This window comes from Mustela putorius, unplaced genomic scaffold (genome assembly GCF_011764305.1).
Source record: "Mustela putorius furo isolate JIRA1106 unplaced genomic scaffold, ASM1176430v1.1 tig00003834_pilon_pilon_pilon, whole genome shotgun sequence".
Classification (NCBI taxonomy): Eukaryota; Metazoa; Chordata; class Mammalia; order Carnivora; family Mustelidae; genus Mustela; species Mustela putorius.
The window spans coordinates 3,324,188-3,396,276 of record NW_025421987.1 but is presented as its reverse complement, the minus strand read 5'-3'; positions in this window follow the sequence as shown (position 1 = coordinate 3,396,276).

Sequence of the window (72,089 nt, the reverse complement as noted above, 5' to 3'; positions counted from 1 at the left end):
TTTAATTTACTAATATTTATTAAATTATTCAAATAAATACGAATTTTCTTCTGCTTTCAATAAGGAAAAGTTGTGCACCATCCATATTAGACTAACTTTTTAAAAATGTTATTTTTGGCCCAGAAGAAAAAATCTTTCCAGTTTTCTCTTTGTTTTAACTATAAATTATTTTAAAGTGCTCAATTTCATAATTTTCTTCAAATTATATTTAATAACCTATTGCTCCTACTTTAAGACCAAACATATCATTTTTATTTTGTAGTATTTTTTTTTAAAGATTTTATTTACTTATTTGACAGACGGAAATCACAAGTAGGCAGAGAAGCAGGCAGAGAGAGAGAAGGGGAAACAGGCTCCTGCTGAGCAGAGAGCCCTATGCGGGGCTCGATCCCAGGATCCTGAGACCATGACCTGAGCCGAAGGCAGAGACTTAATCCACTGAGCCACCCAGGCGCCCCATTATTTTGTAGTATTTTTGAAAGAATTACTATGATACTCACTACATGTTACTATATAATGAGGTCATATATAAGAAAAGCTCAAAGATAGGAAACAGTATCCTAAAACTTGACTATTCAATAGACATGTATAAAATGAAGCATATTTTGACACGTTATGTTTCAATTATTTCCTGAAATTAATTAATCCTTCCCCTAGTAAAAACCAACAATAAAAAATGACACACAGACCAATGTGCTGTTGATAAGCAAAATAATTTAAGAGAATACATTTTCTATTTTGTCTACTTAGCATTGCTTTGAAAATTGCCAAATATTACAGAAACATGAGAAAGTTATTAAAAAATTAATTTCTTCTATTGACACAAAATTTATCATAATTAATTTTTATAAATATATAACTAGTATGATGTCTGCTTTTCATGCTTCTGCATTTAACTTTGAGAAATAGCATTATATTTTTAATATATACTGTGATTTCACTATAGGATATACTGCTTTTGAAAAAAATAAGATGCATAATTATCACTTATTAAAATATATAGTACTTAGTATATTAGTTGTCTTTTAGTTAAAATTGTTTACAGGGGCGTCTGGGTGACTCAGTGGTAAAAGCCTCTGCCTTCTGCTTGGGTCGTGATCCCAGGGTCCTGGAATCGAGCCCCACATTGGGCTTTCTGCTCAGCAAGGATCCTGCTTCCTCTTCTCTCTCTGCCTGCCTCTTTGCCTACTTGTGATCTCTGTCTGTCAAATAAATAAATAAATCTTAAAAAATAAAATAAAATAAAATTGTTTACAAATCCCTTTTTTAAAATTCAACTTTCTTTCCATTAGATACCTTCCCAAAAGTTATAGCTATTTTTCTGTGGACTTTCTTATCTCATCATTTATTATTTAATAAGTTCCTACTTTTATTTAGAATCTATTTATTACTTTATGATTCATATCAGTGAGGACAGAAATATTACTCTCCTTGCCTTTCGGCCTGGTTTATAACAATTAGAAAATTTCTTTCTTCAAAATTGTCAAAGCCTCATGTTAATTTAGTGGTAAATATCATTGTTTAAAATAAAAACATTTTTAACAATGCATGCCAGAAATATTTCCTTTGTTGTTGTTTTTTGTTTGTTTGTTTTATTTTGTTTTGTTTTTGTTTTTCCCAAGAAGCAGGTAATAGTTTGCAACTGTTTTGTCACAGATTGGGTATTTACTTAATTTCCATACACTCCTGCAGCTTTACATAAGATACATACTTTTTTTTTTCTTCTACAGAGAGATCACAGGCAGGCAGAGAGAAAGAGGTGGGGAAGCAGGGTCCCTACCTAGCAAAGCCTGATGTGGGGTTCCATCCCAGGACCCTGGGATCATGACCTGAGCCGAAGGCAGAGGCTCTAACCCACTGAGCCACCCAGGTGCCCCAGATACATACTTTTTTAAAAGATGTATTCATTTGTGAGAGAGAGAGAACACAACGGGTGCTTATACATGAGTACAAGTGGAGGAGGGGCAGAGGGAGAGAAGCTTCAAGCAAATTCCCTGCTGACTGAGGATCCCAATGTGGGGCTTAATCGCATGACCCATGAAATCATGACCTGAACTGAAAACCAAGAGTTTATAACGCTTAATGGACTGAACCACCCAGGCTCCAACATACATTTTTTTCCAAACATTGTAATAATACTATCCTACTCTGGCTCAGTTTGTTTCTCCTCCTTTTCTACCTTCTTCACCAGGACAATTCTAGCTTTCCTGTTCCCTGAGCTTGAAAAGAAAGATGAACTTTTAAAATTAAGAATTAGAGAAATTGAGGCACCTAGGTGTCTTTGGCAAGTAGCTCAATAGTTTGCAACTAAAAGAATCCACACAGCTATTTTTTTGTGTAAATTATGGTTTCACAGAGAGAATGTTAATAAACAACTAAGCTTTCCTTCACAGAGGGAATCAATTACATTCCATATATGTTAAAGAAATTGGTTATTATGTCAGAGAGTAAAAATATTAAAATCCACTTTAAGTAAATATTGAATGATTTTATATATAAAAAAACACTATTCTTTGAAGGAAATTAAAATGATTTTTAAAACATTTTCTTAACTTTTGAGTTACTTAAAAATTAGAACATGTTTATCCAAACCACAATTTAAATATAGTGTATAAAATAATTATGAACACAGTTGAAGGGATTGGGGAAGCTCATTAATGTACTCTTATTCTAACCAAAAATATGTTTTCACAATTTATGTTACCTATTCCCTCATTTAGTAAATGGACTTAAATATGTCAATAGAGGGAATTAAAGCTTATAGCACATTAATACCACTTTTGCAAAGTCTTTATAGAACAGGGTCAGAAGGGCACTTTGATAAGGAAAATGTAAAGGATTGAAAATCCTCTAAATAGGCTTGCTTAATAAAGAACAAACATTAAATAAACAAAAAGGAGACAATAGCTGTGAAGGACATAGATGGGACAATTTGATGTACATTCTTTGGGAGAAAAGAATGGTCTTTTGATTTTTTTTTTTAAATCTATGTTAAGAGACTTGGACAAGAAAACAAAAACAAAAAACAAAAAACAAACAAACAAAAACCAAACACACAAAAAAACCCTGAATACCTGAAAAATGGTTGAAAATTTCAGTAGTACTATTTTTGGCATTCCAAAAATTCTTCCTACTTTCTACTCTACAGTAATTTATTTCATTCTAATTAATCATTCCTAGTAGTATATGGCATGCTAATTATTTTCCATCTTAAAACAATTTTTTTTGACTCTGTGTTCCTCACTATATATCCTTTACTTGCTGTCCTTTGCAGCAAAACTTTTGTGGTCAATGCACATTTACTCCAGTTCTCTTTGAACCCATGCAACTTGGCTGTCCCCTGCACAAATCCATGGGAATCTCTTCACAATTGCTTTTTTGAGTTAAATCATTACTTGTGAGGTCTGCATGAACATACACTCAACAGCACTGACTGCATCTATCTTGAATGCATTTGCTCTACTTGGCCAGCAGGACTTCACACCCTTTGTCAGCTTTCCTGTTGCTTACTGGTACTCCTTCTAAGAGTTTCACTGGTTCCTTCTCTTCTTCTATTAAGATACGAAAATAGGTACTCAGGACACTTGTTAAGGATCATAAAGCAGACTTTATTCAGTGGAACCGTTACAATAGGCACAGACATCACTGCAGTGGGAAAGAGATTGCACTCAATTCCAAATACAACATGGATAAATGTCAACTTATAGCTCCAGAGCAGGACAGGGTCACTGAATGGAAAATTACTAAAAGGAATCATTAGCGTTAAGAGGGGATTCTGGCTAAACCAATCTAATGGGATTTTTGCTGAAGGCAGACCAGGGTGATCAAATATCACCCAGGGATTCTAGCTAAACTGATTTGGCAGGATTCTTGCTAAAGTTGGGCAATGTAGAAAGGAAATTAAAAGCTCAAAGGTCAGAGACTAGTGAAAAAGTTCAGGGGAGACTGAGTGGAGTTTTGTGAAAGAAATAATCTTTGTCATGTCTGACTTCTAAACATTGGAATAGTTGAGGTTAGGGCTAGAGTTAAGGGTGAGGCTAGGGATAGGACCCAGCCTTTGCTCTTTCTTTTCTTCTATGCAGCTCCTTGCACTTGATGCCCTGCCCATGTCACAGCTGTGCAAACAGTCTCTGCCAACAGGTCTCAAGTTTATATGCCCAGTCTCTTTTCTGAACTCCAGCCCTATATCTGCCACCTTACTGAAGTAAGAAAGATGTGTTTTGGGGGTCCAGAGCTGATGGCCAGGAAAGAATTCTTGAGACATCTTTGGTGCAGAAAGTTGATTTTATTAAAGTATGGAGACAAGACCTGATGAAGTTCTAGAACATAGGTGAGGTTCTCCAAGAAAGAGTTCTTGAGACATCTTTGGTGAAAAATGGTGGTTTATTAAAGCACGGGGACAGGACCCATGGGCAGGAAAAGCTGCTGCCTGGGGGATGTGAGGAGTGGTCTATTATATACTTATAAGTTGGGAGGGGGTTAGGGATGGCATAATGACTTAATAGAAACCTTGGAAGCAAGGTTTCTAGGACCTTGAGGGGCTATTGTCTGGGGAAAAGGTTATTCATTACCAGTAATAAAACCTTCTCATGAGACCCTTTAGATGTATATCAGTGGGCCATATGCTTGGGAATGAATTTTGACACTATCTTGGAAGTTTAGAGATAAAGTTTCCTAAAGGAATTGTTGAAGTAGATTTACAGGATCCTGGTTGAGGTTAAGGGGTTGGTCAGTCTAGGATTGTCCTCTGCCCTTAGCAAAGCCTTAAGGTGGAGGTCAGTTGAGTCCTTAGAGAAGAGCCACTCTGCCTGTTTCAAGGGCTTATCAGTAGATAAGGAAGTGCAATGATTTTCTTCTGCCTCACATCATTAGCATCATCCTACATTTTTTAAAAAAATTAGAAACATCATAGGATCTAGAACATCATTGAAAGCATGTATGAAGATAAAAAATTAAAATCAAGCTACCTTATTTCAAAAAGTTTATTATTATTATTTTAATTGATCACTGTAAAAATATTGACCTGATGGGGCTAAAGATATGTATTTGGGCAGTCAATCATTGGGTTTGAGGTTACATGGTATCTTGCCTTTCCTTGGCAAAATTACAGTCTATAAAACTAACAGTTCATCTCTCTGACCTACCCATGCAAAAAATAAATCAGTTATTATGCTAAATATCAGCACATAAACCTCAACAGATGATCTACATATTAATGCAACCTATCCTATTACAACAGGATTTTGTGCTAAAAATAACCCCAGATATAAAAGTGTATTTATATCTTTACTAGAGATGAAATTCTGATTTGACCTTAACAGTCAAAAATAGAAATAGATTAAAAAGGGAGATGACTTAGTGTTTTGTGGTCACATTGTTTCATTCTCTCAGTCACATATACATTGATGAGAAAGGTGGTGTGCTTTGGAGCAGGAGTGCCCCACAACTGTAGCCAGAAGACCTGGGACTGTGTGCCAGTTTTCTAGTTCTAGGAAGAAGAAAATAAGATAAATGTAACATCATTTTTCTCATCTGCACTTGGAAAACAACAACAAAAAATTGGTCTATATAACTAATAGGATTGTAAAGAAATAATTTAACATTTTGGGGGGTAAATTGCAATTATAATAGTTCAGTATGTAAGTGAATTTTGGGTCTTAGTTCTTCAACTGTATATATATATATATATCTATATATATATTTTATATATATAGATATATATATATATATATTTTACATTTACATGTATGATACATATATTCCAGTGTCTTTTTGAAAAAACAATCCATATGTCTAAAATGAAGTTTCCTTTGATTCTTTGGAATAAAAAAGAAAAGAAAAGAAGACAGAAAATGGGAGGAGAAAGAAGTACGTAAAAAATAAAATATTTCTAAGTGTTTCTTCATATACTTCATTACGTATTCCGTAATTTTGTCACAGAAAAAGAACATTAGAAAATTACTATGAAAAGCATAGTAAAATAATACTAATTGTCATTTCCAAACATCTTCTGTTTTCTTTTATTTCTGATGTACTGCATTTAAGTCTCCAATATATACATGGAAATAAAATTAGTCAAATAGACAAACTAATTTTAATAAGCACACATTGGCATGGTCAAATATAACATTTGGCCATCTTCCATTATAGTGAATATTCCAAAAGGAAACTTGAGACTTAAATGTTAAAATAGTCATGCAAGTTATTTTTAATTTTAATTTAATTTTATTTTCTTAAGGAGGCAGATTTCACAGGCTGGAAGATAACTATGCTCAACCTAGGGGACAACAGTATAGTCCCTCACAAAGAATTATGAAACTTAACATACAGATTACTTTTAGAAAATAAGAAAAAATATATAATTTACATGTAATAATTTTTAGCTTTTATCCTCATTTCAGATGTGGCACTAAATATTTAAAATTATGTAAACAGTTTCCAGCAAAGTTCTTATATGAGGAAAAAAATATACACAGGAAATAATTTAAAATGGTTGGGGGCATCTCGGTGGTTCAGTCCAGTTGAGCGTACAACTCTTGATTTTGGCTAAGGTCATGATCTCAGGGTCCTGGGATCGAGCCCCACATCAGACCCCATGCTTAGCAGGAGTTTGCTTAAGGATTCTCTCCCTTTCCCTTTGTCTCTCCCCCCAGCTTGTACTCTCTCTCTCACTCTAAAGTAAATAAAATAAATTCTTAAAGCTAAAAATGTTAAAACTGTTGGAATCTATAGAGAACTGTCCAAATGCAACACATTCATTTAATAATAATTATTTCCAAAAGGTAATTGCTTTTAAAATTCAGGGAAAGGATGCTAGAATGGTGTTATCTAGTATTATGCCCAAAAGATAGAATTAGCCATGAAGACAGTGTGATTAAGAGAACCAAAGCCATGGAAATGTTTATATGTCAGAAAGCTTAATGTACAATGAAGAGCCCAAATTTGCCTAATAGAATTGATATATGGCACTCCTAAGATATGGGGGTATAGCCAGGAGATAACTTGAAGAGGGCCTAAAACAAAAGTCTTTAAATCAGGAAAGAAAATAAAGTTATCAAGTTATTCTTGAAGAAAAAAAGATGTATTTTTCTAAGTCTGAACCTAAGGCTTTTACTTTCTTAAAAACCACCAAATTAAAACTGTGGTGCACTGAACAGACCCAGTCTTCCTGTTTACAATGAAAGTGAATGATATAACCTAATGGAACTTTGTCTGAAAATATCAAATTAATATATTACCTGTTCTGGGACTTTTAAGGACCAATTAAACTGTTTCTTTCCAGGATGCAACCAAGCTCTAAGCTAAAGACTAGCGTTTTCTCAGTAGGTCTAATGCAGAAGCTCCCAAATAGAAGTTCTTCCACAATCCCCACTGGCTTTTAATGCTGCAATTTGGTGGCAGATTATTTCCAGTAGCATAATTCCTTTAACTGTTGTCCCTCTCACTGACATCAAACCTCTTACTAAAAGTCTTGAAAATATAGGATTTTATTTAATTACTCATGCTTATTGAGTTCATATTGGTATAATTTGGAAACCATTACTCAAAGCCACAGTGTTGTCATAGGATATGCACATGTATTCTGGTTACCATAGTACAGGACAATTTAAAAAAATATTCAATTTTTATTAGTTTTTCAAGTTACCAATTTCTTTTTATAGTAATTTGGGGATGTTATTTATTTACTTATTTATTCATTTATTTTTAGGAATTTGACCATTTCATGTAGGATTTTATTTTTCATTCACATACATACATAATAAAATCCTTTTATTTTTATTTAAATTTTTGGTACATGGTTGCTTACCCTTTGTTACTCTTTTTTTTTTTTTAATTCCAGTGTAGTTAACATACAGTGTTATATTAGTTTCAATATCCTTTGATTCTTTATTTGTGGAGGTCAGAGGTCAGCCTACCTTTTTATTTTTCATTTTTTTTATTATTTTTTATTAACATATAATGTATTATTTGTTTTAGGGGTACAGGTTTGTGAATCATCAGTATTACACAGTTCACAGCATTTTTATACATGTTTTAAGAATCCATTGCTGCTTTATGGTCTAAATTTTCTAGTTATGCTTACTATGTAAATATTGGGCTTCATTGCTTTAAAATTGTGGTTTTCCAATGTTCGTGTATATCAGCATTATCTAGTGGACTTGTTAAATGCAGATAGCTGGGCCTCATCCACAGTTTTTGATTTAGTAGGTTTGGGGTAGAATCCAAAAATTTGCATTACTAGAAAGTTCTCAGGCAAAACTCATGCTGGTGGTTTGGAGAATACATTTGGAAAAACATCACTTTAAAATATTTTTATTTTATGTTAGTGGTATGATGTGAAGACAAACACTTGGTATCTCTGAGACTCAGTTCCCACTTCCTTGGGCAGTAAAAATATGATTATCTCAAGACAGTGTTGTGAGAATTCTGATACAATATGTAAATGATTCAGCAGAGATTCCAACACATAGCTGATAATTAGTAAACATTAACTGCCACTCTTCCCCTTTTTAAAATTCATCATTACATAATGGCCAGCTAAAATTTATAATAACAGAAAAAAATTAAAATCGTCCTTTAGATATTCTCTTTGGAGGAATGGGAAGAGAGAAATCTTGAGTCAGTATTGAGGCAGAGACTGACCTCTGCTGGAAGGGTTTATGCTTTGTTTGTTTGTTTGTTTGTTTGTTTTTCTCCAGCCCCAGATGCTGCCCATTTATGAGAGTCAGCTATATGCTTTTTCCATGAGCTGTGACTACATTAAGTTTCCAAGCAACCTGCTCATTTATTCATTCAATAATGTGTATGTATATGTGTCTCTGCGTGGGCTAGCATCAACTACGTAGAATATGTCCTGGGAAGTACAGTGATAAACAAGACTAGAGGCCATTTCTTTTTTTGTTAAGTACACAGTGAATGCAGGTGGAAAGCTCATAAGTAACTAAACAAAGTTAAGTGAAGTAACAGACTGTGGCTGCATAAAGGGACCTTTTAAAAAATAAAGTGGTCAAGAACAGTCCCTCTGGAAAAATGCTTGGAGTACAGAACTGAAATGAGAGAAAGAGCATTGTTGAAATCCAGAATAAGAACATTCTGAATAAAAATAGAGCATATTTAGGGGCTCTGAGTTTAAAACAAACTTGATGTGTTAGACAAAACTTAGGACATATATGACAAAGAGGCAAGTGTAGATCTCAGCAAGCAATATAGAAAATAGGGCTCTTTATGGATTGTTGTTTCAAATATCTCCATGGGAAGCTCTGTTCTCATATCATCTAGGAAAGCTCAGGATAGCAATAGCTAAAAACCAAACAAATCAAGGGCTCCTGGGTGTCTTACTTGGTTGAGCATCAAACTTTTGATTTCTTCTCAGGTCATGATCTCAGAGTCATGAGACTGAGCCCTGGATGGAGCTCCACTCTGAATGTGGAGACTACTAAGTATTCTCTTTCTCCTTACCCTCTCTGCCCCCACCTTCCCATGTTCCCATGCACACATGCACACACACTCTCTCTAGAAAAACAAATAAAACAAAACAGAACAAACAAAAACAGCTCAGTGTCTCTAACTGATACAGTTTATTTTTTGCTCACATTATATATCCATTGTAGGGTAACATGGGGGAACACTCATGGCTATCACTTTGGAACCCAGGCTGACAGAGTTTTATCTCAACAGTAGTTTCTACAATTGCAGAGGCTGGGAAGAAGGGAAATGAGAATCCATACATTAACTAATAAAACTTCTTTGGATCATTTGTGTCGACCAAGCATCATCTATGGTCTATGTAAAGACCAAGCCCTTCTGCCCACTGCAACCTGGTGTGAGTCTGAGGAAAATACAACATAGTCAAACACTGGTTGGAACAGTGATTTACCCACAGAGAGAAGAGAAAGATCAAGACCAACTTTAGTAGGGGATGTGGGACCCCTATGGTTATTGGGTCCCTCCTAGCAGTTGATGCAAGGCAATGGGTCTGCACACACTCTTTCATATTACAGCAAAAGGGCCCCATGCCTTCCTCACAGGGGAGGGGTACATTAGTGGGGCTGGCCAGGTACCATATGACACACACAGTTAGGTAGAACAATAGAGTATACGTTGTATCTGAAACTGGAAGTCAGAGTCCCAGATAAGACTGAAAGTTCCATAGGCTGTTCAGAGTCTTTATCTCTTAGTAGGGAATGTGTTCCAGGCCCAGAACCCATTTTAATATGATCAAGTGGGGGTCCAAAGATCGCATGCATAAAATTTACTTTCCCGACAATTCCAAATCACAATTCATTGCACGCCCCACAGAGAAGGTATGCCCAGTCCTGCTTCATGGGAGGGCACTGTAAGAACAGATGCAATGTAGATGATAGCAATAGACTTAAAGTTATGTACTTAGAAGGTGAAAAGTCATTACAGCTTGTCCTATATTCATGTTAACCTATCTAGGTATTAACATAATTTACACATGGGAAAGATGTAAAGAAACTCAAAACCAAGATGTAAACAACAATTGTAAATTTCATCCACCAGGAAAGGAAATAGGATAATGTGACAACAGTATTTTACATCAATAGATCAATATAAGAAAGTTTTAAACAATGTTTTATATTTCAACATTCTCAGTACATTATTTGTTTATATAAAATTAGGTATAATTGATAAAGCATCTTTCAATTTCTTCATAAATGCAGCTTTCTGGACAAGTCCTATTTACATCCACAACTCTGGCATTGCTTTATGTTTAAGATAAAGATTTTTTTTTTTTTTTTGCAGATATTGGTTTTGCCTACCGGAAGCTCAGAGATATTATTTTGAAACATGCTGTGTTCTTCCTTTCTAGTTTGTCATAGAATTTCATTAAGCTACTTTTATTGTTGTTTCTTTTTGCTTCCCCATAATCCCCTCCAGTTTTGATAAGTGTTATCTATAAATGTGCTTGAGAGACCAGATGGTGCTTCATGAGAGACAGGCTAGATTCGTTAATCATGAGGAAAGAGATGGATTTAGATATTTCATTTTCTTTTTTGATGCATTCTATTTTAATAGAAAGAAATGATTTCATAAAGCTGCATTTGGGTTGTATTTGTACAAACACCTGTCACAATTAGCCACATGCATAATTTTCCTGTTTTGCAATATTCAGAATGTTATTAATTCTGTTTTAACTTTATAGAAAAAGGGAGAAAAAACTGTTCTTGCAATCCTTAGGAATGAATCAATGGTAGAGACATAATGTATATGACTGACTGTTCAAAAAGAAAAAAAAAAAGACAACACAGTTTCAGTACATAAAACTAGTATTGAATCTCATTACCTCTTTAATATGTTTTTTTCATTTGCATCAGACTTATCAGTACAAATAAAATATAGGCTACTTACTTAAATGTGATTGGAGACTATGATAACAGAGACTGGCATATTGCCTTATATTCAAAGATATATATAGGTATGTCCTAGCACAAGTAAATAAGCTACTGTTAATGTGTTTGTATGTGTGTGTGTGTGTGTGTGTGTGTGTGTGTTTCTATGTATACTCACTATATGGTCACATAAATTAGAATATATATAAATATATATATGTATACAAATAAATACATATATATCAATATGTAAATATATATTTCCTTAAAGTGAGAGAAAAAAGATCTACCATTTTGTTCTAGAATACTTGATAACCTATATGTGAAGATTTTGTTTTTTTAGAAAACTGAAATTTGTTGCTGAAACTACTATTGAAATGATGAATGTCAAAAAAAAGTAATGAAATAACAAAGAAAACATGAAAAGGCTTTGCTTTGATTTCCCAGAGAATGAAATTACAATGAGGGAGCTGAGGACATCCAGATACCCATAGTCTTAAATGATATAAATAAAAATGTTCTTTCTTATCAAATGCAAAAAAAAAAAAACATGTAAAAGTTATTTAATTTATACTTACGGTGAATATTAACATTAACTATGTTATGTATATTTAATATCATATAGTTTTAAGAATTTCTATCAACCTATGTAAATCTAATAATCATCGAAGGAATGAGCACAATAATATATAAGTTAAATGTAATAAGATTATCTTGTTTGGTTTATAATGGCTTTTCTTAATGAAATAGAAGAAAGTAACTTAAGTATTATTTTTAATATTTGTCACAAATAAGCAAAGATACACTTATCAATCTTTGTAAGAATGGTAAGATATTAATCAGAGCAAGGTATATATTTTGACATAATTTATTTCAACTAGATTCAGATCAACTTATATTTATTTTAATTAGTGCTCATTATTATGATGATAACAAATAAGAATAAGAACCAATCCTACTTTCAAAGATTATAAAAATTAATAGGAATAAAATACACCAACAAATAAAAAGAACGCAAGCAAACCCACTAAAAGATATTGAACTATAATTTTGAAAAATAATGGAAAATTTTATTATCTTACTAATTTGCTATCATCACATAGCTACTGGGTTCAGCTTGGAATTTTTTAAAGATTTTATTTATTTGTCAGAGGGAGAGAGAGCACAAGCAAGGGGAATGTCATGCAGAGGGAGAAACAGGCTCCCTGCTGAGCAAGGAGCCTGATGCGAGACTGGATATCCCAGGACTCTGGGACTGTGGCCTGAGTGAAAACAGAGGCTTAACCAACTGAGCCACCCAGGGATCCCTAATTCAGCTTAAAATTGTTCACAATCTTCAATATCTAAATATTAATAGTCAGTTATAACATACAAAAATGCTGTCAAACTTCCGTTTCAACTAGAGCACATAAGGAACTTAGAAGTCATCACTCCTGTCCTCACAACAGGAAGAAAGGTGAATAAGCTAAAACTCAATGCTCTTAGTTAGATCTGCTAGAAAATTGAGGTCGTACCTTGAAATCTGGAGACAAGAAAATACAGTACTCCTAGTCAGGATGAGTTTATTGGGAACAGATACCACTGGAGACAGTAATTGACAGAAACACTTTAATGATAACCTTGACAAATTGTTGAAGGCTGAGTGTGGAACTGGTTGACTGTGAGAAATTCCTGGATGCATAGTCTTGGAGGTTGTACTGCACTTTTGTGGGTATTACCTCCAGGAGCTTTACCAGGTTCTTAGGGTAAACATTAGAGATGGTCATGATGAGGGGAAAAGCTGATATTTTGAATGTTGCTCAGGGATAAAGTATATTTTTTGAAGTATTACCTGAACAATCATCATAACAAAGAACTGTATTCTAAACTTTAATAAATGCCCCCAAATCTATGGTTTGGCATAACATACTCAAATCCCAGAAAACCAAAGACAAAGGAAAATATGGAAATGAGCCAAGAAGCTGGGGGATAAGGCAATATAAAACCTTATTTATAGAGGAAAAATAAATATTTATCAGATTTCTTATCAGAAACCACACAAACAAACAAACAAAAAATAGTGAAGTGAAATATTTAAAGTGTGGAAAATAAAAACGTACCAATCTAGACTTCTGTATCTAGCAAAATTGTTCTACAAAAGTGGAGAAGAAAAAGGAACTTTATCAGACAAACAAAAATTGAGAGAATGTGTTACCGGTTGGTCTGCCATACAATAAATACCTCTCTAAAGTTCTTACAAAAGAAGAAAAATGATATAAATTAGAAACTCAAGATTTACATAAGGAGGGAAAGAGTATCAGAAAAGGAATAAATGAAGGTAGAATAAAATCGTATTTTCCTCATTCTCAAGTTATATGATAAACATCTGTTAGTTCAAAATAATATAGAATAATGTGTATTCCTTTTGATAAGTGAAATAAACCACAGCAATTTTATAAAGGACTGGAGGGAGGTGTTGGGAATAATCTGTTATAAATTATCTCCACTAGCCATGGAGTGGCACAGTGTATTCTAAAAGTGAACTTAGATTAGTTGTAAAAGTATATTGCAAACTCTAGGCCAATCACCAAACTTAAATAAAAACAAAAACAAAAACAAAAACAAAACAAAAAAACCCACAAAAACTAAATGTGCTAAGAGATGAGAGAAAAATGTAATCTATCAAATGCTCATTAAAACTAGAGAAGGAAGAAAAAAGGGGGAATGTAAAAGGAAAAAAAATAAGTGCGATAAATAGAAAATAGCTAAAAATATGGCAGATATTAATTCAATTATATTACTAATTACTTTAAAGATAAATGATCTAAATATATCAATTAAGAAACAGATTGTCAGGTGGATCTAAAAAAAAAGAAGGAAAGATAAAAATATCTAATACACATTCTATAAGAAAACCACTGTCAATATAAAAATACAGAGATAAAAAACAAACAAATGAAGAAAAATATACCATGGTAACACTCCTCAAAAGAAACCTGGAGTGATTATGTTAATTTTAGACAAAGCCAATTTGAGAATGTGGAAAATTATCAGAAAGAAAACAAGTCATAACAGAATGATAAAAGGGTCAATTCTCCATGAAGACATTTTAATCTATAACTGGTATGCATTTAACAACAGAGCATCAAAATATGTGAGGCATGGGGAGCCTGGGTGGCTCAGTGGGTTAAGTCTCTGCCTTCAGCTCAGGTCATGATCTCAGGTCTGGGATCAAGTCACGCATTGGGCTCTCTGCTCGGCAGGGAGCCTGCTTCCCTTCCTCTCTCTCTGCCTGCCTCTCTGCGTACTTATGATCTCTGTCTGTCAAATAAATAAATAAAATCTTTAATATATATATACATATATATATGTGAGGCAAAAATGTGCTATCACTTCAAAGCAATAAACAAACCCTCTATTATAGTTGAATATTGCAAACACCTCTATCAGTAATTGACAGATAAAGTAGCAGAAAATTAAGGAAGTAGTTGAATTGAATAGCAACACCAGTCAAAGGAATCTGACATTTATAAAATACTTCATCTAATAACAGCAAGATACAGGTAATTCTCAAAACCACATGAAACATTTGCAAAAGAGAATGGGTCTATGAAACATACCTTAACAAATTTAATCAAATAAAAATCATATAAAGTATGTTCTCAGGCTGTCATAGAATTAAAATGAGAGATAGCTGGAAAATTCCAAAATATTTGGGGATTAAATACACACTTCAAAATAACATTTAAGCCAAAGGGGAAATCTCAAAAGAAATTTTAAAAATTATTTGATCCAAATTATATGAAAATACAATGTATTCAAATGTATAAAATATGAAAGCCTTGCTTAGAAGGAAACCAAGAACACTAAATGTATGTATTAGAAAAGATGAAGATCTGCAAACAATAATTTAAGCCTCCATCTCAGAAAATGACAAGAAAAGAGTAATGCAAGCCCAAAGCTAACAAAGGAAAAGAATTATTAATAATTAGAGCAGAAATCAATAAAATTATAATCAGGTAATCAATAGAGAAAAATCAATGAACCCAAAAGCAGGCCCTTCATGTGATGTCGGCTATTAACACCGCTTTTCTGAACTTCAGTTTCTCTGTCTGTGAAATGGGTATAATACTGTCTACATTTAGATGGTATGGAACAGAAGAATGAATACAAAACTATGTGGCACATATTAGAAGCAAATCAGATGTTCGGTATAATCATTTTTTTTTAACCATTTTTAAGACTCTTCTACACTAGAAACAGATATTGATAATAGGTATGAATAAAAATAACTTCCTCCAGAGCTCAATTCAATGATTTTTTTAAAAAGGAAGAGGTTAAAGATGTCTATTGTATTTCTGTAAGTAAAACATGTGATTTTAAGTTTGATGTCTGAACATTAAAGAAGCTTAACTCCAGTAATAGATTTATAATGTCTTTTTATTGAAACCCTAACAATGGAAAGTTTTAACTTTTAAAAACATTCATTAGGTAGGTTTATCTTCTATAGCTACTTTCCGAAATAATCCCACAGATAAAGCACTCTGATTTTGTACATAAAAATATGAAAGTTCCAAGGTGACAGCTGTGCATATTGATGTCTTTATATTAAGTTTACCAGAAAAAGGACTTTTGGTGATATAATTTTTTTTAACAAAAATAGATGAAGATTCAGTGTTTTCTAAGTTTTTCATGATAGTAAGCTGTCCCCAGAGATTCCATGTTTTAGAACAGTAAGAAGCCTGCTGATACTGTGACTTACATGGAACACTCAGATCCAGAGGGTGAGCAGAAGCGTTTAATGTCCCTGCATTGCACTCAGAGGACAGAGAACCAGACAGATCCAATTATGGAATTTATAATTCAATAACTAGCTTCCCCTCCCTAACCCAATAATCTCATCAGCTCTGACTCTACTTAAAGTAACACACACAAATCTTTTTCCTTTTACCATATGCTGTTACATATGAAACAAATGGCAGCATTAAACATAAGATAAATCCATTAAACTGGATTACAAAATATATTTAGACTAATACAAAATTAAATATTTAAGACCAATGAATTTCCTTTTAAATGAAGGTGATATTCACCATTATAATGACCTTATTCACAATAACTTCAAAGAACTTTATGAGGAGCAGTGCATTACAAGTAGAACACATAATAAGAAAAGAGTCCCACTATTCAGGCAGATGAACCGGCCTCTGTGGGCTTTGAGCTCAGGATTACTGGGGAAAGCATCTTGACTCTCAGTTTCTTTCTCCCAAGTGCCATGAGATCAATGTAACTTTTTAGCAGGAGTGAAAGCTTGTCATAAAAAATACTCTTGGAAGATGAGAAATGTTGAAACACTTTCTAAATTAGAGTATAATTAATAGTCAACATTCTTTCCATAGAGAAGGAAATACTAAGAACCATAAGAATGGAGAGAAGTACATATCTCTAAGGACAGATAGAAGGAAACAAAGGGGTACAGAAAACCAACTTGGGAAGTTAAGACAACAAACTTCTCTTTTTATATCTTATGTTGCTCTTATGTTATGTTATGCTATGTTTTCATCATAATCCTGAATGTTACTACTTTTTTTCTTTTTTATTTAGAGACATGGCTTATTCATTTCCTTCTGGAAATTTACCAGTGAAATTGTGACTATTAGGACATTTGTAAAAGTGATTTTTTTTTTTTAAGGTAAGGGGAAGAAATGGAGGCACAGTGAAAAGAGAGAAAATGACAAATTAAAGAATATAGCTGAGAAATATACATGTTGGATCAAGGACATAAGTGAAGATTTGATAAAGACGAGGGAGAGTTGTTTTTGCAAAGCTAACCAAACAGGTAATATTCTCCTACCTATATGAATTTTTTTTTTAACATAGTTAAGGAGCCTTGGGGTGATGTGGACAGTGGTGGTACACTTTCATCTATTTAAAAATATAACACAGTATGCTTTTAATGTAACACTGGATTGGGGACTGATATTCATATTTCACTTCAGAATACATTTAGGACTCTGTGATTACTAATAAAAGTGCCTATTTCCCTTGGGACAATGATATCTCTCTCTCTCTCTCTCTCTCTCTCCAAACATAATAGGGATTTTATAAAGACTGATACGTAAACATTTTACCTCTTTGAAAAGTCGCTTATAAATTCAAGATGTCATTCTTTTCTGCATTTTTTTAGGCACAGTTCCTTTTGTTTAATTCCATTCTCATGGACTCTTTCCAGGTGATGTTGATTAAGCATTCTTCTTCCTTAAATAATGAGATCTTAAAACTCTGAAATTACTCAAAATTTCCAGAATGACTTTTAAAAAAGAGTTCAACTTCCTTCAACCTGGAAATATCACTTGTTTGGCAAGGGATTTTTGTTTCTGGTGTTATTGTTTAAACTTGAACATTGTCTGGAACTGGCAAACATATTTTCTAAGAAATCTGAAGTCAGTAACTGATTTACTGGTATTAGAGTCATAGAAAGGATAATATAGCCACTTTGCCCAAGGTATGCCTGCGTTACTTTGTTATTTATGAGTCACTGGCACTGTTGGAAAACAAACAGCTGCATCAGTATTTTCCTGGATATTAAAGTCACTTTTATTGATGCTTCTGAACTTGATGTATCATCTCAAAGGGACACTGCAAACAAAGCCCTTGTAAATATACAATTTATTACCAAGGAATCTATTTAATGAAAATGTCTGCTGCATGTAAGGAAAGCTACAATTGTCTGCTTGGAAAACATTCAAATTCTATTTCCAATTATGTGTTAGTGTGAGCTTTCCTTGGGTTTTGCTCTTTATCTTTCTCTTTTAAAACCTCAGTCAGATGGTTATTGATCCCTCTTCTACAAAGAGGCAGCTGTAAACATGAACAAAAAGTATATATTTGGAATATCATAAATGTGTTATAGAAATGTACCCCCAACACAGACACATTCTGTAAAATAAGTCTTATTTATGTTGTAAGTTGGATGAAATAACTAAAATGCCATAGTTAGGTTACTGATTCATAATTAGGAGTTATTTTGATCCTTAGTCTATCAGGAAAAGTTTAGCAGGCAGCGTGAAAAAGAGCAAACTTATTCCATTATTAATCACTCAAAAACTTTTCCTCTACAACATGGAAAGTTTAAACTGATTAGTTCTTACCTCACATTGGAAGAAAACACTCAAGAGAGTTTAGTTCATCGTAAATATTGGCCTGTTTTGTTATAACAGAGTTAATGTGGATCTCTTAAAAATAAAAGCCTATGGGGCACCTGGATGGCTCAGTGGGTTGAAGCCTCTACCTTCAGTTCAGTTCATGATCCTGGGGTCCTGGGATCGAGCCTCACGTCGGGCTCTCTGCTAGGTGGGGAGCCTGCTTCCTCCTCTCTCTCTCTCTCTGCCTGCCTCTCCACCTACTTGTACTCTCTCTCTCTCTCTGAAAATAAATAAATAAAATCTTTTTAAAAAAAATCTTTAAAAAAATAAATAAAATGCCTAATTAAATTCAATGTTCTCTTTCAACCTAGGCATAAACCTTTCCTCAAAAAACAGGTAGTTTCTGGGGCGCCTGGATGGCTCAGTGGGTAAAGCCTCTGCCTTTGGCTCAAGTCATGATTTCAGTGTCCTGGGATAGAGTCCCACATCAGGCTCCCTGTTCAGCGGGGAGGCTGCTTCCCCCTCTCTCTCTCTGCCTGCTTCTCTGCCTACTTGTGATCTCTGTCAAATGAATAAATAAAATCTTAAAAACAAAAACAAAAACAGAGTTCCTTTTGAGATGGTGCAGATTGCCAATGACTAAAATGCTATACTTTCTTTTTTCAAAAGAAAATTAACATAGTACACTAATTTCATTCAGGAGGAAAAAGAAACAACGCACTCATATTAATGTAAGATAGTACTGCATTCCCATGTAAACATGATTCCGTGAGTCTGTGTTGTCCCCTTTCTTTCCCGGAAAACAACCAAAAGCAACAATAGAAATATAAGAAAACAAATGAAAAACATGGTCAACATTGTTTTTAGTGGAACTGAGATATATGTATACATAATCCACACACTCCACAATGCATATAAGTCTTTTCAGAGTTGGGTTTGTGCACAAGAGAATGGGCCAAGCAGTAAAACATCTCAGAGATCCGCAACAAAAATTCATTGTCCTGCACATGAGCATCTTATCTTGAAGCAGGAAAACAAATCACCTGCTCCTTCCTCTGCTCTAGTTGTCTTAAAGAAGCATGGATAACATGGCAATATAAAGAATCATACATATGGTTCCTGAGACAGTGGAAATCAGGAAGTCCATGTAGACACTTTCACAATCCACTCCCAGGGAACTTCTTCAACCCAAGAAACTCAGATTTGCTATGATTAGTAATATAAAAGACCTAGAAACCTTCGGCACAAAGCTATTTTCATATAGAAGACGAAAATGGGATCAAATTACTACCATGATGAAGACTAAAAGAAAACATAGAACTATTATACATAGAAAATAAAGTCATGATGAAATATTTTGCACTGGCTTAAATAAAATCAATGGAGTTATTATGTTAGATTCTCTTAATTTCAAAGTTAAGGGAGAGAGAGGAAGATGATAAAGGAATGAAATATTTAAGCTGCCAGTTATTAGGAATGAAGACAAAATCAAACAGCACACCTAATTTCTCTAGAAATTGCAATATGCATTCTTAGATTTTCAATTTGTTTAGAGTAAATGTTGCTTTACTAAAAGTAAAATGTAGACCTTTACAATAATTTAAATCCATTTATTACCTACCCCATTCTTCATGTTTTAGACTTCAGAAGGATTACATCTGTATAGGTTAACTGAATGTTCGCAGTTTTGATGCTTTTTATTATTCCCTAAAGATCAGTGTCTCATACAGAGATTTTCATTTCCCTTCAATGCAAATAATTGCCTTTAACATTTTTTTAAATAAAATTCTGTAGAAAACAAATTATGTTAATTTTATTTTATCTAAAGACATGATTGTTTCTGTCTTCATTCTTAAAGAATATTTTCATTGAATATAGATTCTATGTTGAGAGTTATTTTCTTTTAGCATTTTGCAGATGTTTCATTTTAGAGATGTTTAGAGGTGATCTGGCCTCCATAGTTTCTGATAAGCTAGATTTAAATACAGATTTTTTAAAAAATTTGAAGATATATATTTTATAGTAATTAGACTGTAAGGAATTTCACCTGCTTGGAGTTCACTGGTTTGACTGAAGATTTATACATGGACAGACAGACATACACCATATTTGAAGAAAAATTGATTATAATTCTTCAAATATATATATATATACATATATATATATATTTTATTTTTCATCCTTTTTCCCTATTTCAAGATTCTAAGTTAATACATAAGTTAATCTGTTTGATAGGGTTTCAGAGTTTGCTGAAGCTGTTTTACAATTTTTTGTTTTACAAATTTTTTTTACAATTTTTTTTTTCAGTTTTTCAGATCAGATGTTTTCTTTGGACTTATCTTATAGTTTAATGCTCTCTTACTCTGTCACCTTCATTTGTTTGTGAAACCCACCTGGGGATGATTTATTTCAGATATGCACTTTTTAGATCTTGTATTTCCCTTTGAGTCACATATGCAAATGTATATATATGTATATGTAGTCTATTTTTCTTGATCTTCTCTTTTCATCCACTATATTTTTCTTTACTATTGAGCATTAGCTCAATTATTAGCTGCTAATAATTAGCTGCTTTGCTCTTGATAATGAGACTGGGTCACATTTTCCTGGTTTTTCATATTTATTTGTTGATGAATTTTAAATGTTAGTTTGAGTTAGACCTTGCATTCTGCTGTATTCCTCTGAAGAATTTTCTTGTTTGTGTCTTTGTTGATCAGGCAGTTAGCTTGGCTGGATTTAGATGTAAACTAAATTTCTTCTGCAGAAACTCAAAATTACAATATAGTTCTTTAGTTTTTTTTAGCTGGTTTGAGCTGAGTCTGCCCCATACATAGTACAGTGATCAGATATGCATTTGGACAGAGTTTAAATGGAGATTTGGAAGCTTCTTAAATCAAAATATCTCTTTTCTGTGAATTCTGTTCTCATTTTCCAGCTGTTGTGCTTGTTTCAAACTCTGTCATCTAGGTCTGAAGTCTGGAAAAATGCAGGTTTTCTATCAGGATTTTAGACTCCCTGTACAGAACTAGCAGGTGAATAGTTGCAAAAACAAGAAACTTTTCTATTGCTAGTTCCTTTTCCCAAGCATTGACTGCTCTCCAAATCCTGCTGACAATTTTTCATGATACCCAGAGTCTGCAGATGGTTTTCAGAAAATAATTTTCTAGATATTATCTGAGGGAAGGTCAATTCTCAGTAAGAAATCACTCAAATCTCTGGTAAGTAAAAATGTCAAGATAAACAGGTATAAATATGGAGAAACTTAAGAAACTGTATTGCCATGGTTATTTTCAAAGAAAAGTGCTAGAGGACAACCTATGCCGAAAAAGCTATGGCAAAATGATTCTTATGAATACGGAAAATACTTAGCTGCAAAATATAATCTATCTGTACATAAAGTCAAATGTAAATGTTGCATGTCTTGTCTTTGTAGAAATGATGCATTTAATAAAAGTTGGGTAAGGTAGGAAGAGAAGAGGAGAAGGAGATAAATATGTTTGTTGAATGTCCAATTCTTAAAAGCATAACTCCTAAAACTAGCAAGTAGAGCAAAAGAAATATAAGCATATTAACATTATAAAGGTAAATACTCAAAACCATATATTAGCCACTAAAATGGTCAGTGAAAGAGAGAGGAGAAATGTAGAAGAGGAAACATGTTACATTTATCACTGTTTATAATGACTGAGTCATATAATAATACAAACAGTGAACTGAGAAGATACACTAATGATACATTTATAAATAATACAACTAATTAGAATCTATCCATCTATTTATCACCTATGTATCATCTATCTATTATCTATTTATATCTATCTATTATCTATCTATCATCTATCTACCATCTTTCTATCTTAGAAAACTATATGGTATACTCTTCTATATTAGGCCATAAAGATACTATGAATAATTTACAAAAAAAGGAAATGCCACATATAAAATATTTTGTTTCCACAGAGCATAGCATTAGAAACTTAAAACAAGATAAAAAATCAAAATATATCTTATTTATAGAAATGTCAAAATGCTTTCCAAGTAATTCTTGGGCCAGAGAGGAAATGAGAATGAAAATTTTAGACTTTTAGCCCAAATTCAAAAATGAACATATTATCTCTAGCATGGAGCTTAAGCTTTACTCAGAGAAAATGTACAAAATATAATACTCCTTCTAACAATTAAAAATGAAACATAAAATCAGCCTCCTAAAAAAAAGTTAGAATAAACACCAGTAAAATAATCTAAAAATAAGCAGAAGAGAAAACAATGAAATACACAAACCAAGGTGGTGGGAAAAACGGCAAAAAACATGTAAGGTTAAAAATAAGAAAAACTGGGAAAGATTCGCAACTTGTACCACAAAGAGTTAATTTCCATTATATGTGGGAAATGGTTAGAAAGGTACTGACTTTCTAATAAATATGAGTAAAAGTGGTAAAATGACAGGTCATAAAAAGGAAATAAATGGCTTTTAAATCTATGCACAAATACCAAATTCTCTCATAATAAAATAAAGAAAACAAAATTCCCAATGATACTATTTTCATCTATTGTACTAGCTTTGCTTACAAAAGGAGACTCTTAAAACTGGGGTTAGTATTTTTGTTTGGCCAAATGATTTAAGGGACAACAGATTTTAGTTAATACAGGGCACTGAGGATAGATTTCCTGAAATGAGAGTTATAGTCACGTAAACGAAAAACAAACAAACAAACAAAAAAACTAGTGTTCCACACAGTTTTCAAAATTTTGCCAGACGTTCACATATTGAAAAGAATTGCTTATAATCATCTGAGTTAGTGATCTCTATCAGGTTTTATATTTGCACTAAACACTTAGAGGAGGGGATTTATATTACATGGAACATCTTAGTAATACAACTACTTTGTGAATCACCAGATATGTCTAATTCATTTTTGTAGCTTTATCAAGATTGGGCCACAGTTTTGCAATATCACCTAAGTCATGCCATCTTCATGGAAGGTGTCTGAGTTACCAACACATCTGCACATTTATTAATTCTACATATTACCCATATCTGACTATCTAATTATGACTCTTCTTGTAGGCCCATCTGTGTATTTACATATGGAAACACATGTTCTTAAAAATGTATTTAATTTTGTCCTTATATTAGAGTTATGGCTGTGTATTGATTTAATTTTGAAATGGTGTAGATAGAGGGGTACAGAGTGAATTTCACTGTAGCATAGTACAGGAGAGCATTACAATTTCTTTTATAAGAAAAAAGAAGCATTGGGCCTGAGAATGACAGATATATCTAATTGACAAAAGAGTAAATGTTTAATAATATATTTACTTTACAAGGCTCTGGGGAGAAAATCACTTTAATATATTGCTGGTGGGTGTGCAGATTGGCAAAATTCTTAGGACTGAAAATATAAAGAGGTATTTGGAAATTCTGTAACATTTGTAAATGGAAATACCATTCTTATCTGAGGACTCACTTGAAAGATGTAATAGCATGCAGGAAATGACATTTATACAAGATTAACCACTGTAGTATCATTCGTATTAAGAAAAGATTAGAAACAACTCTGTATTCAGTTTTGGGGTGCTGCTTATATAAGTTAATACATATTCATACAATAAAAGTGCTGTGCACCTGTCAAATATAATGGGGGAGATATTTCTGTTCTGATATATGGAGGTCTCCAAAATAAGCAAAATAGTATGTAAGTGTATGGTCTGTTGTTCTAATATATGCTTGTGTTTTATTGCATATACCTTAAAAGAAATCTCTGGAAGAAAACGTAAATCCTAAAAAACAAAACAAAACAAAACAACAATAATAAAAAAAACAGTGCTTGCCTGTGTGTGCTGTAGTGAGAATTCTGTCGAATTTAGGAACATAGGCTCTTATACATAGGAACTAGAGGTTGACTTTCCACTGTTTTAATTTTAATTAATTAACCAGTTGGATACATAAACAGTAAAATTCAATTTAAAATAAGCTAAAATATAATTAGACTCTTTGCCTAAACATTATTTTTTTTAAAACTTTTGACTACAAAGTGTTTCCTGGACCTTCTCACAGGAAAATTCACGGATAGATTTTATTAAAAGGAAAATCCATTAGTATAGGAATAACAGATTGTGAGTTAAAAAGCTGAACATTACTGATTTCTGTTGCTAAATTCATGCTGTGGGGTGTTGTGTACTTAATCCTTGCCATGTTGTTAAAGTGCCAAAAATAGCCACACAAAAATAGTGAAATAATATGGCAAGACATTTCCTGGCCAGAAAGAGAAATCCTGTAAAGGTTGTCTATTTGTGTCCTTTAAAGAAAAATCACAAACACAGAAAAGAAACAAATTCAAACTTTCTCAGTAGGATGAAGTTTGAGGAAGCTGCCTGATAGAGTCTTTTACCTTCCTGCTACCATCTGGACAGTTACCAAAAATAGCTGTTCTCTACCTCAGTAAAGGGTTTTGTTGTTGTTGTTGTTGTTTTGTTCTGTTTGTTTTTTTGCCTGTTTTCAGCAAACTCAAATTTTCAGCAAATTTTAATAGAGTCTTATCCTAGTTTTAGTTAATTGTTTATAATGATTTTCCTATATGTTGCATTCCACCTTGAATAATCAACATTTTGACAGAGATATTGTTTAGGAAAAATGGGGACATACAGCTTACTTTTGATCATTACGTTTCATATAGAGTCAACACTAAAACTTCCATATAAGAAGGACTTAAAGAATCAGCTGATTCTGAAAAAGATGAAAAAGATGGATATGATTCTGCAGTAGTGGTTAATTTGGAAACACTCTGCTTTTACTTAGATTATGTATTTGGGATGGTTAAGAAGCAGATTAAATTCATGGTGTTCACACAATAGGCTAGTTACTTAATGAAGGTCCTTGGATGCGTTAATAAAAGAATGAATTAATAGCAATTACAATACCATTGAAAATGAAGGTAATATATGAAATCAGGCAACTCCCAAAGATCCGTGTAAAGTAGTAGATTTGGGGGCATCTGAGTGGCTCAGTTGGTTCAGCTTTTGCCTTCAGCTCAAGATCCCAAAGCCTTGTATCAGGCTCCCTGCTCAACAGGGAGTCTGTTTCTCCCTCTGTCCCTCACTCTTTTCTTGTGCTCTCACTCACTCAGTCTTTCTAAAATAAATAAGTAAAATCTTTAAAAAAATCTTTTAATAAAAATATAATAAATTATGTGGGTATATCTGTATAATTTTAATTTACCACTCTCCATATAGTAGAAGTAATAACCAGGGTGAAAAATAACTTCTGTTTTTTGATTTTAAAAAGTATTTAAAATTATGTTTTGTTAAATAGGATGATGCATGAGTTCCATCATCAAAAATGTAATGAGTAATAGACAATGAAGATAAGTGAAATAAATTAGATGTGACTTGTCATCTGTTTTGACAGATTCAAATTTCCTGTGTTCCCTCCTTTAAAAAAAAGCTTTATTAGACTACTATAATTAATTTGTTTAGAAAAACATGACATAGCCTTAAACTAGAAGATTATCACTATTTTTTTTTTTTTTTTAGAAATTGAATTCTAAAGAAACATACTACCAATGTTTTGGAGAAATAAAAATGGATTGCTAATTTGTTTTGATGTTAATGTATTGTTTGAAACTATAGTCATGTTATTGTTGTCATGGTATTGTTTAAAATCATTGCCATGCTTGTATATTATTTATTTAATCTTGGAAGATAAACGTAATTTTTCACTTTAGGTGAATAAGGGAACTTATAAAAAGATTGTAGGATTTGTTCACCTACTCTAAATCCAAAATCATTGTCATTCTCTTACACTGAGTATCTATGGAACATATTGATCTATTGTGTATATGAAACCACTCAGTTTCTCTTATTATTTTATCGTATTATGTCCTATTTTCTCTTAAGAGGTTTTAGCACAACTGGAAGGGCCTCTCAAATATATTTATCAATGATTGTATTTAAAATAACAACTTTAATAGAGCTGTCATACTTTTAAGGTTTGTCAAATCAATCAGTTACAATCTGTCTAAAAGCATTCTGCTTGTCTTATCTCAATTATTAACTATATGCCCATTGAATAGGTGAAATGAGTAATTTCATAGACTTAATGAATAGGACAATTCACTACATTCTATTTTAGTCTCAATATGCTCACTTAAATTAGTCTTCTGTATGTTTCCCAACTATTCAATTTGGAATATGTAATTATATTTATTTCACTGGCTTCAAGAAGATAGCAATATGACTCTTCTGAAATAGAATACCTGAAGAACTTATTGTAAAGTGAAGCATTAGTTCATAAATATATTTAGAGAGTCAATCTATTGCAGAAGTCCAACAATCAAAAGGTAACCAACTCAAATAATAATAGCAATAACCAACTAATAACAATAGCAATATAGGAATAATTAATAATGTCAATAATAGCAAAACTAACTCTAATAACTAATAGCAAACACTCTCTTGCTATTAGTTTTCCGATGTTTCTCTAAAGTATTTATTTTGGGTTCAATTTAATAGAAGACATAATTAAGAAGTTATGATTGTCTAACTTAAGGGTAAATCAGTAAGTTATTTTTGTACAATAATTAAACATTCAAACTAATAAAGTGCTATTTAACAACATTAATCACATCATCATTTATCTTCTAGATAACTCTATATAAGGTTTTTGGTTTTGTAAAGTGTTTACATGTGAGAAATAAATTAAATATATAATTAATGTAACTAAAATGGTAATAATAATGAAATGTGCATGCAAATATCACAGATCATTTAAGATGTAGTATATTCCTTGTGCTTCAGAAACTCTTACAGAACAATTTCCAAGCATATCTACTTTTAGTTTAGACTGTGTTTCTTGATTTTCTATTCCACACCAATAGTCTTATGTTCTATTCTTGGACCTAAGTCTGTTGTCTCACTCAAAAATGCCAAATGATGAGGAGTGATATTTGGCAAGGCGTCCTACCACATTGTGTTCCTTCCTCCATTTTACTCCCTAGAGAATCAGAAGCCATCTTGAAACCATAAACAGTCAAAGAGAATCTGACCCTAACACGACTGAACTGCTAGCAGAGAACCAGCATCTGCCTTTCTCTATATGCCTTGGTAAATGAGAAAAATAATTCTTATTTCAAGTCAGTGTTATTCAACATTCTGTTCTGTGTCACCAAGTATATTCCTAATGATCAAACCATTCTGTGAGAATAATTTCTAGATCCTAAGACTTTTCTTTAACTCAGAACTAATGCTCATCCATTATAGGTATTCTAACAGTTACTAAACATAGTGGTTGTGAAAATTTTTCAGAGCCTATGTTCCGTGGTTTGCTAAATTTTTTCATTGTCACTCATGTTTTCACTCTTCCAATTTTCTACAGTATCATCAAAGATCCTCTTGCTATTCAAAGCTCTTTCTAAGTACCCTGGCCACAAAAATCACTCTTAAGAGAATTCCAGGAAAAAAAAAAAAAGAAAGAAAGAAAGAAAAAAAAAATCTTTGGAGGGCAGTCCTGCCAGTTAATTTTGAGAAATGTCTCTAAACATTTAATGATAGATTATATGAGAAATCACAGATTTAAGGTTTGACAAATATATTAAACTGGCTATATCCCTTTTAAAGTGAGCAAACAAACGAACAAACAAAAACAAAGACAAAACACCTCACACTTGTGAAAGATGTATATTGATATTTAGTGCATACCAAAATGTGTCAGGCACAAAGACGACCAGCTATAATGTTTAAATAATCTATGTAGTCCATTGGGAAACAGGGATGTAATTTTTATAAATGAGAAATTATCTCTGGCCAAATATATTTTGGTTTCAGTTGTTCTTATTCTTTTGAGGGTCCAGTTAATACTGTTCCATTCTATGAAAATGAATCTCACAGATTGGTTCACCACAAATGCTGAATGGCCATTTTCTTGTATTCAGGAAAATATCACTTTATGGAAAACTTCTGGCTACTATTATTGCATTCTAACTCCAGAAAGATGGCCAGCTTTGGACAGTGTTCTGGAAGAGAACCACATGTATGAAGTTCTCCTACTAAGATCACAGATGAAACCACTGAATTACCTAACTCAGCGGTTCTGAACCCCGGCTGCATATTAGAAGAAGCACTTGGGAAACTCTATTTTATTTTTTTAAGATTTTATTTATTTAGTCTCGTTTAGTTATTAGTTATTACTAAGTTTTATTTAGTTATTAAAGAGAGAGAGAGGGCATGCACAAGCAGGAATGGGGGGCAGTGTGCAGTAGGAGATGCGGGCTCCATCCCTGGTCTCCGATATCATGATCTGAGCTGAAGGCAGATTCTTAACCGGCTAGCCATCCAGATGCCCGACTTGGGAAACTTTAAAGCATACTAATGAGTGAACACCATTCCTGGAAATTCCCATTTAATTTGTCTCAAATTGTGTTCATGAACTACCTTTTTTGTTTGTTTCTGTACTTCTGTTATGTTTTTTTTTTTTTTTTTTTTTTTTTTTTTTTTTTTTTTTTTAATTTTTTATTTTTTATAAACATATATTTTTATCCCCAGGGGTACAGGTTTTAAGTTTGCTGTGGAGCCTAATGTGCCTTTGGTGTTGAAAAATTCCAGTCGGATTTTTTACTGCTGCGACCGTGTTGCTGAACTCTGTTGAGTTGGCCTTAACTTGTGGAGTGTCAGAGTGACTGGCTCTTTCTCAAAGTTCCCAAGCCTTCCATCAGGCAATTTTGATCTGACACACTTTTTATACCTACTCATTAAAATAGTACAGCCCCTCTATATAAAAACTAATCTGAAATGTTGAACTCAAAAGTAGGTTATTAAAAACATGGAGTTACCAGCTATTCCTTCTTTAGAATACAAAAAAGGTACAGTCCAGCTCAACCAGTGCCTTGGTTTTTAAGTACTGTATTGCCATTAGAAGACGGTAAACACTTGTATTCTTCCAAACAGTTAATCCTCTAATAATTACCATCAGGAAACACCCAGAATGTTCACAGGCACTCTCTCCTGTGCATGATTTACATTGCTGTTTTTCATCTAATCTGGTTTCTTTTGTATTCCCATTCCATCTTCATTCCATATTTCCTAAGAAATTCTTTAAAATGGCTGACTTGCTAATGACTCCTTTTCCAGAATTTAACATTGTGGTGTATCTATTCCTTTTCAAATCCTTACTATCATTCTAAAGGCAATATTACGGGAAAACAGTGACATTTCAGAAAAAGAAACACTAAGGCATGGAAGCCAATTTAATGTGAGGATTAAAGCTCTGGAATAGTAAATAAGGACTAAGTCATCTAGCTTTGTAAAATAAGAAAATAAAAGTACTACAGATGTAAACAAAACAGTGGAAAATAACATGTATTTAGAAAGGAGGAGAGTAAATTCAGAGAATAAATTTCTTATTGAAATAGAGAAATTCATGTATTTATGTGAAGCGTTCTCTTTCTTTCTTTCTTTATTTTCCCTTTTCTTTCTGTCAGTCTGTCTCTCTCTCCCATCTCATAAGAGTAGATTATGAAAGACATAGGGCACCTGGGTGGCTCAGTCCATTAAGTGTCCGATTTGACTGGGGTCGGGATCCTGAAGTCCTGTTCAGCGGAGAGCCACTTCTACCTCTCCCTTTGCCTCTCCCCCTGCGTATGCATGTACGTGCACACACATGCTTTCCCTCCCTCTCTCTCTCAAAGTAAATGAATAAAAATATTTTTAAAAATGAAAGAAATAATAAAAGCTTACTTATACATTGAGGAAAATGTTATGAGAGTTAATGAGCTATTTAATAACAGATTATCCCAATCTTTTCTCAATAGGCTAGAAAATGACCTCAGTTGAATGAGGGTGAAGATTTTGGCACAAGAAGAAATGAGAGTTTAACAAGCACAATGAGACACTAATCAAAATATTGATGACCCACAACAAAAATCAAGTTTAAATTAGAATTCATGAATAAGTAACAAATCAAGTCTTTATGTCTGTTCTTATTTTTCTAACATGTTCTGTTCCTCTGGAAAGAGAAAGTATAGGAGAGGAGAGATAATGTGGTTAGTGAGACATGAGTTAGTTCATTCATTCATTCAACATTCTCTTTCCATTAGAAAGTTACTTAGTACTTCAGTACTTCCAAAGTGCTAGGTACTGAGTAAACCAAGGTAAATAAGACAACTTCTTTGTCACTCATGGATTTATAGGATATCAGGCAACTGGTGTTTGAAGTAAAGAGGGTGCTGATGTATTTTTTCAAATATTTTAAAATAATTTTCTAGTGCAGAATCATGTTGGTTTTGCAAAGATAATCTATTTTTTCCAAAATGTGAACCAGACTGCAATGAAATCATTTCGAATTATCAATAGTTAATGGCAATGTTGTAACATTGCCATTTTCACAAATCAGTAGAAGAAAATATTGTGCTCAAGAAACCTACATTTATTAGCATGTCCATAATTTCTACCTAATCAGCATACACCAATGTCTGTGCATATCTCTAACAATTACACTTTTTATAAAAACATTCTAATGGAAATTAATATAATACAATAGATAAAGAGTCTCTAAAATATCAGTCCCTAGATTATAGCAAGTCAAAATGTATATGAATTCCTGTAGTTCAATGTTTTCATTACCTTCATCTGATAAATGATTATTTTTCAGAAGGAAATTTTTTTTAATGAGAAGTAAACGTAATTAAAATGAATATGTAAATTTTAAAGATCTTGCCTGATTTGCTTTCTTAAAATCTTTCTCTCTTCCTCACTGTTTGTCTCCTTTGTTTGCAGTGTATGTGTGTGTTTGTGTTTATGTATAATGATGCTAGTTTCTTCTTTGAGTATGAAAGCACAAATATTTTTATAGTTTGGGTTTTCCCTATTTACTGCTTATCAACTCAATCTTCTAACAACAGTGAAAATATAGGTAAAAGAATGATTTAAAACGTAAAACAACTTGATGAAACACCAGTAAAATACATTGAATTACTATAATTTGCAAATATGTTCCTAATAAGGAATGGTTTGTGAAAATACTCTCATTGCAAAATTCATTCAATATACCATAATATTGAAATTAGTGAGAAAATATGAGGAACTGTGTTAAGACACTGAAAAGCCCTGAATTAAAATGTATATTTTATCTGTGCATATGTGTGGAATATGGGTTTCATGGGGGCTGGGTTTCATTCAACATAGCTATAACATAATTTTTTTTTCAAGGTCTCAGAGCAAAGAGCAGTATTTGAGTAATTAAATGTCAGAACAGGTGGCTTTTGAAGGGAATGAGATATTTTGAAATCCTTAATCATGGAAACTACTTGAGAGACTAAGAATCCAATTGTGAAACTGAAATTAACATGAGATATTTTGACCTAGAAAATAGGTAATAGTAAGAAGGAGACAATACTAAACACTGCCTAGTCTATTTCAGGATTTGTTTAGAACCTATACTCAATAAAACAAATGAAAGGTATTTCCTTAAGTCTGATCTGCACATTAAACATTCTTAAAAGAATAAATGTTAGAATTTGCAAGCTATTTGCAAGAGGGAATTAGAATTTCAAATTATATCTTTATTATACTTCAAATATGCATAATAAAAGTTAGTTGCAGGCAGTTCTCATTTAAAGTTCTATACTTCCTCTTCCCTCATTTTTTTTTATCAACTGTATTTTCCCTATGACCTAAGAACAATCTTTAAGTTTATTTTCTTCATCATCATTTTATTTTCCCTACTTACATGCTATGAAATTTAATTATGTTGTCTTTTTGGTTTCCTGACAATGCATCCTAATAACATCTACCTCTATTTTTATATCTGTCTGTAGAATTATCTTGTTGTTTTTTTCCCCCCTCAGCGTGTCTATGTTTTCTTTACTTAAACCAAAAGAAAGAAAAATAGAGACATTCTGAAATCTTCTTTTTTAATGTTCATACTATATATCCTTCTATAATGTTCCATTATTTTACATACTTATATTTGTTTGCTCATTTGTTTTGTTCTATCAGATGAAAGATCATTAAGGTCAATAAGCTTGCAAATTGGGTTTGTAGTCTCTTTTTTGTTCCTCAGTCTCACTTATGGGCTTCCATTTTCAGTATGTTTTCCCATATAGCTTTATAGTCAGCTCAATTATTCCATTTAACTGCTGCCCATAATAGCTGAACTAAAAACCAGTCCTTTCTCATATCTGTATGATTCCTTATTGTGGATAACATGTTATTTCTCTAACTTTCAAAGGCAAAATCTTTTCAAATCTACTCAATTTATATACAATAAAGGAAATACTTAGCATTTTAGTCTGCAACATTTGTATTTGCATATACTATAACACTGTAGTTTATTTTCCCCCTAAAAATGTGAAGTTATTTTATATATCTTTTAGAAAAGATGTCATTTTGAAAATATTTCCAAAACAAAGGAATCTCTTGTTAAGGTAAATTGTACAAACTTGAAAATCAGAATGAATAACAATTTTTAAAGGATTGTTCTGCCTATAAAACTGAAAAGGCATATCCCAGCCTCTACCTGTATGCCCACTACATCCATATGTCTGTCTGTCCTCTCTTTGGTTTTAGTAGGGCCACTTTGCTTCAGAGATCCATCTTTTAGAAAGTTTTACCCAATTGTGCTACTTTAACATGAGAAAGGAGATTAATATCAACATTGTTTTGCCTTCTAGATAGTGAGAGAGATAAAGAAAAAGCAAATGTCTGTAGTAAATGCATGACTTTCAAACTTGGAACACATCAGTTGAGTCCTAAATAGTATTCAGTTTTATATGATTATTCAAAAAAAAGTTTTGTTATAAAATTGTTACTATCCGGGGCGCCTGGGTGGCTCAGTGGGTTAAAGCCTCTGCCTTCGGCTCAGGTCACGATCCCAGGGTCCTGGGATCGAGCCCCGCATCGAGCTCTTTGCTCAGCAGGGAGCCTGCTTCCTCCCCTCTCTCTCTGTCTGCCTCTCTACCTACTTGTAATCTCTGTCTGTCAAATACAATAAATAGAATCTTTAAAAAAAAAATTGTAACTATCCATCGTACTAAAAAAGAAATCTTTATTTCCATTTTCTTAGATGTGTATTTAAAAAAAAAAAAGTAAAGAAGTAATTATGTTGTTGCAAGTTAAATGTGATTTTTGCAAAGAAAAAAAAAACACCAAAATGTAATTAAATCTGGAATATGGCAAAATATTTAATAGGTTCTGCCATAATAAGTAACTTCCATAATAAAGTAACATAGTATAGGTGACCTACACAACAGAAATTATCATTTATATTCTTACAATGCTGGCGAACTTATTCTGGAGGCTGGAAGTCAAGGATCAAGGTGTTGACAGGTCTTCTTCTAAGACCTCTTTCCTTGTCTGGTAAATGGCCGTCTTCACATTCATGGCGTTCTCCCCCTTGTATATATGTCTGTGTTCTAATTTCCTTTTCTTATAAGAACACCAGTCATATGGGGTTAAGGCCCATCTTCATGAACTCATTTTAACTTTATTATCTTTAAAAACCCAATGTCCAAATCCAGTCACATCCTGAAGTACTGGGTGTTAGGAATTCCATGTATGAATTCAACCCATAACTGATGTTATCACATCCTTATTCTTACTGGTAACCTGAAAATTTGCTTTCTCTTTTAAATTTTTAACCTTGCCCACTTGATACTTATTTTGAGTCACACTTCATTAACACTGAGGAAAAAAAATTCCAGTGTACCTTGATACCAAATCTCCTCAAATGAAACATTTCTATATCAATGTTTTTATTAGATATAGATTTAAATTTACCTTATTACAGTATTTGACCCTTGAACAACAAGAGGGCTGGGGGTACTGATCCCCATGCAGTCAGAAACTCCCAGGTAATTTCTGACTTTCCAAAAAATTGACTACTAATAACTTACTATTGACTAGCCACCTTCCAAATAACATGATAGTCAATTAACAGATATTTCCATGTCATATGAATTCTATACTGTATTTTTATAATAAAGTAAGCTAGAGAAACAAAATGTTATTAAGAAATCATAAGGAAGAGAAAATGCATTTACAGTACTGCACTATATTTATTTAAAAAAAATCTGCCTATAAATGGACCTATGTGGTTCAAAGGTCAACTTTAGTCTTATCTTTGATTTCACTTTCAGTGGTTTAATTTATCCATGGTCAACTGCGATGTGGAAGCAGATTACCTTATTTCTGACATAAGATCGGAAGGTCAATAGTAGTCCAATGCTACATCATGATGCCTATATCATTCACATCATTTCATCTCATGATGTAGACATTTTATCACCTCATACTTTCATAAAAAAGGTAAGTATAGTATAATAGGCTATTTTGAAAGAGAGAAGGATCACACTCACATAACTTTCACCCTTGTATATTGTGACAGTTGTTCTATTTCAGTATTAGTTATTGTTGTTAATCTCTTGCTGTGCCTAATTTATAAATTAAACTTTGTTATATGTATATATGTATAAGAGAAAATAGTATATACAAAGTTTGGTTTTATACATGGTTCCACCGATCCACTGGGATCTTGGAACATATCCCTAGTGAATAAAGGAGGATTACTATAGTTTCTCATTGTTATTGTAACACATTAACACAAATTTAGTAGCTTAAAACAGTACATATTTATTATCCTAAACTTTACTAGAAGTCCAAAATGGGTCTCAATGAGCTAAAATCAAGGTGTTGGCAGGGTTTTGTTACTTCTATGGAGACTCTAGGAGATAATCCATTTTCTTTTCTTTTCTTTTCTTTTTTTTCTTTTTCTTTTCTTTTTTTTTTTTTTTTCTGTTGTGAGTGCCTACATTCTTTGGCTTGAGACTTTTTCCACCTTCAAAGCCAGCCATGGTCATTCATGTCTTCCCTATACAATATTACTCTGCCACTAAGTCTTCCACCTCCCTCTTTTACATTTAAGGACCCCTTTAACTACGTTGAGCCCAGCTGGATAATTGAGGATAATCTTTTTAGTTTATTATCAGCCGACTAGAAAACTTAATTCCCTCTGCTACCTAATTCGCCCTTCTGGTATTAGAACACAAACATCTTGAGGGAAACAAGAATTATTATTCTCACTACCACACTTGTTAACTAAAATATTGAAAATCAGTCTTCTGTGTTGAGATTTAGAGCCACCCACTACCCCAATTTCTGAAACAATGTTATTGCTTTGGAGATTTAAGTTGAAACATTAATGACAAAGCTTCATGAAATTCTTTTCTCAATATTAGATCATGCTAAGTTTCTTTTATCAAAATGACAAATCAAATTTTAAAAATAATTCTGAACAGCCATTCTGTTTGTATTTGGATTCCCATCACAAAGCAGATACTGAAGCAAGACTCGAGTTTAGGCACTTTATTTGGTAGATGATCCTAAAAAGTGCAAGTGAGGAAGTTGGGATTATGATATGTGAAAGAAGGGAAAATTAATAAAAGAATCCATTGATTAGTAGCAATGTTAACAGAAACTTGGGCTCAATGTTATCATGTTTTTTGTTTGTTTGTTTGTTTTTTCTTTTTGAAATTGTGTCATACTCATGAGAACTTTCCCTTAAGATTCTGGGGAGGCTGGGCATTTTCTATTGACTCCTGTCTCTTATTGTTTAATGGTTAGCTCCAGGATAATGAAAAGAAACACAGTCTTAGGTTGACTGGAGTATGGCAACATGTGATGTTGTGGTGTCAGAAGAAGCGCTCAAGTGGAGGAACAGATTGGCATACAGCTGCTTAAGCTAGAAAGCTGTCGGCATGTAGGAAGTTGCAGAAGTTACAGGTAAATTCTAAAGTTGTGTGGACAAATGTGAGTGAGACAAGGTGTGCATGGGCTGATTGTTTACATCCTCCCAAAATAAACATTCAAGTCCTAATCCCCAGTGTGATGATATTGGGACATGGGACCTTTGAAAGGTAATTAAGTAATGAGGGTGAGACCCTCATAGATGAGATTACTGCTGTTATAAGAGATATCTCCCTGTCTGTATGTTATGTAAGGGTAGAGTAAAATGGCTCTGTCTGCAAACTAGGAATAAGCTGAGAAAAGAGTAGTTTCGTCAAGAGCCCAACCATACAGATGTGGGTTTGCCTTCTCTGCCTATAATGCCTTAGCCAGGGCTTTTTGGGTGATTGCAATTCTAAAAAACTTTATTTTGAACCAAAAGACCCATTTATGGCTAAGGATTTTGATGATGGATAAAGGAGCAAGGAATCCATTGCTCTTGTTCTAGCTATCACCCAGAAGTTATAAGCCTGACAGAATATGGAATGACCTTTTCAGCTAGATTGTCAGCCTGAAGAATCAAGAGCGACAACTGGGATTGAGGAGCATAATGGGAAGTGACTACTAATTAATACAAGGTATATTTTGGGGGGTGATGAAAATACTCAAACATCAGGTTATGGTGATAGCTACACAACTTCACAAATATATTAAGAACCCCAATGTTTATAGCAGCAATGGCCATGGTTGCCAAACTATGGAAAGAACTAAGATGCCCTTCAACGGATGAATGGATAAGGAAGATGTGGTCCATATACACTATGGAGTATTATGCCTCCATCAGAAAGGACGAATACTCAACTTTTGTAGCAACATGGATGGGACTGGAAGAGATTATGCTGAGTGAAATAAGTCAAGCAGAGAGAGTCAATTATCATATGGTCTCACTTATTTGTGGAGCATAACAAATAGCATGGAGGACAAGGGGTGTTAGAGAGGAGAAGGGAGTTGGGAGAAATTGGAAGGGGAGGTGAACCATGAGAGACTATGGACTCCGAAAAATAATCTGAGGGGTTTGAAGTGGCAGGGGGGTGGGAGGTTGGGGTACCGGGTGGTGGGTATTATGGAGGGCACGGATTGCATGGAGCACTGGGTGTGGTGAAAAAATAATGAATACTGTTTTTCTGAAAATAAATAAATTAATTCATAAAAAAAAGAATGCTGAAATTAAAAAAAAAGAACCATTGAATTTTGCACTTTAAATTGATGAATTTTTGCATGTAAATTATATCACAATAATTATATTGGAAAATGAAAAGTAAAGTAGACAGCAGCATATAACCATAATATGAGATGTTCAAATATAAGATGACTTACTCTTTACTGGGAGCTAGTAAGAACATGACTTACATTAGGATATATATGGTTTTCTTTGCTCCTGCTGCTGATGGTGATAGAGCATTAGACTCAGGACTGATATTTGATGAAGAGATTAAGCATATTCTATCTAGGTTTTTTTGAAAGATTAAACCTCGTACTTCTTGTTTTTGTTAGAAATAATGTCACAAGCTTTACAAATAAGATTTGTTCATATTTTCATAATTAATTCCATATAAAAACCAGTTTTTCTATTCCTTTGACTGAAAAACAAAAATTTAAATCAAACTATCTTGGACAGGAAACCCAAACCAATCACAAAATTCAGGAAAAGGAAAATAATAAAATTTCTGCCTAATTTTCAACTCTGAAATCTTAAAAAGTAGTGTATTCATTTCTGGGGGTCCAACAAAGCCGTCTGTGCAAAATGTCCATTTTGTCAGTTATATGCAGCCAATACTGGTTCTCTAAAAACCTACACATTGCCTATATTTAATTAATAGCATCCTGTGTGAGATGATATTAAATTCCTTTAAGAGGTGTTCTCATGTCTGTTTTTTTCAAAATCAAAATAAATTTATTCTCTTTATCTCTTACATCAAGGTATCTAATTTTATCCCAAATATATCCTATTTCTTCATCTACTGTTAAATCCTTTCCACAAAACATCTTACCCTTTTCTTCTTAAAGTTTTTTGTTTTACTTTGTTTTGCATGTGTTTTTCTGTCGAGCTAATAGTAGGTTCTCTCTTTCTGGAACATTTCTAGTTCAGGTTTATTGTCAGGATTGATAGCTTCCAGCTTAATCCCCCTCAGTCAGGCTTCAGTTAGGCTTCAGTTTTCACCTCCCTCCTGAGACAGCTCTTAGAAAAGTCACAGAATGCCTCAATGTTGCCAAATCCATTGGTCATTCTAAATTTGTTTTTCACAGAAATTATACCATGGAAAATAAGGGTCAAAATACCAATTCTCATAAATGACATTTTCTGATAATCCATGTGTTGTCAATTACTATCACCTGACAATGGCTGCAACACAGATTTCAGCCAGAACAGCAAACTCTTAGACATTTTTGTCTGAATAATAAATTTTTCTTAGTCAAAATAGATTTTTGATCAATATTTCTTGGCTCATAATTTTTTTTTATTGGAAGTTCAGTATTTTCTAGTTCACACCAAAAAACTTAAAATAAGGACATGCATTTTCTCATTTAGAAATAATTTCAAGAAGGCTGAACTAGTTAAGAAGCTATGCATTTGTAAATGCATCATATAAAGGACATTAAAAAATACCACTTGGATGCTGAGGAAGACATATTACCTTCTGATAAATTTTGGAGAAATACAAGAACACTTTAAAAAAGACATAGAATTTTCTGATTTCTTCACCTGAAGAAACATTCCAACCATGAGAGCTTCCATGGTCAAAAATATAAAGGCAAAAACACTCAGAGAGTGATGAATATGATTTATAGCAAAAATGTAAGTTTCCTTTGTAGTGGTGTTAGGATTTGAGATAGAAAATATAATCGAGTTCTGTTTGTAGGGTATTTTAAACCCCCTTATTGAAAACAAGTCTTGAAGATTTCCTCTTTGCCACTCTTTGTCAAATGATTTAACTCCTTGAGTAAAAGTCATGTCTAACTTGAAAAAAAAAAAGAAGAAGAAAAAAGAAAAAAATAATAAGAATAGGTATAAAGTTTGCATCCCGTATAAAACCAATAGGGTTACATATAAATTAGTAGCATAGAATCGTTAAAACGTTTTACTGGCTTCAACACATTTTAATGTCTCCATTTGAAATCTTACATACCGCATGGTGTTTATGGATATTCCTGGCCCTGCATGGAAGACAATGTGTCATCAGCTCAAAGCCACCAGGTCTTTCAACCTTGGTTCAGTCTGCTTGCAACCCGATAAGGAGCATGTGATCCAGATCATTTCGACCTGATACACAACACCTCAAACAGGCAATCCTGCCTTGGGGACACTTGTTCAATCTAGGTGAATCTTTTTCAGGGCTGTGCTACAATCTGAAACTTTCTACGTTATCATCCTTCCTTTCTTCCTTCTCTCTCTCATAGGAAGAGGCTGGTTTACCCCACCTGAGTGTAAACTCTCCTTCACAGCTACTCGTTCTCAAAAATCTCATACCTGTCTAGTTTCATCTTGGTGCCACTTCACAGAAGAACCAAACTGGCATCCCACACCGCTGACTTGTTCCCAACTACCCTCAACCCATGTCCTTTTATTTTCAGTCACCCCATGCAACTCAATCCCTCTGTGTCTTGTCAAATGTTTTTCATTTGTTTGTCTGTGTTCTTCCTGAGATTTCATTTCACAAGTTTTTGGTTTTAGTCAATGAAAGAATATTTATCTTGACTATGACTTTTGTGATGTAATCCCACAAATACACCCATCATCTTTTTACTAAAATATGTGACCCTCAAAATGGTAAGGATAAAAATCTGCCTTCCTTAATGGTACATACTCAGAGATGTAAAAATATTTAAAGACACATCACTTTGGGCTCAGACCTTTTAACCTGAATTAGTGTACTTGACTTTTTTGAAGGGTTGTTGCTAGAAACAACTAGCATGATAAACAACAGAGACTGAAAACATGTATTGTTAGTGTGTCTTTTCCTTTTTTTTTTCCCCCACAAGCAGGGTTTGTGGAAGTGGGAGACAGTTGAGAGGAGGGAGGCCAGAAAGATGAAGGGATAATGCCAATGTGAGAGGCTAACCTGAGGGGCCTTTTGTTAGAAAGGTCTGTGAGCAAACACCGTGCATCAAGAGAATTCATCAGCAAAATATTAATGAAGGAATGAGAAGGAAAGAAGGAAGAAATTATTATAAGGGAAATCCATTTCAGTTTCCTTATTTTCTAGAGATCTAATACATTTTAGAAACTTAATTTTGTCAAGGCTTTCTATACAGCAAAGGTTATTGTCTCTACCAAACTCTCATGTTCCTCCAAAGGTCCTGAGATATTCCTGCAGGGTTCTAGAAAAAGTTTTCTGAGAAAAGAGAAAATAAGGACATTGTTGCAAGCTTAATACCTGGATTTTTTAAAACTCCAGTATATGAGACTGTGTGTATATAGTTCTACTCCATCAGGAACTCACAACACAGTGCACATGGAAACTAGGTCAGGTTTGTTTAGTAATTTTGAAGAGAAGACTGAATATTAGAAATCAATGATAGAGAAAAACCTTATTAAAATTGTCACAAGTGTACAATACATTGCTATATTGTTTTGCAGAAAAAATATTTGACTTTATATTGTTTTTAAATTATACTCATATATTATTAAAATATCTACTCACCTATACACACGCTTTTAAGAAATATATCTGCAGACATATTTCTCACATATTTTGAATCATTTCAAGTTGGCAATTGCCATGGGATTCTTAGAAAATCAAAGTTTAATACTCAACACCATTGATATGACCTTGTGTTCCTGAAAAATGGAAGCATTAAGACTCTACCCAACAGGGTTGCATTTCCCACCTGCATTTTGACCAGTTTCCTTAATGACCTTGCCAGCTGATATAAATTGCTTTTTGGAGGGAGCCCAAAGGAGTGTTAGAAAGCTTAAAGATTTTGCTTCATGTTACAGTGGATGGCTTTTAATAGTGGAGAAAAAAAAAGTGGCAACTTCTGACATATAAAAATGCCTCTTCTGATTTTGACAGTAGATAACAAGCACTCCTTGTTTATAGTAGCAAGGTGGAGGCTTATTTAAACAGACATACTAAATAAAATAGACAAATTCAAATTATATGCTGTTCTTTCTTGTACTCATTTTGTGACCTCTGTTTGGCTGTTGTCATTGTGATTACTCAGACTCATCCAATATATTATCTGTTATTTTCAACATCACCTCACTTCTGTATTTCACTCCAAGTCAAGAAGTATCACAGGCTCACAATTAAGAATATGAATAAGGTCCATGGAAAACAATAAAGAATACTGCTGTCTCTTAGATTTTTAAAGACAAACAATTTAACAGTAATCCAGAGAGATTCTGTAATTTTGTGGAGTAATCTCTCACCTTGAATTGAAAATACATGATTAATTAAGTGATAAACAAAAAATGTAAGTATCCCTAACATGAATAAAATGAAGCTGGTTTGACATTAATAACTATATTTTATATTAATACTGTATTATTTTATATTTATCATGTCTAATATAGTTAAAATCCAACAGTTCTGTTCAACATATGAATTTCTGAATGAGTAAATGGATATGTACACTGTAGGTACCTAATAAATTATTAAATGATTTGGTTTAAATGTCTACACACACATGTTATAATGTATTTATCCTACATGGCTTTGGAAATTATTCAAGCTTTTCAAATGCTACTTGCTCAAAAGATTTACATCATCTTTTCCACGTTATGCATAAACCAGCACTTTCTGCCATGCTATTTATTTTTAAATATTTCTCAGTATTTTAAAATATTTGTGTATTTTTCTGTAGTCTGGGCAAATAAACACCATCTTCACATGTAAATATATTCACAATTCCTTCCTTATCTCACTGATACATAATCCGCAAACCAAAATAACGTGTGAAAATCAGAGTGTTTTACATTTCTATGAGTACCTGAAATTTTTATTTAAAATAAACTGGACAGCAAACAAAAAGGTGCAGAAACTATGCTAATATTTCAAAATACAATAACCAAATGTGTAAAGATTCATTTGGGATACATCAAGAGTAATTTAAATGAAGTTTAACAAAATGGTTGAGACAACAAATTGCTTTCTGTCGCAGTGCAGGGAAATTTACCTTTTACTAGCCTGACATAATGTCTTCTGGCAAAATGCATCCCTTGGTATTTCCCAGAGCACTTCTTTTCCTTGTGGATTCTACCAGGATATTCTACATGCAAAAAAGCATAGAAAATCAAATTATGTAAAGGAAAAAAAAAAAAAAACACCTTTGACTATCACACCGAGCATCAGTTGAGGTATCAGTATAATGCTGTGGTCACACAAACCCCAATTGATCGATACATTCATTTCACTTGCTGGACCTAAACAGATTGAGACTATCACAGTAAAAATCCAATTTTACCTATCAATCATTGTGGCATAGACTGTGACCAAAATTATGGCTACAGTAGCCACTTTCAACATAGCTCAAACATTTGGTTGCTGTGACTAAGATATAACATTGTTAGAAAATTGTAAATCACTTTTTGTTGTTTTGATTCATGAGTAGGTAAGCAATATCATAAAACTGTTTCATGTGGTTAATATTTTTGCTTTCTATCAACATTAATTCACACTTCTTTAGAAGTTTTGCTAACAGAAAAAATAACTAATGAAAATATTGACTGTGTCATTACTTTTTCCATCACCTTTTGTTACAACATACACATGGGTCAACATTTCTTTCCTTTCCACATAAACCTGCAAAGGGTATATTAAAAAAAAAAAAAAAAACCTAAAGATGAGAATTTAAAATGAGGATGGGTAATTAGCTGGAGCATCATCCTGATAGGAAATTCACACCCCATCACTTGGAACTCACGTACAATCTTTGTTTTAAAATGAGGTAATAAGTCAAAGTGCCTTTGATGCCTGAAAAATGGCAGAATCCTCCTCTACTGCTCTGACCTTTTCCAAAATTGTATTTCCATCACGTGTGATGATTATAACAAGTATTGCTTTGTTTCTGGCTTCTTGGTATTCAGGATTGGCAGCTGAACATTTACAGAGACACTCTACGTCAGAAACGGCTCAAATTTTAAGTCAGTTACAAATTTATTAAAAAAATTATGCTTCAGAGACTGTTGGAGATGATTCATCCTATTTTTATAAATATTAAGATTAAGAGAAGGGGGAGCTCAGGAATGAGGTATAGACCCCCAAAAGATAGGATAAAATGATATCTCAACTTCAGAATTGACAACCAGGCTCTAGCATTAAACGTTCCCCTTTTCTCTCCTTCACATCAGGATTCAATATTCTTTTCTAAGGCAAACTTGTTTTCAGCCAACACTACCTCAAAAGAGATTGCAAATTGAGAGATGAGCTAGATTTTAAAACACATATTCTTTTTTTAATTATGAAAAATGGAGAAGAAAATTACTAATAAAGACAATTTAATGGGGAAATAATACACTCCAAAATAAAACGTGTATGGAACAAAAATGGGTATTATTTTTATATTTTTATTTATTTATATTTTATCTATATTATATTTTATGTATTTATATATTATATGTAGATTATATATCTATATTATATCTTATATTTATCTTTTATATCATCTTTCATTTTTATATAAGAAACAAATTTCAATATTTTCTTTCATTTTTATGAAAATAATTTATTCATCTATATAAGGCATACACAACTAAATCTAACACAAATATGTATGTATGTATGTATATATATATATATTCTTAAAATACATTCATAAGAGATAATTTATTAAGTTTCTAATATTTCCAGGCAATGTGTCAGGTGTGATGACATGAGGTATATAAAACCAGTCCTGGACCTATCTTAAGTAGATAAGGAACATATTAATCTAATACTTATAAACATAAAGGTACAACATCAAGCCATAAGTATTATAACAAGAAGCAACACAGCACCAAGAGTATATGGTACTCATGAGCAAAAGAGTACATGATAGAGTTGTTTTCCTGAAGAAAGCTATTTGAAATGGGATCTGGAGGATGAGTAGTAATAGACAGCTGAAAGTTTTTGAGAAAGTTGAATAATTGACAAAAATATTATAAGCAAGAGTAGCAAAGTGTGGAAATCTTGGAGAAGAATGGAAGAAGGCATTATAGAATGTGAACAGAGTTCAGAGTAGAAAGGGAGAAGGGAGATTGTAGAAGAGAGTGCCAGAATGTCACCAAAACATGTTTATTCCTCTCCCTGAACACAGCATGACTATATTTTCCATCCTGCATTACAGTAGTATGTAACCTTATGTCTGAGCTTTAGCAAATGGAAAGTGAATGGAAGTTATGTGTACCAACACCAGGTCTGGTCTAAAAAATCTCCTTTTGATATTTCTCCAGACTGGTAGACTTCCCACCAAACTACTGGAAATCACTTTACTGACCTTGGGGGTCATATGTTAAGATGGGCAAAGCTGGGCACCTGTGTGGCTCAGTGAGTTAAGCCGCTGCCTTCGGCTCAGGTCATGATCTCAGGGTCCTGGGATCGAGTCCCGCAAGCAGAGAGCCTGCTTCCCTTTCTCTCTCTCTGCCTGCCTCTCCATCTACTTGTGATCTCTGTCAAATAAATAAATAAAATCTTAAAAAAAAAAAAGATGGGCAAAGCTTCCATCATTTTCACTTCCTAAATGTCTGCATGGAGTGGTGGTTCTCAAGTCATGAGTGTGATTGGAATCACCCAAAGAGCTTGCCCAGTCACAGATCAATAACATTTTTTGTCCATTAGGCCTGGGTGGGATCTGAAAATGTGCATTTATAACCAAGTTCCCAGGTGACAATGATGCTGTTGATCTGGGAACCACAGTTTGAGGCCAGTGGTATATGGCAGGATACAACCTCTCATAAAAAATGAGAATTTTTATGTGTGGAGGAGATAATTTCTATTGTTTTTTTTAATTGCATATTTTTGGCTTATTTGTTAAAATAGATAATATGACCTGAATCAACATAGAGATTCATGTAATCCATGTAAGGTAACTATTATTCCTCTTTGGAAAGATGCCTATTTTCTAAGCTCTACCATTCGTTTATGAAGGTAACATGTGACTCAGTGTTGGTTTATAAGAGATGAGGGAGTTTGTTGTAGAAGGATTAAAACTTTATTGTTCTACCTCACATCCATGCAGTAGGTATCATGGAGATGGTCAGTTTCTGCCTTGCCTGAATGTAATACCCAGAACTACTGTGGCTACCTTCTAATGATGGCAAGAGACAGGATGAGGGCAAAGCCACTCCAGTAAGTGAGGCAAACTCACTTCCAAGAATGGGAGTCTCCCCCAGAATAAAGGAGTGGAGACAAGACATTAGAAGTCAAGCCAATTGAAGGATAGTGGACTATGCTGGATAACATTACTTCAGTGGCTTTATCCTAGGGCAATCAGTTAAAAATTTCATGCAGTAGTATATACATTGTATGTTAAAGTTTTTTTGTATTAATAAAATTAACTAGAACAAAAGAGTTATATACTGAAATAATATACCATTTAGCTAGCATATTTAGGTGAGTATGCAATTTTTTTCCATGAGTAGTTAACTGTATTTTTTTCAGAGCTGCAATAACCAGACAGCTAATCTTTCCAACTCCAGCTACCTAAGAAAAATTAATATTGCTGATATTTCATTATTTAATTTATTTAACAGTATTTATCTGAATGTGTGAAACTTTGATATTCCTGCCATTTAACACATGAAATGTCATTACTACTAGCTCACATCATTCATTAGATAGAAAGTTTCAGGCAAAAAAGAAAAACCAAGTCATTCTAAAAAGTTAGATAATTGTAAGATTTGGATTATTAATAGTGACTTTAAATGAAAAATCTTGACTAGAGTTTTAAGAAATTATTCATCAGTAAACTCAGTTTTCCCAGGGAGAGATAAGGTAATTTATACATGCATACTTCATCCAGAGTACCAAAGTACATGGATAAAGCTTGAAGGTATTACTGAGAAAACAAAAAATATATAAATAAAAAATAATAAAAGACTAAAAATAAAGATAAGCTCAGGATAATTTTATTTGACCAATGGTAACAAAATTAAAATTATAGATTGCTCACTATTTGAATAATTATTAAGCTCATGACATCCCAGTTCCCTTTTTTCTTATACTAGATGAAGTTGCCTTCCTCTTACAAAATCCCAATTGGTCCATTTGTTACCTGGATCCCAATCCTTCCATCTTTGTACAGAACTTGTATAATTTTTCTCTTTCTACTGTTTTCAGCCTCACTCTTTCACCTGATTTTATCCCATAATTATTTCAACAAGGTCTAGTGTTTTCCATGTAAAAAGAAAAAATAATAAAGCATTGACAACGAATGCCTCATCCAGTCATTCTCTTTCTCATGCCCCCTCCTCTCTCCTCCTGTTTACAAATGAGAAATTCAGTAAATGTGTTTCCACCTTTTAATTTATTATACATAGTGCAGCCAGAGTGGTTTCGTTAAAAACTCTAATTGGTTAATGCAGATTTGCTGCTTATCATAGTTATGTTTTCCCTTTACTCTTAAGAGAAATATAAATGTCATTTACAACTCTAAATGTCATTTACTTATATTACCTGACTCTGGTATTTCTCTTCAGACTCAGTTTGTGCTTCTTTCTCACTTGTCATTTAATATCCATCTAATGCTGGGCTTCTTTCCTTTCCTCAAATGAATTTTCTATTTCTTGCCTCAATCACATTCTCTTGCCACATTTTATTCTGGAAATGTTCTTCCCATTTATGTTAGCCCCTGCTAATATTTTTGCTAGTAATCTTTCCCTCCCTTCCACCCCATTTTTAAGACTAAAGTCATGGCTTCTATATCCCAGTAGCAACTTACATCTCCTCTTGGTAACACTTGCCTTCATTCATTTGTTACCTATGTTCCTTATTAGACTGTAATCTCCTTGTAATCTCCATGGTGCTTATTTTTTCTTTAGTGTCTTATGGTGTTTCCCATATAGTTAGTGTTAAATATGTATTTGTAAAATGAATAAATAAATGCCTCAAAGTTAGAGTAGAAGTGAAATTAGATCTCTTTAGTTTTACTTTCTTCCTTTTTTTTATTTTAAGTACACAAAATAAATAATTACTTATTGCCATTTTTACCTAGGTATGGGATTCTAACCTAGATAATTGATTAAATATCCAATTGAAAATATCCTTGTTCAGGGCCCCTGAGTGGCTCAGTGGGTTAAAGCCTCTTCCTTCAGCTCAGGTCATGATCCCAGGGTCCTGGGTCCTGGGATTGAGTCCCAAGTCAGGCTCTCTGCTCAGCAGGGAGCCTGCTTCCCTCCCTCTCTTTTTGCCTGCCTCTTTGCCTACTTGTGATCTCTGTCTATCAAATGAATAAATAAAATCTTAAGGAAAAAAGAAAGAAAGAAAGAAAGAAAATATCCTTGTTCATGGACCATACCTAGTTTTTTTGAGTTTGGCTTATATAGGTAATGTATGCATAATGCTTTTTAAAATATCATGATACAAATTTTATTTAAGAATATGTGCCTTCTTTTTTTTTAATTTTTTATTTTTTATAAAAAAAAAGTTGACAATAAAAAAAAAAGAATATGTGCCTTCTAACTAGAACACTTACTCCAAAAAGTTTTCCAAAAGTAAATTATTTTCACAAGAGAGACATAAAAGCATATAGATAGATGTGGGGAGAAGGGAAGGAAGGAGAGGGGGAAAGAGACCAGATGGAATGTGAAGTAATTTTTAGAAAGGGACTCAGTTCTAACATTAACTCTAGGTAAATATCATTGGTAATTCATTTACCTTCCCTGCGCTTTGATTTCGACTCCCATGAAATGGGATAGTCACAGCATGATTAATGAACTGGAAAAAGATGTTTGTGGAATTTCTTTGTAAGTTTAAAAGTATTCAAAATTATTCTATTGTTATTTATTTACTGAAACTCACAATATTGTTGTACATCTTTACCTTATAATCAACTCAAGTGTGGTATATAAACATAAAGATTATTTTTTGTAATTTTAGGCAATTAGTACAGTGTTCTAATCTTTTGAGTGAGACATATTTGATTTTGAGTATTTCTTTTATTTTTGTAGTTTTAGTCTCTTGTCTTCACCCACTAGGCCTTTACACAGCTTCATATATATTTTTTTTTTCTTTAGACCAAGCATCTAATTGCCATTTTTATTCTCTGCTTTATAATAGCTGTCATTGGATAATGGAAGAATCAATCAAACTTTTTTTTTTTCTTCATGTCCCTGCAGCAACAGAACTTTATTATTTTTACTCCAGTGACACTGAGAAGCTTGAATCAATATTGACAAAACATCAGGTCTTTCTGAAAAACCTTGCTATGATAGCACTCAGAGTTTAACCATTTCACATCTTTTAAAGCCAGAAAACTAAAAATTTATTTTCCTCGCAAACAAATACATCTCAATCCCCTGGAAAATCATTCTGCTGCATTTGAAATGCAGTCACCCTAATTGACTTCCAAGGCACAGAACTTGGATTCATCTCCATATCTGAGAATAGAATCAAGCCCTAAACAAAGAGAACTTTATAATCAGGTTTAGAAGATTAATGTTTCTTTAGAATGGGAAGCAGATCTTGAGAGCAATCTGATTTTGTTCCTGCTATTGATAGAAAACTTGAGTTTCCAACTGAACTAGTGGAAAGCTTACTTGCAGATAAATGGATACTTTAAACCTGGAAATAATTCACACTTAAATCATGTTCATCATTGATATCGATCACTAGGAAACTCTCCAACCACAAGCATACTAAAACCTCTTCCTGTTGGAATATTTCTAACATTATTCTTTTTTTAAAATTTCATTTTCTTTTTTATTTAGTGTTCCAAAATTCATTGTTTATGCACCACACCTAGTGCTCCATGAAATACTTGCCCTCCATAATACCCAACACCAGGCTCACCAAACTCTCTACCCACCTCCCCTCCCAAACCCTCAGTTTGTTTCTCAGAGTCCACAGTCTCAGAATCCACTCACTTCTCCTCTCCATCTCACAATGTCTTCTGTGTTATGCTATATGCTCCACAGGTAAGTGAAACCATATGATAATTGACTCTCTCTGCTTGAAGAATTTAACTCAGCATTCCAGTCCCATCCATGTTGATACACAAGTTGGATATTCATTATTTTTGATGGAGGCATAATACTTCATTTGTACATATGGACCATATCTTCCTTATCCATTCATCTGTTGAATGGCATCTTGGTTCTCTCCGCAGTTTGGTGACTGTGGCCATTGCTGCTATGAACACTGGGGTACATATGGCCCTTTTTCCACTACATCTGTATCTTAGGGGTAAATACCCAGTAGTGCAATTGCAGGAACATAGCTTAGGTCTATTTTTAATTTCTTAAGGAATCTCTGCACTGTTTTCCAAAGTGGCTGCACCAACTTGCATTCCCACCAACAGTGTAAGAGGGTTCCCCTTTCGCCACATCCTCTCTGAAACCTGTTGTTTACTATCTTGTTACTTTTGGCCATTCTAACAGGTGTAAGGTGGTATCTCAATGTGGTTTTGATTTGAATCTCCCTGATGGCTAATGATTATGAACATTTTCTCATTTATCTGTTAGCCACTTGTATGTCTTCTTTGGAGAAGTGTCTATTCATGTCTTCTGCCCATTTCTTGATGTGATTTTCTGTTTTATGTGTGTTGATTTTGATTAGTTATTTATAGATCTTGGATATCAGCCATTCCAAAACTGAATCAGGAAGAAATTGACAATGTGAATAGACCAATATCTAGTAATGAGAAAGAAGCAGTGATTAAAAACCTCCCAAAAAATAAGAGCGCAGGACCTGATGGATTTCTTGGAGAATTCAATCAAATATTCAAAGAAGAAATAATACCTATTTTCCAGAAGCTGTTTAAAAAAAAAAAAAAGAAAGAAAGAAAGAAAGAAAAGAAAAGGAACAAAAGGACAAAGGAAGACTTACAGACTCCTTTTATAAGCCAGCATTACCCTGATCCCCAAATCAGGCAAAGACACGACCAAAAAGGAGAATTTCATGTTGCATCACCACTTCTTCATATCAGGGAGATCATATGATAGTTGTCTTTCTCTGCTTGACTTATTTCGCTAAGCATGATACGCTCTAGTTCCATCCATGTTGTCGCAAATGGCAAGATTTCATTTCTTTTGATAGTGGCTAGGAGAAGAATAAATGAAACAAGATGGGATTGGGAGGGAGACAAACCATAAGTGACTCTTAATCTCACAAAACAAACTGAGGGTTGCTGGGGGGAGGAGGGTTGGGAGAAGGGGGTGGGATTATGGACATTGGGGAGGGTATGTGCTTTGGTGAGTGCTGTGAAGTGTGTAAACCTGGTGATTCACAGACCTGTACCCCTGGGGATAAAAATATATGTTTATAAAAAATAAAAAATTAATTAAAAAAAAAAAAAAAGAACCAGCAAAAAAAAAAAAAAAAAGGAGAATTTCAGACCAAAATCCCTGATGAATATCAATGTCAAGATTCTCAACAAGATCTTAGCTAATAGGATCCAACAGTACATTAAAAAGATTATCCACCATAACCAGGTGGGATTTATTCATGGAATGCAAGAGTGGTTCAACATTCACAAATCAATCAATGTGATAGAACAAATCAATAAATGAAGAGATAAGAACCACATGGTCCTCTCACTTGATGCAGAAAATGCATTTGAGAAAATACAGCATCATTTCTTGATTAAAATGATTCAAAGGATACGGATAGAGGGAACACTCTTCAATTTCACAAAATCTATCTATGAAAAATTCGCAGCAAATATCATCCTCAATGGGGAAAAGTTGACAGCCTTCCCTTTGAGATCAGGAACAGGACAAGGATGCCAGCTCTTGACACTATTGTTCAACACAGTAGTGGAAGTCCTAACAACATCAATCAGACAACAAAAAGAAATAAAAGGTATTCAAATTGACAGTGAAGAAGTCAAATTCTCTCTCTTTGCAGGTGACATGATACTTTATATGGAAAAACCAAAAGACTCCACACCCAAACTCCTAAAACTCTACAGAAATTCAGTAATGTGGCAGGATATAAAAAGCAATGTACAGAAACCAGTTGCTATCTTATATACTAACAATGAAAAAATAGAAAGGGGGATTAGAGAATTGATTCCATTTACTATAGCACCAAGAATCATAAGATACCTAGCAATAAGTCTAACCAAACAGGTAGAGAATCTGTACTTGAAGGACTACAGAACACTCATGAAAGAAATTGAAGAAGACGCAAAAAGATGGAAGAGCATTCCACGCTCATGGATTGGAAGAATAAACATTAAAATGTCTATACTGCCTACAGCGATCTATACTTTCAATGCCATCCTGATCGAAATTCCACCAGCATTTTTCAAAGAGCTGGAACAAGCAGTCCTAAAATCTGTACAGAGCCAGAAGAGACACTGAATTGCTAAGGAAATGTTGAAAAAGAAAAACAAAACTGGGGGCATCACGTTGCCTAATTTCAAGCTTTATTACAAAGCTGTGATCACCAAGACAGCATGGTACTGACACAAAACCAGGCACATAGACCAATGGAACAGAGTAGACAGCCCAGATATGGATCCTCAACTCTATGGTCAAATAATCTTTGACAAAGCAGGAAAAAATATACAGTGGGAAAAAACAGTTTCTTCAATAAATGATGCTGGGAAAATTAGACAGCCATGTGTAGAAGAATGAAGCTCGACCATTCTCTTACACCGTACACAAAGATAAACCGGAAATGGATAAAAGACCTCAATGTGAGGCAGGAATCTATCAAAATCTTAGAGAACATAAACAGTAACCTCTTCAACATTGGCCACAGCAACGTCTTTCAAGATGTGTTTCCAAAGGCAAAGGAAACAAAAGCAAAATGAACTTTTGGGACTTCATCAAGATCAAAAGCTTCTGCACAGCAAAGGGAACATCAACAAAACAAAGAGTTTGAAACTAAACTCACTGTAGTATGTTTGAATGTATATTATTATTTAAAGTTTCTTTTTAAATTGCACTGAAAACAAACACTAGTATGTTTTTCTCATATGTCATAGATAAACTTCTAACCTTTCAATTATTTTGGTCTGAGTAAGGAGTATTCATACAGAAGGGAGTTTGTGCAAATAAAATGGAAGAGGAGTTAAATTTCTTTGTCCAAAAGAAGAGAGTCAAGCTTGATACAAAATAGTAAATTTATGTAGCCTCCATGCTCCATCTAGCAGAATTGAACTTTCCAAAGGGGACAAATACAGATTGATGTTTTAAAAATTACTACAGGCATAAACTATGCTTTCAGTGTACAACAAGCCTAACCTATTAGTAGAAAATGTCCAAGAAAAATTGTATTTTTAAGCAAATTTACATTGCTCCATTACTGTTTTGAATCTTGTCACAGACAGAGTTAATGATTTAAAATCATGATTGATTTGTGAATACTATGGAAATGAGGCAGAAAGTACTGGATTTTGTAGTCAAGGAGTCCATTTAAGACAACCAATAATCACATTGAGAATTTGATTGTATGAAACTGAAGTGTAAAAGAATCATGGCATCAATAATTATGTTAAAACTGAATATCTTACAGAATTTGCTTTTGTCTATAATTCCTCCTTTGGATGTTATATTTTCTTCATGTTCATTGTGAAAACTGGATACTATTACTGTATTGACATCGGTTTTCAAGTGAAGAAAATAAATTAAAAAAAACTTAAAGTGAATTATTTTCAAACTTTGGGGAAGTAATTTCTTTTTAGTACCTCTACAGTTCTATATGACACAATTTTTGTCATTTTTCCATCTTTCTTTGAAATTAAAAGGGTTGGCAAATTCATTCATTTTATCAGACTACAGACTTAAAAATTCCTTGCTAAATAAGTTATTTTGTTCCATTGGCTAAACATACATACACACACACAGAGAAATATATGCACACATGTAAGTGTTTCTATTAATTTCACATTCTGGATGGTTTTATAAAGAAAACAAAAACTATTGGAAATTTGTGCCCTGTAGCACCTATAGAAACAAATCATTTATTCATTAGAAAAATTATTTATTTATTAGAGAGTATATACAAATATTGAAATTTGCCTTTAAACCTTACTACATATGATTCAAATTAGAATATTTTATTTTAGTTTATTATAATTCTGAGAAAATAAAATTCAAGTGTAATTTTTTAAATTATAAATTTTATAATGTAAAATGTTAATAATTTAAAATATATTTAAAAGATTATTTTTATACTATTTTCTAATTTAATACATATGTACCTAAATTTTTGTCTAGTGTTTACCAGTACATTTACTTAAGGATGGAAACTGAATATATTTGATTCATTCTTAAATTATTTTGCCTATGACCAGTGGATTAATCTTTCTAAAGTGATGTTTTCAAAATGCCATTTCCCATTTCAACAATCTGCAATCACCCTTAGTTTCCCATAAGATAAAGTTCAAAATAAAATTATCTTGGAACAGATTTACCTTGTGGTTGTGCTTTGAACATTCATCCCTGAATTTTTTTTTCCCCCAAGAGAGAAAGGAATCACCTGGAAGGTATTAATAAATTATTTCACCAGTATATTGAAAAGTCCAACATTGAAGAAATATGAGCAGAGATCTCATAAAAAGAGAATAAGTGGTCATCTGTTCCAAAGGTATGGGTATAAGAGCAGTATTCTTTGATATATTTGAGTATATACTTTCATATCCAGTAAATTTGCAGATCCAAACAAATAAATAGATAGCATCCATTCCGTCAAGAGTCAGATGAAACTACCAACAATAAAAGAGTCACTGTAACTTGAGTCTCAAAGATGGCTTTATTTTTCAAACTACAGTGAAGCAGTATATTAAGGGATAGGTATTTCTCAGACAAAAAAGAGAGATCCAAGTTCGTTGAGTGATTTTCCATCTCAGAAATACAGACTGGAAAACTTGGGAGAGGAAAAAGAATTCCATCTGGACAGAAAGGTGGTGGAACAATCTACTTCTTCCTGCCCAATAGAAGAAAGAAGAGAGAAAGCAAAATACTCGTTCAAAGAGGGCAGAGTCCTTGCCCGCACCCCCACCACTCTGTTTTTACTTCTCCTTCATAGCAGTGTGGAAGAAATATCTAGATATATTTTAAGGAAGCCAAGGACATCAGAGTTGATAGCTTTCTCTCCTGAAAATAGTCTGGAGGTCTGCAAGCTTTATAATGAAGTCTTACATCCTTATATTCAGCAGGGGCAATAACTAATATGTGGTGATTGTGAAAAATTGTCCAAGAAAGGAGTCTAGTTGAATGAGTCTGTGCAAGAATCCATAGCTCCTGAAACACTGAATGATGCACAAGTGACTCAGAAGTACATGAAAGCTTAAGTTTGGAGAGGGATGATGTATGAGCTGAAAAGGTCCATGAATAGCAAACTCAAGAGTCAACGTACTTCACATTTGCCATTAGAGTTGAAAAGATCTCTGCCTTTATGACTGAAGGTCTAGTTAAGACTAGTTCCCCCTTCACAGGTACCAGTTTGGTGAAAAAATTAGACAAGCTGTGATCCAACAGAAGATCCAGGGGCCCCCTGGCCAACTTCCCAGATACATCCCATTACCATCCTGGAGATAAGTAGGAGATCAAAGAGAAGGGTGATGTGGGAGCGGTAATCAAAGACAGTTCATATGGAAGAAACTGAGATGTTATTAACAGAAACGTTCAGTTTTTCATCTTTATCTTAGTAGGATGGTCTTCGAGGAGAAAAACTAAGTACTTTTCAGAAAATAAAGAAACTGCATTCAAGTTGTGTTAACTCTGTTATTTGTTATAGAGTATATTAGTTTATTCGTTTCCTAAGGCTGATACAGCTAATTACTGCTAAACTTTAGTGACATAAAATAACAGAAATTTTTATTTGATATTTATGTATGCCACAGGTCTCTTTTCCCTAAAATCAAGGGGATAGGAGGGATTCAATCTTTTTAGAACTTCTATAGGTAGATCTACTTCCTTATCTCTCCAGATTCAGTCTGCCTGCATCCTTTGGCTCATAACTCCTTCACCCATCCTCAAAACCAGCAACATAGTGTCTTCAATTCTTTTCTCTCTGACGCTTGTGCATCCTTCTTATAAGTACTTCTCTGATCACATTGATCTCCCTGTGATAATTTTCCCACCTCAAGATCTTTGATGCAATTATGTATGCAAAATCCTTTTGCTACAAAACAATCATATTCACAGGTTTGGGTGATTAAGATGTGGACATCTTGGGGCTAGAATTAATCTGCTTACCATAAATGTGATGTATAGTTCAAAAGAAAACTCTAAATATTTGCCCTAGCCAAGAGAAGATCATTACTCAAATATCAATAAAACCACTGAGATCTGTTAGAGAAATTTAAAAAGTAAACATATCACACATACATGGTATTAGAAAATTTACAATGTATTCAATTTAAGACTACCTAAAAATATTGCATTGCTAAGTTCTGCCCTTAACTTTATGATTGTGGCTCTTTTCTTTGAAGCCTTGTTCATCCCACAAAATATAAATTTAGGGCTCATCTTCCTCTTTGATATGTGTCTCAGATAAATAGTATAGCGACCTGGTCAGAGATAGTTTTCTATTAATAGACACATTCCCCATCTTTCATGAATGATAGAACAGATTTTGATAAGTGTGGCTACACTATTAAGTTCAGAATGTTATAGATGTGTATTAGTGCCCAAGGAGTACTCCATTAAAAAAAGAAATTCACTTCCTCTTTGCAACTGTTAAAATTGTGTGCTATGTTGGAGGATTTCAGAGGCACTTATCAGAGGCATCTATCATATATGTATCACATACATATCATGTACCAGCAATGAGAAAAAATACCCCAAGCTGATTTGCCTCCAAAATGCCTATCTCCTTATTACCATGTTATGAAAAAGAAGTCAACTTTTATCTTTTCAACCACTGTTAGTTTGAATATATATGTTGTATCCAATTGAATATAAATCTAACTGCTACAGGCGTCATAACAAATCAAACATCCAGTACCAATCAGTGAAAACTTATTCTACCAAAGTAATGTTTCTGCTTCAGGTCAACAGTCAGACTTTAAGATTGTACCTTCATGGGTGGTTGCTAAGATTATGCAAAAGTGAGGGGACAAAAATCAAGAAAAGTGTTTCTCCATGTAATGTTCTGAAAAAAAAAGCATTTGTATTCCAATAGCTGTGTATATTTCTTACACTTGTAACCTATTAGTCTATAAGAACTGTAATCTTAACATCATTGTTTTTCTTCTCTGAATTTGCATACCTAATTATACTGAATTTTTTTTTTATGCCCTTGAATGTAATAGGCACAGGAGAAATGATTCTAAGTGCCAGCAAACAGAGAATAATTCTGTATATAATGCTGATTATCTACTCAGACATAGCACCAGGCAATTTATTATTATAAGAATTATTCAGATTGTTCACAGGTGGGGCTTACATTACCCGTTCATAATTTTCTTCTTAAAAAATATGAAAATTTTTCTACTGGACCAATCTCATCATGTTGCTCATGCCATAGCTCTACTCAGACATCACTGCTCCTGTAGCAAATCTTCCAGTGTGCCCCGCCCCATTCCTCTTTGTGTGGTCTAACTCACATTCACAATGCAAGGAGTTTGGCAAATATTGTATGACGAACTTTGGTTGAGAATATTCCAAAGTCTCTGGGATTATGTTAAAATAATCTTTCAGAGTTTATCAAGAAGCTTTTTACTTTTATTTTACACACATACATGTGGACATCTACACATGCGCACATACAGCTCTAAAGTCAGAATAGAAGCAGAAACGTCTGCAATTCTATGGCATTTTTAGATGAAAAAACATGGCATAACCCTCTAGCCACATTGCATATGACATGATTTTACAAATATTCCTTCCCATTGTAGGGATTGTCTTTCACTTTCTTTCTTTCTTTCTTTTTTTTAAGATTTTATTTATTTACTTGAGAGAGAGACAGTGAGAGAGCATTAACGAGGAGAAGGTCAGAGAGAGAAGCAGACTCCCCATGGAGCTGGGAGCCTGATGCGGGACTCGATCCCGGGATTCCAGGATCATGACCTGAGCCGAAGGCAGTTGTCCAACCAACTGAGCCACCCAGGCGTCCCTGTCTTTCACTTTCTTAATGGTTTTGTTTTGTAGCACAAATTTTTAAAATTCTATTATATGTCGCTCTCGGCCCGCAAGAACGACCCGCAGACGAGGTGAGTGGCAAGCTTCTTTTTAATAATGGCGGCCGCGCGCAAACCAAGCACACAGCGATATTTATGCACGCGCGTTCACCCCCCCCTCTCTCGCCCAATCACAATGCCGCGCACGCAGCGTCCTCGTGACACTCTTATGTAACCATACAGGACTCTATTGTTCTCTAGCGGTGATCATGCGTTTCTCTCTTGGCTCCGGGTGCTGCTCATGCGTCAGCCACGAGCGCACCCACATCCCCCTAAACCAATCATTCTTAATTCCTCAATTTACAGGCACTGCCGTCTACGTGACTCCTTGCATCTGCTGAATGGCTCTCCACAGTTCCCCCTTTTTTATTTTTTATATGGCAGGGATCGTGCCTGTCTTAGGTTGCCAATCCTCAGCACACATGCTTACCCGTCATCGGGTACTCCCCCTGGCCGAGGAGCCCCTGTCTTAGGTTGCTATGGTGAGGGATCAGTCTTACCCGTCTTTGGCTACCGATCCAGCATGCTAAGCCATATTTGGGGGGGGAGGTGCCAGCCTCCAGAGCCATCATGGCTTAGACCAAAGCCTGTTGCTGTAGCCGTTGTTGTCGCGCGATGCATTGTAGAAGGAGCACTTGAGCCAGAATCATCAACATAATCAGGGCTCCTATGCCTGCCCAGTTTTTGAGGAATGAGACTGATTGTTATAATATACTAACCAAATCGCTGACGGAGCCAAGAGATACCTGGGTGGCATTTATAACAATTTGGGCTCGCAACTGTTTGGTAAATTTGCGGCGTGAGACAAATTATTATAAGCTACTGGGGTGACACAGAGTCCAGGCAGGTTTTGTATACACCCAACAGTCCATTAATCTGATTTTGTGTTGCAAGGGCTTCAGTTACCCTCCCGGTGACATTGTTGAGTGTTGCTGCAGTCTGTATCGAGGTTGTCAACGCCACCGCAGCAGCAGTAGCAGCGGCGATGGATGCTGCAATAGCTGCAATAATGGCTGCTGTTATTCCAAAGTCTCGTTTATGTCGAAGCAGCACCGGCAGGTTGTCGAGGTTCACCTGTACTGGCATCGGGATATACGTCGGTATCTTGGCTATTACTGCCGAGTCTCCCACCGTGGCATTCCAACATTCTGATAGCAGACAATTCTGGGACTCACAAGAGAGACTAGATGACTTGTTAATAGTAGAAGCATTAAAAACTATGAAGAGAAAGGGAGCTCAAACACAGACGGGCATTGATAAGTAACTTATGTGCTTAAGTAACCCTTGTTTCAAATCGAGAGCCTACGTGATCTTAAAACCGCTCTGGCCAGGTTGGCCCAATCCTCAGGAGTGAGGTAAAGTGTTCCCAGCGACTCCACAAGGGAGACAGTGAAAGCTGCCTGGGGTCCATAGGCGCTGACTGCCTCCTTAAGCTGCTTTACCAATTTGAAATCTAGTGGCTGGTGGTACCTCTGCTGATTCTGATCTTCTAACACTGGAAAAAAGCCTTTTCCCGGGCCAAGGACCTCTCTCCAATTTTCCGCGGTACAGCCCGAACAATAGCACGTCTTGGCGCAGCTGGGTCTATAAGGCGGGGGCCACTCATGGGGTGGCGCCATGGGGCTAGAATGCGGAAGCGGTGTAACTTCCGTTTTTAATTTCGACTGCGCCACAACTGCGGCTTCCACCCCTGCTTTCAGCTGCGCCATTACTTCTCCCTGCACTCTTAATTCTCCTAATGCCTTTTGCAATTCCGCCTTCTTTTCCTCAAGTTGCTGCCTCACGGTCTCCAAGTCTGTCTGGAGACCGGGAGATTCCCTTTTCTTGTTACTTGCCTCTATCTTTCCTATCTCCTGTAACTCGCGTTCGGACATCCCTTCTGAGCTTTCGCTTTCGGATTCAGAATCTCGGGAGGAGCCCTTACGGGACTCTTCCTTCATTTGCTCAAGGACTTTGCCCCCCTGTCCTACAGCTCACTGCAAGGGCTCTCGGGGGGATTGCAAACATACCTTCACCAAGGACCACACAGCTAGAGTCCCCGGGGATGTAGAGGGGCAACGTTTTAAGTCCTCACCCAGGTTTTCCCATTGTGGCACATTTAGGAGCCCTTCTTCTATAAACCAGGGGGCAATCTCTTCTACTTCTTTCAAAAAGGCCTTCGCTGTTTTTGCCTTTAAGGGGGTACCGTTCGTCTTGAGGACATCTTTTAAGGAGTCCTCCAAGCGAGCAAGATTGTTCCCCATTCCGAGGAAACTTACCTTATCGTCCCCGTAGAACGTCACAAGCAACCTAACGTCCGATCGTCTATGGGGAACTTCCCTGTCAACAGACAGTTATTGGTGCACTCTTTACCTTATTGTTGCTCTTACCTCGATCCTCGTTCTGCGTCTAAAGGTAGGGATCCCGGGTTTCGGCACCAGTTGTCGCTCTCGGCCCGCAAGAACGACCCGCAGACGAGGTGAGTGGCAAGCTTCTTTTTAATAATGGCGGCCGCGCGCAAACCAAGCACACAGCGATATTTATGCACGCGCGTTCACCCCCCCCTCTCTCGCCCAATCACAATGCCGCGCACGCAGCGTCCTCGTGACACTCTTATGTAACCATACAGGACTCTATTGTTCTCTAGCGGTGATCATGCGTTTCTCTCTTGGCTCCGGGTGCTGCTCATGCGTCAGCCACGAGCGCACCCACATCCCCCTAAACCAATCATTCTTAATTCCTCAATTTACAGGCACTGCCGTCTACGTGACTCCTTGCATCTGCTGAATGGCTCTCCACAATTATAGTTTTTATTTATTTATTTATTTATCATCTTTGGCTTCTGGTGTTGTATCTAAGGAAATACTCTCTGATTCCCTCTAGGAGTTTTATCATTTTTAGTTCTTATATTTAGGTCTATGGTCGATTTTGAGTGTATTTTTCCTTGTTTTTATCTTAGCCCAGCTACTTAGTTTTCATCTCCATGTCAGCTTCTTGCTGTCACTTATTGTTTAAAGGTTTTGCGTTCTTCCTCTTGGCTAGGAAGGGTTGAACCCTTTTTTGTTGCTTATGTATGTGGCTTGGATGTTGCTATCATTATATAGAGAGGTGACTTTGTTTGTTTGTTTGTTTTTGTTTTATACACCTAAGGCTTAGATGTTCCTGCTCTGGTCCCTCCTGAGAGGGACAGCCTAGGGCAGGGCACAGTCCTCCAGGCTGCCATGGATATGGGTACTTCTATTTTTAAGCTCTTGGGGTACCTGCTAGCTCTGAGTGGCTTACTGTTCAGTGGCTTACTGTTGGGTCAGAGGTCATGTTTAAGTCCCCTATGTCAGTGAGCCTTCTGCCCTATGTTGATGGGTCAGCCTGCAGCCTGAGGAATGCCTTAAATTCTGCCTCATATCCCACTCTAATTACCCTTGAGTGGTACAGCTTACAACATGTATACAGCCGACCCAGTCAACAGAGTTGGCTCTGATCCTAGGACAACACTTCTCAGCATGTTTGTTTGTTTGTTTATTTATTTATTATTTAGATATTTCTCTGTTAAGCTTCCAGTGGCCCTTTTGCTTTGCCTCTATCAGCATCCTTTTAGTTGCTTTCCACCAAGATCGCCATTATTTTGGACAATGACTATAAGCATAAAGTTCTCCACTTTATGTTCCAAATAGTCAGTCCCCTCAAGTACAGCTGAGGAGCTTGGGATGCCTGAGTTCTGTCTCTTGCTCTGGTCAAGACTTCTGTGCCACTACACAGGAGCTTGGAGCGGGGACCCACATTTCCCAAGTAAGGCTGCTATTTCGGGGCAGTGTTTATATGGAAAAGATAGGAGAATCCTCTGTCTTTTCAGCTTGCCTTTCTTGACATGGAGTCAGTATACTTTGAATAAGATGGGGTGAGGTCACCAGGGCCCTGCTATATTCACCTGCCACACCTCGGGTAGTGTTTCAGCTCCAAGAGTGGAGGCTAAATGGGGAAAGATAATACTGGCTCCATCCATCACACCTGCACAGAATACAGGTTTCCCCCATCATCCCAAAGTAGAAGGTCCCTATGAAAATTTTCATAAACCAAAATGTTTTTTTAACTTATTTGGAAAATTTTTGAGTGCTCCCAGATCCCCAAAATAATCTCTTTTATGTTTTTCTGATATCCTAAAATCAACTCGCTAATGGATGCATAAAGTAAATTGAGATAAAGCACAGATGCTCAGAGACTAGTTCACAGCTATGGCAGTTTGAATGCTGAGATGCTGAGTGTAGTTCTCAGGTAAGGGCTTGATGGTGCCATTCTCACTGGTGCTCTAATAGCTCTCTAGAAAATAAACACTGAGTGCTATTTTCATTTTATTTTATTTTTTTTTAATTTATTTATTTATTTGAGAGAGAGAAAGAAAGAGCATGAGCAGGGGAGGCAGAGGCAGAGGGAGAGAGAATCTGAAGCAGACTTCACACTGAGCATGGAGCCCAAGACAGGGCTTCATCTCACAACCTTGAGATCACCACCCTGAGATCATCACCTGAGCCAAAACCAAGAGTCTGACTTTTAACCAACTCTGCCACTCAGGCATGCTACCCCCCCCCTTTTTTTTTTTTTTAAGTCAAAAGCCTTTTTCAGATTTCTTCCAATTAGCAAAAACAGGTATTAATGTAGGTCTTTCATAAAAGCAAAATGGTATAATGTAGACTCTAGAAAAGCAGGGGATACTGACTCAAATGTCAAATTACCTTATGTTCTTACTGAGCCTTAATAGGTTTTCTTGACTGAATGCTTCTTCATTTGCTATATGCCCTTTGGACAATTTCCAAAGACTTTAAATTTTTTTTTAAATTTATTTATAATTTTCATCAGTTAAATGGTTATTTTTAAATTTTTTTTAAAAGATTTTATTTATTTATTTGACAGAGATCACAAGTAGGCAGAGAGGCAGGCAGAGAGAGGAAGGGAAGCAGTTTCCCTGCTGAGCAGAGAGCCCGATGCAGGGCTCGATCCCAGGACCCTGGGATCATGACATGAGCCGAAGGCAGAGACTTTAACCCACTGAGCCACCCAGGCAGCCCAGTTAAATGGTTATTTTACTGAAAAGAGCATTATTGTACCCCTTACTTCACCATTCTGGAAGTCCTGCCTTTACTATATTTTTAGTATCTTTGAAAGTCCTAATTATTATAAAATACAATAAAATTTTGCCTTGGAATTGTGTCTATTGATTCAGAATTTCAGCACTCTTAGAGATCAATTTGTGAAATATGAAATGATATGAATAAAATAACAGATCTTAATATTAAAGGATCTTGTATTTTCTTAAATTAAAGTCATGTGCTGCATTAGTTTATAATTAAATGTTAAGTAGTTCATTGCATGGCTTAGTTTCACTCACTAATGCACTCACTTAGTGGCGATTACCTAGGACTCCAGAAACAAATTTCCATGTGTATGTAGGGTGACAATTTGATCCCAAGTCAAGAAATTGCTTTATAAGTCAAAGATTGCAGAGGTTAAATTAAAAGGAATGCTACATAATTAATTTCCTTGATAATAGAACTTACTCTATTATGATCATAGCAATATTCACTAAGGCAAACTCATCTCCTCTATTATCTATTTAAATATATTATCTTTTATATAATTTCTTTTCCTTAAAGTTTTGTACATATCTTATGCTTAGATAACTTTACTGGATAAACATCATTTCTATTTATATGGGTTTTAGTAATAGTAAGTCAGCTAGGCAAAACAAAAACAAAAACCCCAAACTATACTATCATCTTCTTTTTACTGCTTATGATCTTTTTTTAAACCTAAGATATTTAATTTTGTTTCGAAATTTGTAGAGAATGGACTCCAATCTTTCTCTAAAATAAAATCATTATCCCAAGAGGTCAGGAGAGGTGAATGTAACTGAGTTGAATTTAGGCAAGTCTAGAAGTAGATATAAGAAGCAGGACTTATAGTATGTGCTTTGGTGAGTGCTGTGAAGTGTGTAAACCTGGCGATTCACAGACCTGTACCCCTGGGGTTAAAATATATGTTTATAAAAAATAAAAAATAAAAAAAAAACTCAAATAAAATTGGCTATCTGCTATGTCAAAAACAAAACAAAACAAAACAAAACAAAAAAACAAAAAAAAAAAGAAGCAGGACTTACAGAAAGAACATATTTGAGAACACATTTCCTAGATTTTATTAGTTGATTTTTTTCCTTCCATCTTCATATCAGAAGCAGAGATACTTACAAATGTATTATCGCATGAAACTTTACTGATACAGATACCAGAGATATAAATATGTGCACACACACATATATATGCACATAAACTACACACTGAAAGGGTTTCTCTGAGTAATGTAAATTGATACATAATTAATGTTTATTGAAAATTGCTGAGTCAAACTTGGCTCTCACATATTTTATGCATCTTTCATCCATATTCACTTAGAAAATAAACTGTTGCAAAAGCAAATCAGAACTATGTCTGGAAATTCAAATCAAGGAAGCATAAATTTGTTTTTATATAGTTGACGCTTGAACAACTTAATTAGGGCTAGAGGTGGGGACACTCCCCCCCAAAGTTGAAAATCCATATGTAGCTCTGACTCCTCAAAAACTTAACTAGGAGGGGCATCTGGGTAGCTCAGTGGATTAAGCTTCTGCCTTTGGCTCAGGTCATGATCTCAGGGTCCTGGGAGCAAGGCCCACATCGGGCTCTCTGCTCAGCGGGAAGCCTGCTTCCCTTCCTCTCTCTCTGCCTGCCTTCTGCCTACTTGTGATCTCTGTCTGTCAAATAAATAAATAAAAGCTTAAAAAAAAAAAAAACTTAACTAGGAATAGCCTACTGTTGACTGGAAGCCTGACTGATGACATAAATGGATTAATGCATATTTTGTATTCTGTATGTATTATATTCTGTACTCTTGCACTAAAACAAGCTAGAGAAATGAGAAATGTAAAAAATACATTTTCAATACTGTACTGTATTTATTGACAAAATCTACATGTTAATAGGCTCACAGTTCAAAGGTCATGTAGTCAGAGGTGAGCTGTACTCTTGCAGTATACATAGCTTGTAGGAAAGTTCTTGTGAGGACGCACTACGAAGTTTTATCTTAGTAGTTTTCAGTGTTGGGTGCATGTGTGTGTGTATCCATCTGTATCTCTATTTGTAAGATTTTCATATAGTGGCTTCAACTTATACAAAATGTCTTAGAAGATTTACATCTTCTAAGATGTATCATTCTGGTGGCTTGAATGTGATTCATCTCAGACCATTATTTATTTTCAGGCTTTCTGTCAGTTAAATTTGCCAAATAATATCCCCCAAACTTAATCGCTCCTACCAACAACCACTCATTTAGCTCATGATTCTGCAGACTGGTAACTGGAGTTGGGTTCAGTTCGATGGTTCTTTTCCTACCTGTGCCTGTGGTAAGCTATTGGATTGTTGGCTGGAGCCGGTTGGTTTATGAAAGCCTTGGTGTGGATGCTGTTGACTGGGGCCCATCTTCATACAGCTGCTTATTGCCCCACAGGCTACTATACATGTATTCAAGTATATTTAGAGAACAGGCACTAAACTGCAAGGCATTTATTTAATGGCAATTACCTAGGACTCCAGAAACTCTTCAAGTCTCTACTTGTTCTATGTTTGCTACTTTTTCCATTGTCCAAGGTAAGTCCGATAGTGATACTGAAAGTCATTGAGAAGTCATCTCTTGATATCAGAAGCTGGGAGTCACCATAAAGGAAATGAGAAAGAAGGGAACTCTGTGGCCGGGTTGGCAATCTACCACCTTCCTTCCTTGCTGGGCATAAAATTCATCTGAATAATGTAACAACTAACAACTAGTTCTTAGTTTATTATTCAAAATAACAAGAACCACATTTTAGCTGCATTGTTCTAAGTGTATTTTACAACTAAATTCATCTCTGTAAAGGTTAGTTTTTACATATGGCTGTGATGGTTGGTTCCTCCATTCTTTTGAAATTAAAATATTAAAAATTCACAAGTTGAATCTTGTGAATTATTTTAGCAAATAATTTGTACTGATAATTTGTATGTAGTAATTTATATATATATATATATATGTGTGTGTGTGTGTGTGTGTGTGTGTGTGTATGACTTACAGCAAAATCAATAATAAACCAGTAATAATGTCACTTTCACTTATTTGTTGTCGGCAATGGTTTCTGGTGCAGGGTAGAATGAGGCAGACCTGATCACAGGGAAACCCATATTTTAAGATGATGACAAAAAAGAAAATAGAGAAAAACTGCTCTGATTTTTATGCTATGTATACTTAAATCTTAGGGAAACATAACATTGAATAATGTATCATGATGCAATGAAAAATGACACAACAACTGTTTGTCAACAAATTTCTCACCATGTATTGCCTCACTTACATTGGGAAACCTGGATTTGTTGTTGCAAGGAGAAGATGTCTAGAATTACAGCATTATTCAAAACACCAACAGGAAGATAAGGAAAGAGCACTAAGTAATATTTTTAAAAAATCTCATAAGCGGCCAACCGATGATGCTTGCACTCTTTTCATCCTCCAAATTTCCATTGTGGGGGTGCCTGGGTGGCTCAGTAGGTTAAAGCCTCTGCCTTCAGCTCAGGTCATGATCCCAGGGTCCTGGGATCGAGCCCCACATCGGGCTCTCTTCTCAGCAGGGAACCTGCTTCCCCCTCTCTCTCTGCCTGCCTCTCTGCCTACTTGTGATCTCTGTCTGTCAAATGAATAAATAAAATCTTCAAATTTCCATTGTGACTAGTATAGTTTAGTAGTGGTTGACAAAGTCCATCCAACGATGATGTTATCAAAGGTAACATGAGATTTTTTTAAAAGTTTCATCTTGACAGTGTTTTTTCTCCAGAAATCCTTCCACCAATTCTTATCCTAGTGCTTCAGGAATCATATCGTTTTACTCTTGAAAGTGCTATAAAGAAGAGGAGTGGAAATTACAAAATTTCTATTTTTATTTATCTGAAGATATATGTATTCTAAACATCTAATTCTTATTTAAGTTCAATATTCTTGTTTTCAAAATCTATACTAGAAAATGCCATTATACACACTTTAAGAGAATAATGAATTTAATCATCCATCTCGCTCTCTCTCTTTTTAAATTTAACTCAGTTTCTCAAACACAACAATCTCAACTGGAATTCTGTTGTAACCATTCTTGCTACTGTTGTTGAGGGTTTTTGTTTAGGTTTTATTACCTTTTTCCTTTTTTTATTAATTAATACAAACAGTCTTTAATTTCTGACAAACATAAAATAAAGCCCTCTAAAATACATTTTATAACTAACATTTTTGTCTGCATGAAACAAATATCAGACATAGACTGTGTTAAATGATTAGATTTGGGAACAAACTCTTCACCAATAAAGTGACTGCAAGGGACAGTATGCATGGCTGGTAAGGCTATTTTTTTTTTTTTCAGGAGATAGATAAAGTACGTTTTTTTCCTATTTGTGAAACGTTAATTTAGAAATGCTTTTTGATGTCAAATGAACAAATGAACAAGTAATATAAATAAGACAGTTTTGAGAATTAAGAGTTTAGTGAAAAGAACTTATGAAAGAATCTTTGTCTCTAGTTAGCTATTCAATAAAATTCAGTATATATATATATATATATATATGAGTGTGTGTTTATATATATATATATATATATATGAGTGTGTGTTTGTGTCTGTATGCATGTGTGTGTATATATATACACATAAATCCAATGGCATACTATGAAATTTGGTAATGTGAAATATCAGTAATACAGTTTATGTTAGTGTACTCTATAGAAAACCCATATATATTTCTTGTAGAAAGAGTCCTTTAAAGGTTTATATATGTTAATATAAACTCAACATTTCGCTCCAAGTTGTTTCAATATATATTTTCCATTTACAATATTCTAACTAAAAATCCAGTAAATTTAAATCAGTATTTGCTCTCAACAAATTGTGAGAGGCATACTCAAATAGAATTAAGATGTGTAAGTTATATTTATTTCAGAAAAGCAGACACTGCTCTAGTTATTTCAAGGAGAATGAATTTATTAGAGGACTTAATTACGTAGAACCAGCAGAAAAGCTGTCAAAGTGTTATAGAGGCCTTTGCTGGCTCTCAGGAAACCAGGAAGAAAACCACTCTGATGACCTGGGAGGGCCAGCTGCATGCAGGTGGATGGTTCTCAGGACAACCGCAGAAGCTGGCGCAAATCTCAGACTTCTGTGCAAACCCCCTGATGTCTGCTCAAAGCTTGGGCAAGTCAACTTTATACCTGTAGCTCATTAGCTTCAGAACAAGTTTCTCTACATTTCTACCACTATATTAAGGAACTTTGGGCAAGATTCCTCTAAGTTCCTGCCCTCTAACTCTAAGAATCTGTGACTTGCAAAATTTTTGAGCCTTATTGCCAAGACAGATGCAAATTTACAAAAATAGCATGAGTTACAAAGAGTGCTTCAGTGTGCCTTTTATATTGTTGCAGGGTCATTTTCTGAAAATCTTCTATTTAAAAGCAAGAGAACAGCCACTGTTTATCACTAACACCTGTCAGCAACTGCTCCTAGTTCACTGAGGTAACTATGTTTGTATTCTGACAAGTAGTATCTATTCACATTTTGTAAGACATGTTACTGTCAGAGCCAAAAATACAAAGGAAAATGTGACATCCCTGGTGCCACCATGCCAAAAAGCCACAAGCAATTGTGATCAACAGAGGTATTTCCAATTATTTAAAACATATTCAACTGCTTCATTAGTATTTTTGTGATTTTTCTTTTTACTGAATTTAATCTTTTACTACTTAGTCAACAAAATTGTTTGTGATTATAACAGTGAAAAAAATATACAGGATTACTTGTTCAAATACAAAAAGGACTGATAATTTTGAAATCTTTTACTGAAAAAGCTACACTAAATTGAAAATACTTGGTTTAGCTACTTCTGAGAGAACACCAGACAGCAAATGAAATGGAAGTTATAAAAATGCATAAGAAGCCAAATAATTCACAAGTGATTAATGATAATGGTGATCTAGATAAGACCTTTGGTAATAAATACACAACTGGATTTAGAAAATACAACAAAGAGTAATTAGATTAAACTAAGTTATAAACAATGAACATGTAAGAAAGATACCAAAAATAACAGATTTTGATATTATGCTTGTATTGCTGAAAGCATAAATTGTTGCTTAAATAGAGGAACTTGTATGATTTAAGTACTTTTGAAGCAGAAAACTCATTTAGCTATTTTATGAGATAAAGACACTCATTGTAAATCATTCCTACATTTGTATGAGGGCAAAATAAATTGCCTTGATAAAATCAAACTGATTTAAAGTACACTTCTTTAATAGCACTGGATGAATTTAAAGTGTTCTATATCATGGATCAAGGCTAAACTAAATTTCTCTCTCACAAGGAAACACACAGGTACACATACACATTCTTGTGAATTTCAATGTGGCCTCAAAGTATCTCGAATTCTCTGTAAAAGACTTTATAGATGATAATGTACATTATCTATTATAGATAATGTGTTTCTGTATTACAATGAGAAAGACAAATATAATTTTATAAAGCATTTACTTGTTATGTATAGAATGGTTTGAGGGCATGATTTTAAACCACCCCTATGAAACATGAGGATGTTTCCTCCTTAGAGACAAACGTGTACCCCCAGTTCTATAAATAATGTTTTTGTTGTTGTTGTTGTTTTTAACTTCCAATTATAATTGATTATAATTATAATTGATTGCAGTTTTTATTTTATATGTTTTATAGTAACAAGAAAAAAGAATAGGTCTGTTGAAATTTTAATAAAGGTCCAAATTTTATACCTGTATTTTGATAAAAATTAAAATAGTAACAACTGTTTTATAATTTAACAGACCTTGTAGTTTTTAAAGAGAGGACCATCTCTTGTTTGAACTCTCAGTACTTCTGCAAGATATACTGAGCAGTGCTTATTATAGTATAGAAATAAACCTCAGAGAAGCAACTAATTTGCCAAAAGCCACTGAGGTAGCAAATGGTATAACCAGAAAACAAATCCTATTCTGAAGGCTCAAGTCTAGGAGAAATAGTCTTTCTCCTATTTCAGGGTCCTTGAAAAATTCAAGTTAAAATGAGATTAAATAGATTTAATATTCTGTTTGCATACCAAGAAAAATAAGTGACATTTTAAAAATAGAATTCTTTCTATTAACCAAATTTTTTTAAAGATTTTTATTTATTTATTTGACAGACAGATCACAAGTAGGCAGAGAGGCAGACAGAGAGAGACGAGGAAGCAGGGTCCCCACTGAGTAGAGAGCCTGATGCGGGGCTCGATCCCAGGACCCTGGGATCATGACCTGAGCTGAAGGCAGAGGCTTTAACCCACTGAGTCACCGAGGTGCCCCTTAACCAAATATTTTAATGACTATGTACCCTCCCAAGAATGGGATTTATTTCATGGAATTATAATGTGCATTTTTTAGTCATTCTCTTGCAATCCTACTCTTCAGTTAAGTGTAGGACATTTGAGTTGCTGTTCAAAATATCAGGGATTTTTGTTTGTTTGTTTGTTTGTTTGTTTGTTTGTTTTACAATGCTTTATTGATGTATATAGCACATTTCTCAAAATTCAAGAGTAGATTTCTCTGTAATTGTTCTTACCCTGAGGACCTACTTGCCCTCCTGTTCATCCTCTGCCATTCCTCTACTCTGCTATGAGTCTCAGGAGTCTGACTCTTAGAAGTTTTCTTTCCTGGCGTTCTATGTCACCTTGCTCTTCACTGGATTCTGCCAGTGGTAAGCACCAGTCAGGGACTGGCAAGTAGGAGAACCAGAGTGTGTCCTTCCTTCTTTCCTCCCTCCCTCCCTTCCTTTCTTGCTTCCTTCCTTCCTTCTTTCAAAGATTTTATTTCTTTACTTGTCAGAGAGAAAGCAAAAGCAGAGGGAACAGCAGGCGGAGGCTCCCTGCTGAGCAAGGAGCCTACTTTTGGACTCAATCCCAGGACACTGGGATCATGACCCAAATTGAAGGCAGATACCCAACTGACTGAGCCACCCAGACTTCCCTCAGGAGGTGTCTCTGGGAGAGGCTATGAGCCAGAGGAACTCACTTAATTCTAATTCTGTTGGGCAATCTGGCCTCTGGGTCCTAGTCTCCCCATACCCTCTATCTGCCCTTGAAGCTCATGAGGGTGAAATCTTCCCTCGGTTGCTAATTTATGGATTGTATTACCTCCCTTTGTGTGACAATTCAGCATTTTCTTCATGGTTCAACCAAGCCCTTGCATCATATTCCCCACAATTTTCTTATGGATGTTCTGTTTTGCTTTTGTTGTTGTTGTTTTCCTGTTTTGACTACCTGATATGTTTTCTGATGTATCTGTCACTAACTAAATGAATATTAACTGAGTAGTCAAATTTGCTCAACAGTATATAGTGTTGGTTTGTATGTATGGTGTTCAACAGAATAATGTGGAAAAATTAGGGTCATAGTTTTATGAAACAATGGGATATATATATGTATAGTATGTATGTATATATGTGTATACATGTATATTATGTGTACATATATATATATTTATAATGTCATTAACTGACAAAACTTTATAATTCTTATTATTTCAATGGTCATAATTTCAAGTATAGAAATAAAGGCTAAGTACTTCAACCTAGCACTATTTTGGGGCACCCCGGTGACTCAATCCATTAAACTTCATACTTTTGAATTTGGTTTAGATCATGATCTCTGGGTGGTGGGATCATCCTGTCTCTGGTTCCGTATTCAGGGTGTTTCTGCTTGTCCCTCTCCCTCCCCTCTGCCTCTCTCTGTCTTTCAGATACATAAATGGATAAAATCCTTAAAAATAAATAAATAAGTAAAATAGCACTCTTTCTAGCCATTTCCTCTTTGACAAATGTACATTTAACTATGGTTTTCACATCTACATTTTCACATATACTTGCTTGTTGCCTTTCTGTAAAGGAAATAAATTTCATCATCTAAATCTTGAGGGATCAAAAAACTCTTATTCATTGGTAGTTGTATGTAATATTTTAATTAATGAAAGTGTTCAACAGTCAGCACTCCATAATTGTTTTATATCGTTCTCTTTTGGCAAGGTCTGGCAAGCTAAGAAATGCACACATTTGCAAGCCTAGAAAAAGGTCGGCGTGCTCTCAGGCTGGATATGTATTACAGAACACGGTTCACTAGGGAAACACTGCATTCTAGTTCTGCTATATTTGGATGGATGCATCTCTTCATTTATATCCAGTAGGGAAATAAAAGCTCACTGCTTCTACACAATGAGGTAATGAACAGTATAAATAGTTCATATAACTTCTAGTTATGCATCATCTACCCAATAACCATCCACATAATATATGAAAAAGTGATATTACAGTTTTTGAAATAAATGTTTATATGGAGGCAATTATTTTCTGCTTTCATGTAATATGTGAGGTTTTAATGCCTTCATATCTCAAACTTGCTTATTTTAATATTCAGTAATAATACCCTACTTTGATTGCAGTGTACACAAATTTTCTTTCTGAATCCCTATTATTCCTCATTGTCTATACCATGTATTTATTTATTTGCTGTTTATTTTAATATTGTGCTCTATTCTT